The following is a 68,888-nucleotide window of genomic DNA, read 5'->3' as shown; positions in this document are numbered from 1 at the left end:
AGCTCATTTTTTGGTCTGTCGGGAGGGTATTCCAAAAGCACCTACTTCATAGGGTCACAGTGGGAACTAGCATGATGGAAAACATTTAGAAAAATGCCTGGAATGAACAGCCAATTGATGGATGTGAGCTCTGATGGTCGTTAGGTGTTAGCTTAGAGAAGTAGAACTTTCTGTGTAAGGGATGCTAAATGCAAGTGCCTGCCTGATATAGTGTTCATGCCAGTGTTGACATGGGCAGGGAGTGAGTAGAGGAGGGGCAGGCAAGTTCAGGGGCAGGCAGGGGGACTTTTGACACTGAGCCTTAGCAATATTTGCACCTGTTTTGAGAAGGAGAAACCTCTTTACCCTCAGGAGATAACCCGTGTCCTCTACACTTGGGGGGCAGCTAGAGGGGTAAACATGATGTAGGAGCTTCCAGAACCACCCAACAGGAATAGACCTCGAAGTCTTGGGACCCATCTAGTGCCCAGGAGAGATGAATGGAGATGACATGATTCCAGGATCTCCAGTGACTGATAAGAGAGCCATCATCTTGGCTATCATTTTATTATTTTTGTGCCTGGTGACAGCAGTGAGCAATGGCTTCATCACTGCAGCTCTGGACGAGGAGTGGTTGCTACAGAGAACACTGTTCCCTTGTGATAAATTATTAGTCAGCCTGGGGGCCTCTTGCCTCTGTCTGCAGTGGGTGTGATGAGGAAGACCATTTATATTTTCCTGTATCCAGAGATCTTCCCATCCAACCTTGTACTGTAGTTCCTAGCCTTCTGGTGGGACTGGCCATCTTATGGTTCTCCACCTACCTAGCTCAGTGTCTTCCATTGCATGAAAATTGCAACCTTCACCCTCCCCATCTTCCTCTGGCTAAAATAGAAGGTGTCTGGGTTGGTTTCATGGATGCTGTAGGGCTCTCCAACTTGAGCACCATCTTATTTTCATAGGCAACCAGAGCTTGTAACAGTACTTTGTAAGGAGAAGGTTGCAATCTGGGAATGCCATTGAGAATACCATAAGACCATATGAGAAATTCTTCCTCTGTTTAAAACTTGTTAGCTGGACAGTCGTTACCGTTGTCTTCCTTTTTGGCATGGTTTGGTCATGTCTCTGGAAAGACACACTAAGAAGGTCTGCCTGTCCATTGTGGCTTTTGTGAGCCCAGTGCCCAGGTGCACAACCAGGTTCTCCTGGCTCTCATGTCCTTATTCATCGTCTCCACCTCCTGTTTTCTGTCACCGGTGCTCAATGCTGCAGGTGTTTTTCCATTTTGGGACCCTAGCTACTGGGTGTGGCAGGCAGTGATTTATCTGTGCTTAGCAGTCCCCATCACTGCACTTGAGCAACCCCCAGCCGAGAGGTGTGGTGGAGAGGGGCTGCTGTGCAGGGTGCTGGGCATCGTGAGTTGCGATTGATGAAAAACCTCAGAGACACTAAGGCAGAGGGCATGGTGCAATGGGACATGGCTTCTTTAAATCCCTTTGCCACTTTTAATGTTCCTTTCCTCTCTGCTACATTTAACGAGGAGAATGACTTCTATGGAATAGGATTTCAAGGTGGGATCGAAGGTCCTGAGATAATGGGGTAGCGTCACTGATGTACGTCTGTGGCCAAGGCAGCTGTGTTCCCTGTGGGGCTTGATGTGGCTAGAGTCAGGAAACTTTTACTTTCCCTGTGATCGGTCTCTTGGAGGGTAAAATTGTCCTTCTGGAGACTGGATGCGAGGATCCTGACACATCATTCAATTTTTATCTGTTGAGTCAGACTGGAGAAGATATTTGGAACCTCAGTTTTCCTCTGGCTTCATGCTGTAAACCACCTTTTCTCTTCTCCTCCCCTCCCCTCCCCTCCCCTCCCCTCCCCTCCCCTCCTCTCCTCTTTCACCACTTGTTTTCCAGCCATCTACCGCAGTGAAGTCTTCCTCCTTCTGTGCAAGAGTTTCTCATGTCTGAACTCTCTTCACAGAGCGTGGGTCTGGTTGTGCCTGTGTTTGGCAGTATGTGTTATCTAGGATTTGTATGTTTGCAGATGACCTTTGGAGATCCCTGTGAAAGTTAGGGGGTCATGCTTTATATATTGCTTATGTTCTCCACAGTGGCCTATTCTGTTAGTCTGTTTCATAAATGTTAAGGTCCACGAACCCAGATGTGACTTTTGTTTATACTGATATTGGGACCTTCTGAAATTTTTGACTTGGGAAGGTTCATCTATAGCTGTATGACAAGATTTAAGAAGAAAAGACTTGGGTTTGCTTTGGTGAAGAATGCAGGCTGCTTTTCTGCCTTCCATAGATCTTTTTAAACCTTCCTTAAGCTCAGTTACCTCTTGAACCATTCAAAGTAAGGTCCCTAGCCTTCCCTCTATTGGCTTTATTTGATTTTTAAGGTTTCTTTATTTTGAGAGAGAGAGAGAGAGAGAGAGAGAATATGAATATGAATCCCAAACAGGTTCCAAGCTCAGCGTAGAGCCTGACACAGGTCTTGAACTCATGAACCATGAGATCATGACATGAGCTGAAATTGGACCCTTAACCACCTGATAGTACCATGAACATTTCAAACTTAGCAAGTCCACAGTGGATGTCCTTTCTCTCCTCTTCGTCTTCCTTCCCCCCCACCCCCACCAGCCCCCTCTACTGCTCAGCTGGATCTATTTTTTCTATTATTTATGTCCAGTACACCAGGCTTACCACCTCTGAGATAATTTTCACTCCCCATCTCTGCTGAGCCCTTGAGTCTAATCAGCAACTTATCTTCAGTTGCTACTTCTGCAAAGTCTCTATTATCTGTCCCTTCCTTCCCATTCCCATGGATTCTATTATTGATTAGACTGTCCTCTCTCACCTGCGCTGCTAAAATTTCCTCTTCACCTCTTGGTCCATTACACTCTCCCTTCCCCCCCATCCCAGTCAAAACTACCATTACCAGATTCATCTCTTGAAGGCATAATTAACCATTTCCACCCACACTCACCGCCTCTCAGTGCCTAGACATGAAGCAAGGGTCCCCAAACCTGGCATTCACAGACCTCCACAATACGGCAATAATTTTGTCTTCCTTTTTGTCGATTCTATGAGAATTCTGTTTTGTAGCAAAATCTCGATTTTCATTGTTTCCAACATACCTGGAGTTCCCTCGCTGATGTACTGAAAGGTGATCTCTTATGCCCACATCTACCTGCGAAAATCCTATTTAATTTTTTCCCCCTATTTAACCTTTAAAGGTTAAGTCCAATGATTTCTCTTCCAGGAAGCTTTTCTGGTTTACTACTTCCCAGGTTTTGATCTCTCTGACCTTTGAAGACATATTACTCAGTTGTGACATGAATTCTATTCTGTGGTGGTATGATCTGTATTCATATTTTATACTCCCTAGTATATTAAAAATTACTGTTTAATTTGTTTTGAGAGAGAAAGCGAGCGAGCTGGGGAGGGGCAGAGAGACAGAGGGAGACACAGAATCTGAAGTAGGCTTCAGGCTCTGAGCCCGACATAGGGCTCGAATTCATGAACCTTGAGATCATTACCTGAGCTGAAATCGGCCACTTAACTGACTGAGCCACCCGGGCGCCCCGTCTCCCCAGTATGTTTTAAAGTTTTTGAAACCATGGCTGCCTTACACTTTTCTATGTGTTCCTTGAAGCACTTATAAATACTTGATACACTGGACGGAATAATTCTCTTGCACCTGGACCCAGCCCTAAGCACATGGATTTTTGTCTGTACATTTATCTCTGGGCTACCTACTACATTTTAATACTGATGTTTGAGCTGTATTTCCTTCACTATCTGGCCATCTTATTTTTGGAGGTCAGCCTTATATTCTGTTTCTCTTTGACCAATGCACAGTGTAGAAATAATAAATGAGTAAGTGTGAGAGTAAGATATGCCTGATTTTGTGATGCCTTTACTTTGCTTCTTTCTTGTACATTTACATGTTGCTAAGCAACTGTGAATGACTAGCTTAGCGCCTTCCTATGGGAATCTCAGTGAAGTGCCACTTGTCTTTGTTACTGACCCAGTGTCTCTTTCCAGAACGCCTTGTATAAGCTAATCTTTGTTCCTTCCTCTTTTCACGTGTTAGCTAGGAGAACAGAACATCTACCAGAATCTGACTGATCTCCCCACGGGGAATAGTTCCCCTGGAGCTTGAACACACAGGGAAACGTTAAAAGAGTAGCAGTTTGCTGTATTTTTAAAATGCATAGTTATCTTATTATTATCATCAACTTTTGCCTATAGTCTAATTTCATCCTGCATTATGCTGATATTAATAGCAATCATTTATGAATGCCTATTTACTTTATTAATTAACTTATTTTTTGATTTACATCCAAGTTAGTTAGCATATAGTGCAACAATGATTTCAGGAGTAGATTCCTTACTGCCCATTACCCATTTAGCCCATCCCCCCTCCCACAACCCCTCCAGCAACCCTCTGTTTGTTCTCTATATTTAAGAGTCTCTTATGTTTTGTCTCCCTCCCTGTTTTTATGTTATTTTTGCTTCCCTTCCCTTATGTTCGTCTGTTCTATATCTTAAATTCCTCATATGAGTGAAGTCATATTATATTTTTCTTTCTCTGACTGATTTCGCTTAGCATAATACCCTCCAGTTCCATCCACATAGTTGCAAATGGCAAGATTTCATTCTGTTTGATTGCCAAGTAATACTCCATTGTATATATATACCACATCTTCTTTATCCATTCATCCGTCGAGGGACATTGGGGCTCTTTCCATACTTTGGCTATGGTCAATAGCACTGCTATAATCCTTGGAGTGCCTGTGCCCCTTTGAAACAGAACACCTGTATCCCTTGGATAAATATCTAATAGTGCAATTGCTGGGTTGTAGGGTAGTTCTATTTTTAATTTTCTGAGGAACCTCCATACTGTTTTCCAGAGTGGCTGCACCAGCTTGCATTCCCACCAACAATGCAAAAGAGATCCTCTTTCTTTGCATCCTCGCCAACATCTGTAGTTGCCTGAGTTGTTGATGTTAGCTATCCTGACAGGTGTGAGGTGGTATCTCATCGTGGTTTTGATTTGTATTTCCCTGATGATGAGTGATGTTGAGCATTTTTTCATGTGTCTGTTAGCCATCTGGATGTCTTCTTTGGAAAATGTTCATGTCTTTGGCCCATTTCTTATGGATTATTTGTTTTTTGGGTGTTGAGTTTGATAAGTTCTTTATAGATTTTGGATAGTAACCATTTATCTGATATGTCATTTGCAAATATAATCTCCCATTCCATCGGTTGCCTTTTAGTTTTGCTGGTTGTTTCCTTTGCTGTGCAGAAGCTTTTTATTTTGATGTGGTCCCAGTAGTTCATTTTTGCCTTTGTTTCCCTTGCCTCCAGAGACGTGTTGAGTAGGAAGTTGCTGTGGCCGAGGTCAAAGAGGTTTTTGTCTGCTTTCTCCTTCAGGATTTTGATGGCTTTAAGTCTTTGATCCATTTTGAGTTTTTTTTTTTTTTTTTTTTTTCTGTGTGTGTGTATGTGTGTGGTGTAAGAAAGTGGTCCAGGTTCATTCTTCTGCATGTCACTGTCCAGTTTTCCCAGCACCATTTGCTGAAGAGACTGTCCTTATTCCATTGGTTATTCTTTCCTGCTTTGTTAAAGATTAGTTGGCCATACGTTTGTGGGTCCATTTCTGGGTTCTCTATTCTGTTCCATTGATCTGAGTCTGTTTTAGTGGCAGTACCATACTGTCTTGATGATTATAGCTTTGTAATACATCTTGAAGTTCAGAATTGTGATGCCTCCAGCTTTGGTTTTCTTTTCAAGATTGCTTTGGCTATTTGGGGTCTTTTCTGGTTCCATACAAATTTTAGGATGATTTGTTCTAGCTCTGTGAAGAATGCTGGTGTTACTTTGATAGGCATCGTGCTGAATATGTAGATTGCTTTGGGTAGCATCAGCATTTTAACAATGCCTTACACTCTGTCTCTCTCTCTCAAAAATAAAAATAAACATTAAAAAAAAAGTTTTTTTTTTTTTTAAATAAACTCTTAAAAAAAAGTTTGTTCTTCCATTCCAGGAGCATGGAATATTTTTCCTTTTTTGTGTGTGTTTTCTTCAGTTTCTTTCATAAGCTTTCTATAGTTTTCAGTGTATAGAGTTTTCACTTCTTTGGTTAGGTTTTTTCCTAGGTATTTTATGGTTTTTTGTTATGAATGCCTATTTTTATGTGAGGCATGGGGCTAGAAGATTTATTTACTTCTGTCCTTTATATATTTAATTCTGAAAACAACACTGCAAAGTAGAAACTGAGGTTTAAAGAAGTTTACTGAGGTCTTGTGGCTAGTGAATGATGGAACCAGAATACCTCTGTGCTATAGCCTTTAAGATGGTGTGGTATTGATGTAGGGATAGATAAATGCATCAACACATAGTCCAGATAATAGTTACATGGAAAATTATATATGATAAGGTATCTTAAATTGATGAGGGAAAAAACGGTCATTTCATCATGTTGTAGTATATTGGTACTACAATTGGATAATTTTTTTGATAATTCAATTTTTCCTGTATTTTATTTCATGAAATACTGCCTTTAAAATCTGCAGACATGTTGACTGTTTTCTTCCCCACCTTTTTGGATGGGATTGTAGAATATGTACATTACCTTCAGCTTTCACAATCCAGAAAAGCTGTTTTCTTAGGCCTTCTTGTTAGTAACTCTTGAAATATCAAGTCGTAATGAAAGTCGTTGGTAAATTTGACTGCAGAACAATTTAAAATTTTTTATGAAAAGATTCTGTAAATGTAGGAATCACTGAAGTGCTTTCAGTTTTAAAGGACAAGTGACAGATCTCCAGAAAATGTTTACACACATTCTTAAAAGATAAAAGCCAGTATCTCTAATATACAAAAGAGCTTCTACAAATCAGTAAGAAAAATAAAAGCAAAGTGATAGAATTGTGGTTAAATGATTAGACATAGATCATACAGATTGTCACATATACACGTGAAAAGCAGCTTATCAGCACTTGCATCATGAAAATGCAAATTAAAACAACAAAAGCCACTAATATAAATACAGCTGCATAAATCAGTGGCTTTCCATTTCTTTCCCTGGAAACCACCTAGAAGAAACAAGACAATTGAAAGAAGACTCTGAAGACTCCCATTTTCAGTGAAGATGAAAGACAGATAATCCACAGATTTCAAATTGTGTGAAATCACTACCAGTCACAGGTGAGATCAGGTAGAGTCAAGAAAGAAAGTGAAAAGAAGAAGCATGAAGGAAAGTAAGAGGGCCCAGCAAGGGCAGAAATAATATTCCAGCAAAATACACTTTCTGAAGAAAAGACACACCTTGAAATGCAAAAGACCCTTAGTATGGATGTGTTAGTTATCTGTTCCTGCATAACAAATTATCCTGACACTTAATGGCTTAAAAAACCCTTTATTATAACCTCATAACTTTTGTGGACCAGGAAGCCAGGCATGTCTCAGCTGTCACAGGCTGTAGTCATCTTCAGGCTCATCTGGTTAGGAGCTACTTCCCAGCAAACCCCTGTGGTTGCTGCAGGATTCGGTTTCTCATGGGTTGTTGGACCAAAGCATCAGGTCCTTCCGAACTGTTGGCTGGAGGCCTTCACTTCCTTGCCACGTAACCCTCTCTGTAGAGCATCTGACTTCATCAGAGTGAACAGATGACGGTATACCAGAGCATCTGCAGAAGAGAGAGGGCCAGAAAGACAGAAGTCACAGACTTCTGTAACCTAGTTAATTATTCGTTTGTTATTACTCGTAAGTGGTAACCAATAGATGTGGTCAAAAGAAACAGAGGACTAAGAGAACTATATAAATTATAAAGGTAGGTACTGGAACAAAAAATATATATACTTTCCTTAGAATTAATAGAACCAGCAGGGGCACCAGGGCAGGTCAGTTGGTTAAGTGCCTGACTTTGGCTCAGGTCACGGTCTCACGAACCCCACATTGGGCTCTGAATGCTGACAGCGCAGAGCCTGCCTCGGGTCCTCCCTCTCTGCTCCTCCTCTGCTTGCGCTCTCCCTGTCTCAAAAATAAATAAAACATTGGAAAAAAAATAGAACCACAAACAAAAATGAGGAAACATACAACAAATGCAAATATAATAATCATCCCCTCCCTGTAAACTTTTATAAACAAAACACAGAACAATAAAATAATGTGCCAGAATTAAGATGAAACATGTTGGACATGCAATTAAATAGAAATGGGCTTTACACTTAGAATGGCCTTCAGATCAGCTCAAAAAGCAAAACACAACTTTGTATTTTTTTTTTTTAAGGCTTTGGTACTTTTTTTTTTTTTTAAGTTTTATCTTTTATTTTTAGAGGAGAGGGAGGGGCAAAGAGAAAGAGAGAATCCCAAGCAGGCTCTGTGCTGTCAGTGAAGAGCCCAACTCGGGGCCCAATTTCGCAAACTGGGAGATCGTGACTTGGTCTGAAATCAAGAGTTGCATGCTCAACTGTCTGAGCCACTTAGGCACCCTTATATTTCTAAGATCCATAAAAAAAGTGGAAGTTTGAAAATGAATGAAGAATAATATGTCAAGTAAATGCAAACAAAAGGAATTGATACCTAATATGATCAATTGGGATACCAGGATAAGTCTTTAATGTTAAGAGGTAAAATATAGGGGTGCCTGGGTGGCTCAGTCCGTTGAGTGTTCGACCCTTGATTTCAGCTCAGGTCATGATCCCAGGATCATAGGATCGAGCCCCAAGTCGGCCGCCCTGCGTTGAGTGTGGAGCCTGCTTGGGATTCATTCTCTCTCTCTCTCTCTCTCTCTCTCTCTCTCTCTCTCTCTCTCCCTGCCCCCCCTTCCTCCTCCCCCCATCCCCCCGTCCCTCACTTGTTTGTGCATGCTCTCTCTCTCTCCGTAAAAATGGAAAACAAAAACAAAACAAACAAAAAAGAGGTAAAATACAAATTAAGCTTCATCATATTTAATGAATGTAACATTTTTACAAAACTCAAGAACATTAAAAGAATGAATACTACCACCACCGTTTACATTTGAAGGGTGATAATCTATCAAGAGAAATACATTAGTTATAGACATTAGAAATGGGATGTAAAAATTTGTGTGTGTATAATTTAAAAATCCAAATAATGAATATAAAAACTATAGAACAATAAGAATTTGTAACGTAGATATTAATATTTTCTCATATACACAAATAGTCACCAATGAGGGGACAGAATGAAAGAAAAGATTCTATTTGCAATAATCACAGAGACAAAATGCCCAGAGATAAGTTAAAAAAATTTTTTTTTCATGTTTCTTTATTTTTGAGAGAGACAGAGACAGAATGCGAGTGGGTTAGGGGCAGAGAGAGGGAGACACAGAATCTGAAACAGGCTCCAGGCTCCAGGCTCTGAGCTGTCAGCACAGAGACTGATGTGGGGCTCGAAGCCACAAGCTGTGAGATCATGACCTGAGCCGAAGTCGATGCTCAACCGACTGAGCCACCCAGGCACCCCGAAATAAGGAAGCTTTAAAACACTCAGGAAACCATGGAAGCAGACATGAATCAAAGGAATATAATACCATATTCTTAAATAAGAAGACTCCACACCATAAAGATGTCAGTTACTCTTAAGTTAATTTCTTAATTTGATGTTAGACCTATAAAAATGCCAACTTACTGCCTCTTTTTAAACCTATAAAAATAAGATTAACATATTCAAAGGTTATTATAGAAGTTGGAAGAAGCCAAAAAAGAAAACAATGATGATAGACAACCTCTATCTATCATTCACTGAACTACAGCATGAACCTTGAAATGTAAGTGTTTGTGGCTGTATCCCAGTAGAATAAGTAGTCTAGAAAACAAATACATACAATATAGGAATTAGAGTACAAGTAAAAGTAATAGATCAGAAGAAAATGGATTACTCAGTAACTGATACTGAGATAACAGGCTAGCCATCTGAAAAAAATTAAGGTGTTGCCATACCTCAAGCCATATACCAGGATGAAGTCCAAATGGATCAAATGTTTTAATGTTAAAAATGAAACAATACAACTACTAGAAAAAAAAATGGGAAGATGAGGGCTTTTTTTTTTTAAACCTTGGGGTGGGTATGGAGTGCTCACTTCGGCAGCACATATACTAAAACCTTGGGGTGTGGAAAATATTTTAAACTGATTGATTAAAAATTTTTAAATTCTCCATGGTAAAAGTCTATAAGAAATTTACCAAAAATACAACAAGCTGGGAAAATATCTGCATTCATAATGGAAATTTAATCTCTAAAACACAAAGAGCTCTTAGAAATGATGGGGAAAAGATCAACAACCCCCCCCCCCAAAAAAAAAGAGAACAGGCAAATACTATGAATATGTAATTCACAGAAAAGGAGAAACACAGATGTTTCTTAAGCACAGGAAAGATAGTCTCATTCATAATAAGAAATACAGATCAAAACCAGCTGAGATAACCATTTTTTGGCTCTCTATTTGGGAAAACTCCTGAACATTGAAACCACTTTTTTTACCAGATTATTGGGGAAATATGTTCTCTCTACATTGTTGGTGGTAGTATAGATTAGTACAATTTCTATGGCAGGCAATTTGGCAATATCTGTCGGATTTACAAGTGCATGCACCCTTTGATCCAGCGATGCTCCCTAGGACTTTGGGGTGCATCATACCTTCTCACTGGTCACAATTTGTGTCTTACCCTGCTGGGCCTGCTGGGCCTTGAGTCTGGTTATAGGTCTGGAAGCAGTGAGGGGAGGTGGGGATCATTAGTAGGATCAGCATTGCCTTGCAAGGAAGCTACTAGAGGGGAGTCCATTGTGGCCTCTGCAAGAAAGGGGTGACTGACTTCCTCAGTTAAGGGAGGAAGAGTTGCCTCTATTGATAAAAAGGTTTGATGGAATTTAGGGATCTATATTTCTAGTAGTTTACACTTCAGATCTCCCCATAATATCAAACCAAGTCTAGATTAATCCCCAAATCACTTGGTATTTTTTGGTCTAGTTTTGTCTCCTGCCCTATCTTGTGTTTCTTAATTCCCTACAGGTTTCTCCGGAAAGCAGTCCTTGAAAAATCACTTGCATAAGAACCGCCTGCAGGCTCTGCTTCCAGAGAGCTTCGTCTAAGTGGTCTGCTCTTCAGACTGTATCTCTGATCCACATTATATATTCCTTCTTGAGACATCCACATGGATGTCTAATAGGCATTTCAAACTTACAGTATCCAAAGCTGAGCTCCTGATATTTTTCTACTTCAACATGCTGCTCTCACCACTTCCCCCCCCGCCCTGTTTCAGCGGATGGCAACTCCATTCTTCCAGTTGCTCTGGACAAAGCTTCTTACATTTCACGCACAATCACTCAGCAACCCTGATGTCACACTATTTGACCGGGTGCTCAATCGATGTTTAGATCAACTGCTTCTGGGTTGGGATTTCATAGGTAGCAAAGCAGCTCCTCCTGTACTACAATCTGTTGAAAGTTGGCCTCTGACACAAGGGTTTGAAAAAATCAGGGTTAGGCTTGTTGACAGCTTTCGAAATGAATCTGTGATTCCACCATTTATCGCCACCTCCACAGCCTCTGCTCTAGTGCAAGCCATGATCACGTCTTGCTTGGATTGCTGCCTCGGCCTCCTAACTGGTTTCACAACTTCTACTCTCAATTTGCCTTTCATCTGTATTCAGCATGGCAGCTAGCAGGATCCTTTAAAAATAGAAGTCACGTCACATCACGTTTCTTTCAAAATTCTCCATTTCCTTTTCAACCTCAAGAAAAAGCCTAAGTTTTCGTAATGATTTAGAATGCCCTTTATGAGTTTGTTTGGTATGATAGTCGCCTCTGCTATTCTGCCCCCCTCTCACACTGCTCTGGTCACTTTGGCGTCCCTGGTGTTCCTTAAATAAGCCCTGCATACGCCTTCCTCAGAGCCTGTGCATTTGTGACCTCTTTGCTTGGAATGTTCTACCCCAGATGTTGGCATGGCTCACTCCCTCACTGCTTCAGGCATCGTCATCTCCACTGTAAACTTCTGTCCTCCGTGCTACCATTCCCTGCCCTGCTTTGTCTCCTCAGCATTATCACTATTTTTCTTATATATATCATGTGTTTTCCATATAAACTCCACAAGGACAGGAATTTGTATCTGTTTTGTTCCCCCCTGGCAAGAGGTAGTCACTCAGTAAGTATTTGTTGAAGCCATGAAAGCATTATCTTATTATAATGAACTACATTAATGAATGCAAAGATTCATCACTTTTATGCCTGTAGAAATATCTATGGCTGTTAGAAACTGGATCAGCAATGAACATTTTCTTATCAATTCAGTCCACTTCGGTGATTTTTGCTGGCTCTCTAATACAACAGCTAGCCTTCACATTTTCTACAGTTGTTAGTAGAGAGAGTTGATTGCTGCCAGGATTCTTTGACATTTGAACAAGAACTTATTGAACATCTACATATGGAAATCTAAGTATTTATCTCCCAGCTAAGAGCAATGGGGGTATGGAAGTAGAATCTAAGCATTCAGGAAATCTACCTGGTAGTATACACACTCCATTTACGAGAATACGAAACACTTAAGAGCTAAAGTGACCAGTATCAAGTACTGCTAGTTCATATTTGACCTTGGTACTGAAGAATTCTAAGACGGAAATGAATCAGACACCGTTGTCCAGCATTATCTATGTATAATGTTTTGCCGCAAATTTTCTGTGTCTCAAATACATCAGATGTTGGGCAGTTTCCATCTATCTGTGATCACAGTGTTTGTTTTTGACATTTCTTAGTGTCATTGATGGTCTCCTATTCTGAATTCCTATGGATTTATGGCCTGTACTGATGATGGTTCACTCAGGTAAAGAGGAATAATCTCAAGATTTTAAGAAGTCACAAGAACGAGGGCTCTTGTGGGAGGAGAGCTGGGAGGGAACTGAACCTTTCAAATCAGGTCAGAATCACGGAGCAGGGAGTGAGCCAGGACGTGGCTGCTCACGCAGCTGGCCTCTGGCACAGGCTTGTAATGAATCTGAGTTCCAGTGGTTTGGATGGTCGGCCTTGGTAACAGATAAAAGCTTTGGAAACTGGGCTTTAGCAGTCAGCAGCTGAACGCATTTTGAATTTTAGTAAGCTGAGCTGACATGTCTTTTAACTATAAATAATACGAATTCTGAACTACAGTGATGGAAACCCAAGGTTTGGGTGGCCGAGACCTATGGGGGTGGCAGTGTTTTTTAAGGACTCTTATTTCTCTTCCAGTAAAAATAAAACATTTTTTAGAAGACGTTGAATAAACTGTTTAAGGTACAATATCCAGTATCCATTCTCTATATTGCTCAAGATGGTTTTTTTTTTTTTTTTAATGAGAAACCACTCCTTTGTCATTAGATGATTATATCACTTACACCAGATCTAAAGTACAGTGGGTTTTTTTTTAAAGTTTATTTAAGTAATCTCTTTTTAGTTTTTTTTTTAAGTTTATTTATTTTGGGGCATCTGGGTGGCTCAGTCGATTAAGTGTCCGACTTCAGCTCAGGTCATGATCTCACAGTTCGAGTTTGAGCCCCACATTAGACTCTGTGCTGACACCTCAGAGCCTGGATCCTGCTTCAGATTCTGTCTCCCTCTCTCTCTGCCTTTTCTCTGCTTGTGCTCTGTTTCTCTCTCTCTCTCTCTCTCTCTCTCTCTCTCTCTCTCTCTCTCAAAAATAGGACATTAAAAATTTTTTTTAAAAAGTTTGAGTTTATTTATTTTGGTTTTTTTTCCAACGCTTTTTTTTTTTTTTTTGGGGGGGGACAGAGAGAGAAAGAGCATGAACGGGGGAGGGGCAGAGAGAGAGGGAGACACAGAATCGGAAACAGGCTCCAGGCTCCGAGCCATCAGCCCAGAGCCTGACGCGGGGCTCGAACTCATGGACCGCGAGATCGTGACCTGGCTGAAGTCGGACGCTTAACCGACTGCACCACCCAGGCACCCCAAGTTTATTTATTTTGAAAGAAAGAGAGGGAGAGAGAGAATCCCAAACAGGCTCCACTCAGCTTGGAGCCCGACATGGGGCTCAATCTCATGACCATGAGATCACCATGTGAGCCAAAATCAAGAGTGGGACACTTACTGACTGAGCCACCCAGGTGCCCCTAAGTAATCTCTTTTTAAAGGTTATCGATTTAAGTAATCACTATACCAGCGGGGTTCTTGAACTCATGACCCTGTGATCAACAGCCACACCCTCGCTCTTCTGACTGAGCCAGCCAGGCGCCCCTAAAGTGCAGTAGTTTTGAGAGCAATATAGATTTCTGTCTCCAAGAGGGACTATAGTTTCCTGTATCCTACCAGATTAGGGCTGAAGTTGGTGGCTTCCTGTCCTACTGACAAACTCCTTGGATGTACTGCCCTGTGGGTCATCACCAGCAGTAGGATCCATTCAATCTTGTAGGGGTCAGATGTAAGGGGACTGCTGTCCTTATTGCTGAAAAGTTGCAAATGGAGAAGGAAAACAGCTGGTCCAAAGGCTTAGAATTGGAAAACATTTAGGTTCTATCTCCTTTGTCCTGCCGTAGAGAAATCCATAAGGAAGCTGGCGATAGCTGCACTTCTCAAATTAAAGCTAATGACTGTATTTATGTGAGTCAGTAACCTGAGTCATGTTACTTGTTTTTGAAATCTTTTGTTACGTGTGTTATTGCAGCTGAGTTGTTACTAATCTGTTATTTTTTGGGAAAATAATCGCCTACTCTTAGTAGTAAGACCAGACTTTCAGGGCTCCGGCGAATAAGACTGAGAACACCTTTGTATGTACAACATACATGTTTCTTCTCAGCATTTCCAAGGTAGACACAAGCATTATTGGTTCTGTTGTTATAGAATTTATATTGTCTTGCTAACTCAGTCTCCTGAAATAACCCAAAAGTTGAAAGTATCTGTAACAAAATATGTCAGTAATGTAATTTGTAGAAGGATGACACATGAAGATGACTTTAAAAAGGAAAACAACCAAGCTCATTCATTCAGCAAGTATTTCCTTAATGCCCACTATGTGGGAGATGTGGGGGCTGGAGAAGACACAGTCTTTGTTCTTTAAAAGAACAACGTACTTTTCTATTAGATCAAGAGCAATGTCTGAAATTGAAGCATGTATATAAAAGATGAGGCCCTTATACTGTGTCCAGAAAATATGCTTTGAGAAAATACTTTATTGTGGTGAAAATACACATAACAAAGTTTACCATTTCAGCCTTTGTAAAGTGTACATTTCTGTGGCATTAAGTACATTCACATTGTTATGCGGTCATCCCCACCATCTGTCAGCAGAACTCTTCATCCTCTCCAATTGAAACTCTATCCCTTACATGAAAATGTCCCATTCTCCACGCCTCCTCCCTCCCCGGCCCCTGGCAACCACTATTCTACTTTTCATCTTTATGAATTGGACTATTTGGGGTACCTCACTTAAGTGAAATCACACATTATTTGCCCTTTTGCATCTGACTTATTTCACTTACCATAATGTCTTCAAGATTCATCCACATTGTAGCAGATATCTTTGTGAAGGCAAAATAATATTTCATTGTCTGTCTATGCCACATTTTATTTATCTATTTCACTTATTTATTTGTTTGTTGACGGATACTTGGGTTGCTTCCACATTTTGGCTTTTGTGAATAATGCTGCAGTGAATGTAGATGTACAAATATCTGTTTCAGACCGAGCAGATGTGGTTTAGAATCTGAATGTGAGGAAGAGTCACTGAGGCACATCGAATTAAAGTATTTTTAGGTGTGGGGCACCTCGGTGGCTCAGTTGGTTAAGCGTCTGACTCTTGATTTTGGCACAAGTCACGATCTCAGGGTTCCTGAGAGAGCCCTGCGTTGGGCTCTTCTTGGGTTTCTCTCTCTCCCTGTCTCTGCCCCTACCCTGCTCTCTCCCTCCCTCAAAATAAATAAAACAAACAAACAAACAAAAAAAGTACAGGTACTGATGTGTAAAAGAATCAGAAACTTTGTAGCATATTATTTTTTTTAACTAGAGCCGTGAAAGACACACACATTGCAAAGTATCTTTGCCATGGAGAATGTGACATCCTTCTTCAGCTATGGATATTCAGATGTTGTGGAACCATAGCTTAGAACACGCTCCCCTCTGGAGTGCACATCAGAAGCTCTAATTCTCTCCCGTCAAGAATGGCTTTAAAAGCACAGAGCTCAAGGCAGTCTCTACCCTAAAATCAATAGCTTACTTCCTAGGGTAAAACTAAATTAAACCTTGATATGTTTTCCACTGCTTACCTGTGCTATCTATTCATGCTTCTTTGCTTCATTTAGACCTTGGACCTCAACTTCTGCATAGGTTCTGTCTTGTAGAGACATCTGGAAAGTGAATTGATTTTGTATGGAGGACTCTGCTGGCCTACTCTATCCAGTTTGGTCTAGCCCTGCGGTTGCTGTTTTTGACTTGCTCTTTGGCTCACAATACTGGTCTCTTTTAGCCTTGTGCTTGCTTTTGGCAGCATCATACTTTAGGGACCACTGTGGATTCCATCCGAGTCTTTCCTGGCCAACCTGGTGGTGCAGCCACCCTGAGAAGTGACCCAGCCCTGAGAAGTGAATTTGCCAAAGCCTCAAAGAAAGTTCTTTTCTCTTGCTCTGACTTGACATTTGTGAATGGTTGCCATGAATTTAGGGAATCTGGTGGAGTCAGAACCTGGGAATTTGGAATAGGCTTTCCAGGAGTCCTAATCACAGGGTGCTGTCCACCTAATCACTGATTCCCAAGGTACGAGTGAGGACCGAACACTAACACTGCGTTCATGCCCCACACCCTGTGTCCTACTACAGACTCTCTTCCTGATGGAGATTTGGGTAGTAGAAGGTATTAAGATTCCAATTTTGGTCTCTAGCATGGAAATTAAGAATCTTCCAAGGCATGAAACTTCTGATGGTGACAGTTAACTCAATGACATAAGGGCTCTGGGAGAACATGGTGCAGGGTCTTCGAGTGAAGATCTGAATTTAAGAATTCGTTCTTTTCTGCCTCTATCTGTGTTGTGGCCTTGGGAAAGTCAGTTACCTTCCCGGGGTCTCAGTTTCCTTATCTGTAGGAAAGAAGAGGGTGTGATCTTTGGCTTGTGATGGTGGCAGTTGGATGGTAGCACTGGTATTGATGGTGGTGGTACATGTTTGCAGGGGAGGGGCGGGACAGAGGTACTGAAAGCGTTAGTTGGACCGATTAACTAAATGCTTAACGTTTATACAGAAGATTTTCAGGAAAGCAGCAGGGAGAAGTCCTTGGAAGATCAGTATACAACTCTGTATAACAGTGGAACCTTGAACACCGTGACCAGTTCTGCCCTGCTGCTCTGCCCTACCTTCCCCTGCCCTATGCCAGGTCAATCAGTTCTTACTGGTCTCAAATCATAGGGTTTTACAGCTGAGCTTAATGTTGGAGATGAAGCAGAGTTATTTAGCCTTCCTTACTTTGATCACAAATGATTTATTAGTTTCAAACTTTAAATGTTCTTTTTTGATAATATCTGATTATTGCAGGGACTTGAAAGTTATAGAATATTATAAAGAAGTTGAATAATCACTCATACTTTCATTATCTGGAGAATAATTATCATTAACACTCATTATTCCTTCTAGATATTTTTCCTCACATAGAATTGTATTTATACAAATGTATATGTAAAAGTAAATAATGTCAATATTTCAGATATTTAAACAACTTTTTACAAAGTTAGGATAGGGGTGCCTGGGTGACTCAGTCAGTTAAGTGTCTGACTTCAGCTCAGGTCATGATCTCATGGTCCATGAGTTCAATTCCCACGTTGAGCTCTGTGCTGACAGCTCAGAGCCTGGAGCCTGCTTCCGATTCTGTGTCTCCTTCTCTCCCTGCCTGTCCCCCGCTCTCACTCTGTCTCTGTCTCTCTGTCTCTGTCTCTCTCTCAAAAATAAACACTACAAAAAAACCACAAAAAACAAAGTTAGGATAATAAATTTATATATACATATATATGTTTTAATTTATATATATTTTTATGTGTAATGATTATTTCATCTTTTTGCCATGGCAGACATAAGGAAGCCTTTTAGTAATTATTGTAAGAGACTGTGAAGTTTTTTTTTTTAATTTGTTTATTTTGAGAGAAGTGTGAGTATGAGTGGGGGAGGGGCAGAGAGGGAGAGAATCCCAAGCAGGTTCCCCGCTATCAGCACAGAGCCTGACGTGGGGCTTGATCCCATGACTGTTGAGATCATGACCTGAGCTGAAACTAGGAGTTGGTTGCTTAACTGACTGAGCTACCCAGGCACCCCAAGAGACTATGAAGTTTATGAACAGTAGTAGCTCAATAATGAAAAAATTATTGTTAATTTCTCAGGAAGAATCATCATTTGTTCTCACAGATGGCACTTTTCTAGGATACGCAAATATTTTGTGGAAAGCATGGCATAAAACATGAAAAAACATAAATCTTAGGAATAAAAATATTTGATTCATTAATTTTGCTGAATCAAGATTTTATATTCAATCTTAACTGTAATTTTAAATGGAACCATGACACAATCAGCTTGGTGATGTTCCATATTCCACCACAGTGGTGGTCTTCCCCCAGAACCTAGAAGGACAAGGCACAGATTCTGAAGGTTTTATTGCAGGCAGTGTTTTTATATCCTCGCTTGTTGTTTCACAGTCTATATTGTGATGACTGTCATTTTAGACATCCTGTTTCCTCTCTTCAAAGAGGGAATCATGGCTCATATCTACTCTGGATGCCCAGCCAGTGTTATTCTGCATAATATTATAATATTAATATTAATATATAATATATATAATTGTATTATAATATTCATGCTTTCATGAATGTTGACTTTACATTTACTATTTTTTTAAGATTTTATTTTTAAGTAACCTCTACACCCAACACGAGGCTCTAACTCACTACCCCAGGATCAAGTCATTTGCTCTTCTGACTAAGCCAGCCAGGCACCCCTACGTTTACTGTATATAACCACTGTAGACAATTATATTATCTAAGGGATAATATATTATCCAGGGATCATAATTGCTGATTCTCTAACATTTGCGGGATATTTATTATGACTCTTCTGTTTTGCATCAAAAATATTAGTGGTTCTCTCTCTTTTATAATAAAAAATCATGTTTGTTGTATCTCATGCACATACCTATTTGAGCACTAATATAATAGTTATCACACATCAAATTGTGTTCTATATTTCTCAGTTAACATTCATGGTTACTTTTCTATTGACTCCAGTCTTGTTTTCAGCTTTATTGAGGTATATAGCTGACAAACAATTGTAATATGTATAAAGTGTACAATGTGATGATTTGATTTGTATACACTTTGGAAGGGTTTCCCACCATCAAATTAATTAACACCTCACATAGTTACCTTTCTTTAGTGAGAACACTCGCATTCTATTCCCAGTCAGCCACGTGATCATGACGGTGAATACTGACAACCATTCTCTACCCACATAACCGCTCTGCTTTCCACTTTCAGTATCGTAGTCAGTAAATGACATGAGATATTCAACACTTTGTTATAAGCTAGGCTTTGTGTTAGATGATTTTGCCCAACTGTAGGCTAATGTAAGTGTTCTGAGCACATTAAGGTGGCTAGAGATTCTCTAATCAGCAATGGCTGATTTCCATTAAAATTTTTTTTAATGTTTATTTTTGAGAGAGAGCATGAGTGTGCGAGTGGGGGAGGGGCAGAGAGTGAGGGGGACAGAGGATCCTAAGTGGGCTCTGTGCTGACAGCTGCAAGTCTGATGTGGGGCTTGAATCCATGAACTATGAGATCATGACCTGAGCTGAAGTCAGATGCTCAACTGACTGAGCCACCCGGGTGCCTCCTAGTTTGAATTTTTATAGTAACTAATAATGTGGAACATCTTTTTGTGTGCTTGTTGGCCATTTGTCTGTCATCGTTGGAGAAATGTCTGTTCAAATCCTTTGCCCATTTTAAATTGGATTATGTCCTTTTATTGCTGAGTTATAAGTGTTCTTTATATATTCTGGGTGCAAGTTTCTCATCAGGTATATGATTTGGAGGTATTTTCGCCCATTCTGTAGTTGTTTTTTCACTTTGTTGATGGTATCCTTGGAAGCACAACAGTTTGTAATCTTTGATTTAATCCAGTATATCAATTGTTTCTTTAGTCACTTGTGCTTTTTTTTTTTGTTAAAAAAATTTTTTTTAATGTTTATTTTTGAGAGAGAGAGACAGAGCGTGGGGGGCGGGGGGAAGGGTAGGGAGAGGGAGACAGAGAATCCAAAGCAGGCTCCAGGCTCTGAGCTGTCAGCACAGAGCCTGATGTGGGGCTTGAACTCATGAACCTCAAGATCATGACCTGAGCTGAAGTCGATGCTTAACTGACCGAGCCACCCAGGAGCCCCTAGTCACTCATGCTTTTGTTGTCCTAAGAAGGCTTTGTCTAACCCAAGATCATGAAGATCTACTCCTGTGTTTTCCTCTAAGAGTTTTGTACTTTTAGCTCTTATGTTTGGTTCTGGGATCCACTTTGAGTTGATTTTTGTGGATGGTGTCCAGTATCAGTGTTTTGTATGTAGATATCTAGTGTTCCAGCGCCTTTTTTGATACTCATTGAGTTTTTATGAGTATCAAAAATTAACATTTGTAAAGCGCTTGGAAGTGCATGGGGATGTATAGCAGCACTGAGTAAATATTATTTTATCACTTACTATATGGAATTGTCATATGTCTACTTATCTTTTCTCCCTCAAAGACTATCTTTATCTTTGTGCCTACATGGCTGGCCTAGTGTCTGATGGACGGTACCTGCTGAATGGATGAATGATAAATAGAAGCGCTCTCCTGAGGCTGTCAGGTGGTAAAGCGCGGTTTCAACACTGCTGGGCTGGGCTTGGGTTCCGACCAGAGGGCCTGTCAGAATGAGAGCCGCTGACAGTATCTGCCTCAGGGCATCTCCCCAGAGCACGCGGCTTGTAGCCCCTGGGTCCAGATCCCCCTGCAGCGCTCGAGTCTCTTCAGAGTCTCTTCAGCACAGTTTTCATTTCTGTGTCGCCCTCCTCCCCGTTGTCTTCCTCCTCCTCCTGTACCTGAGCATGAGCTCAGAGAACGGAATCCCTCCTGGATATCAGTCTCAGCCAAGTCTCCTCAGCCGGATCCTTTGACTTCCAACCCCTCAAGGCTGAAGGTGCAGGGTTCGCCTCCAGCCCCTTACCAGTCTCCGTTCACACTCTTTTCCCACGTGATCTCATCTAATGTAATGGCTCTAAATACCGAGAGTTGATGGCTCCCAAACCTGTTACTCCAGCCATTCTGAGATCCAGACTTATATTTTAATTGTCCCCTTCATGTCTCATTTTAGAGATCTAACAGGTGTCTCAGACTTCACATGCCCAGAACAGACTTCCTCCCAGAAGCATATCCCTCTCAGTCTAACTCCTCTCTGTAGACAGCTCCGTAAATTCTCCAGTGACCGAAGTAAAAATTTGGGATCCATCCTTGATTCCTTTTTTTCTCTCACTCCCGCCATCAGGAAAATCCTACTGAATCTGCCTTCAAAAGATGCCAGCATCTCATCCCTGCTCACCACTTCCAGTGCTCCCAGCTGAGAGGAAGCTAGCGCCTGCTTGTGCGCGGTCTAATGCAGTAGCCTCTGACTGCTCTTCTCTACCCTTGCCCCTCCCCACTTCCATTCTCCAAGTCCTGATCCACAGGATCTGTTTAAAAACAGATTAGGTCATGCTACTCCCTTGTTTAAAACTCTCTAATGGCTTTCTGTTATGTGAGGATAACATCCCAAGTTCTTACCATGACCAACATGACTTTCTTGATCTTGCCTTTTAAACAGAGGTTGACATTTCTACCAAGTGCAAAGATTTAATGATAGGAGATTTCAAAGTGAGCTGCTAGTTCACACTATTCAGGTTTTCACAGGCACTGGGCATAAACCTGTCCTGTAACTCCTGAAACCCTTTGATAAAATGAAAAGGTTAGAGAGTAGAAGAGAGAGGATTTTGTGAGGAATGAATACTTGGAAAAGCTATGTGATGAAATGCACTCCATCCTTCACTGAGGAGGACTTAACCTCAAACCTGGTGGTGCTCCAGAGCTTCTGTGGGGCCGCTCTCAAATCTTGCCGTGTTACTGCTTCAGTCGGGAGGGATAGTGGGCTAAGTATGGTCTTATTCCTGCTGGGGGTAGTTAAGATAATGAGAGACAAACAGACTAGCTAACTTTTGGGGCAGAGTCAGGAGAATGTGGCCACATTTGGAGTGTGGGGGCAGGGCTAGGGTACCAGTTTTGGACCCCAAGGGAGAGAGCATATGTGTGCAGGTGTCTTGAGGTTTGACCGATAGGGCTGTCTAGCGGGGTGAGGAAATGGCAGCAGCAATAATTTTGGGGAAAATGTCTAGGAGCTGAGGAAGGAGTCCCAAGGGATCACCCAAAATAAAGATGCTTTCTCCCCATCAAAGGGAATTGTGGGAGAGAGCCCAGTGGGGAGCCTCCAGAGCTCTGAAGTTCCCCAGGAAGGAGCATCAGCATTTAACACGTGCCAGGCCCGGAAGGCACAAGGCTTTGGTTCTAGTCCAAGCAAGACCCTTCCCGCCCATTTTGCATTCTCCATCTGCATTAGCCAATGCCATCTTGTTATGTAGTTTTTATATATTGGACAGAAATGCCCCATTTCTGGTCTGAGTTGGTTTTGTGACTTGAAGTGATCTCGGGACAACTTAGTTGATGAGAGTGAATAGTCACGTGGCCTCCGGGAATTCTTTTTCTCTGGCAGGAGAAGGTTCTCTCACTGGGTAAAATTAGAAGAGATGGTGGGAGAGAATGAATAAAGTGTTGATTCGATAATATTATGAGTTCAGCCAGCTGCACGTGGCAAAGACTACTCGCTCGGGCCCCTCAGCCCACGTGTGCCCTGAGAATGCCTTCCCCATCCCGTGGGTGTGAAGGAGCAGCTTCTCCCTCTCCAGCAGTCTTCCTCTCCTGTTTTCTTCAGGGCACTGATTACAATGTGAAAGTGTCTTGTTCGTGCACGTGCTTATTGTCAGTTACCTTCCATCAGACTGTAAGTTCCACAGAAGCAGGAATCCCACCTCTTACGTTCGCTTCTCTATTCCCGGTGACAAGAATAGGAGCCCTGTGTGTGTAAGTGCTCAGTAAGTATTTGTTGAGTGAATGAGTCAAAACTGTATGAGTGACGTGGATCTGAGAATAGAAAAAATGCATGTTCACCTACCTTCAGTGAGATCTCTCTCTCTGTTGTGGATTATTCATTTTAGTATAATTATACATTTATGCTGTGGTAGTGACAACTTTCACATTATTTGTATGACTATTTTTCTTAGTTGATTCATACAAAGTCACAATCCAAAAGGACACACTTACATAAAAACATACTCTTGAGTTTTTCAAACAAATGTGGAGAAAGGACAGATTTGAACTACTGAATGGGAAACATTTGACTATGGACCAAGCTGAGACAGTGTGAGTGGAGGATGGGGCAGAGAGAGAGGGAGAGGGAGGATCCCAAGCAGGCTCCACACTGTCAGTGCAGAGCCCGATGCGGGGCTCAGTCTCACAAACCATGAGATCATGACCTGGGCTGAAGTCAAGGGTTGGATGCCTAACTGACTGAGCCACCCAGGAGCCCCCCAGAAAATACTTTTGCTTTTTAATGTGGTCTCATAGGGATCTCTTTTTAATGTTGGTGTTGGAAGACAGGACAGCACACATGCCTTGTAAGCTGTGGTGTCTCATTGTGGCAGATAGGCTCTAAGATGGTTCCCCAACTTTGGTATCTGTACCTTTTTGTAACCCACACCATTTGAGCGCCCCTGCAGACTGTGACTTGCTTCTAGGTGACAGAATATGGCAAAAGTGATAGGATGTCCTCCTGTGATTGTACTACACTGTTTAAGACTCCATCCTGCTAGCCAGCTCCCTCTAGAGACTCTCTTTGCTGGCTTGATGGAGTAAGGTGCCATGTTGAAACATCCCGCTTGGCAAAAACAGCCAGTGGCCACCAGGATCCGAGGGAGCCTTCAACTGAGACCCAGCAAGAGGCAGGTGCCCTTAGTTCCACAACCGCAAGGAAATGAATTCTCACTGGAACATAAAACTGGTTTAAACCGTTATCAGTCATTCATATCTCAGGGTCCATGAAGGATTTAAGAAGAGGTTTGGTAAAAAGGTGGACCAAAGATTCTGACCTTGAAGGGGATGACTGCTCATATTTGAGGGTGGATGTGTGACAGGGAAGCTTGGCTGGAGACAGACTTCTCTATCATCACTGTTTTGCCCAGGTCTTGGCCATATTAAATGTCTCCTGTACTTGTTGCCTGTACGCTTCATGTCTTAAGAATGATCTGATGGGGAGAGGTGTGTATATTCTCCTGAGGGAGAAATAAGAAGGATAGAACTCAGCTACAGAGACACTGAAAAACTCTCTACATTGATGCTAACGACGGTAGCATGCAGGCAAATCAGGGGCAGCGGGTAGGCCTCGTGGTAACTGAGCCCACGGGAAATTTGCATCCTCGCTGAGCTGAGCTCACCTTTCCCCTGCAGCCCCAGTATCCGCCTTGTGAGCGAACTCTGACTCAGATGCAGAGCCTGAGCACTCTTCTCACGTCCCCAGGAAAGGTCTAAAGAGGGACTGTGTGCGGGGCTAGGGAGGAGGCCAGGGACCAAGGCTCAAGGCACAGGGGTGGTGACCCGAGCGGCCGAAACGCGGCCAGGGCTCTCAGCCTTCTTCATGCTGCTCTTCATCCTGCCGTGCCTTCTGGGAATCCTGGCCAACGGCTCGTTGTGCTGGTGCTGGGCAGGGAAAGGCTGCAGCGGGGGAGGCTGCCTCCCTCTGGCATGATCCTCCTGAGCTTGGGCGCCTCCCGCTTCTGCCTGCAGTGGGTTGGAACGGTGAACAGCTTCTACTGGCCGAGTACAGCAGAGGTCCTGCACGGCAGTTCTTTGGTCTCCATTGGGACTTCCTGAACTCAGCCACCTTCTGGTTCAGCTCCTGGCACAGTGTCCTCTTCTGCATGAAGATCACTAACTTCACCCACCCCACCTTCCTCTGGCTCAAGTGGAGGTTCCCAGGGTCAGTGCCCTGGCTCCTCATGGCTCCTCTCCTGATCTCCTTCATCGTCACTCTGCTCTTCTTTTGGGGAAACCGTGCTGTGTGTGAAGGATTCTTAATTAGAAAGTTTCCTGGGAACATGACCTTCAGACAGTGGAGCAGGACACTGGAAGTTCACTACTTCTTGCCCCTGAAGCTGATCACCCGGTTAGTTCCGTGCTCTGTTTTTCTGGTCTCAGTTGCGCTGTTGATTAATTCTCTGAGGAGGCACACACCGGGAGGATGCGGCTCAGCGCCCACAGGCCACAGGACCCCAGTGCCCAGGCTCACACCAGAGCTCTGAAGTCGCTCGTCTCCTTCCTCATTCCTGATGCTCTGTCCCTCGCATCCCTGGTCATCGATGCTGCAGGTTTCTTCTCAGAGAGCGACTGGTACTGGCCGTGGCAGATTTTAATCTACCTGTGCATGTCTGTCCATCCGTTTTTCCTCATCTCCAGCAACCTCAGGCTTCGAGGGGTGTGCAGACAGCTACTGCTGCTGGCCAGGGGCTTCTGGGTGGCCTAGGTGGCACGGTCTCCTTACCGAGACCACCGGAAGAGACTCAGGGAGGGTGATGGAACCTGTGCCCAATAACACGGAGATAGCTTCCGAGGCAGGTACCTACTGGATTCTACTCTGAGCTTCCTCCTTTGGGAAGGAGAGGAGGGGAATCAACTCTGGGGATTCTCTGAGCGAGATTCCTTCCTTGGGACACTGTCAAATGGGGGCCCACAGGACCCAGAGAGCCAGTATTGTCCAGAAGTTCAGAATATAAAATTTTGTCTGTTCTCTATTTCGTGTCCCCTCTGTTCTGTGGCAGCTTCCAGTTAAAGAGTCCTGATTAACAGTACATGTGATCTCAACAGCCTCCCAGGGGATGAAGAGAAAATGTGTCTGTGGCTGAACTGGGATGTGGATGGGGAAGAAGCAGGTCTCTTGAGGATAATGTGTTGGTTACCATGGGAGCCCTGGAGGACAGTAGTTGGGGCCGACAGTGGTCTGGGCTGTGATGTCACATAGCCCTCCCTTCTGTGCGGATTCTTTTTCTTTCAGCACACTTGGATAATTTGGTTTTAATTTTATGAAGACTCCTGGAAAGTTTCTTTACACAAACCCATCTCTTTTCTTATTATTATTTCCACTGTTCTGCTTTCAGTTTCCCCCCCTCTAAAGTCTCAGTGGCAGCCAGACTTTTTCCATGTTTATTCTTCTTAAGAATCACACATTGTGATTTTCTCTGTCTTCAAGTTGTCTCTGGAACTTTTTTTTCTTCCTTAAGCAAAAGTCACAAAGTCACATGTAATTTGAATAAACATGTACTTGTAGTTCTGCAAAACAAAGACTCAAGAGTTTCACTTAGTTTGCATCCCAAAACCATTTAACCTCTTAATTTTTTTTTTTTTTAAGAGAGAGAGAGCATGTGTGCGCAAGCAGGGGATGGGCAGAGAGAGAGCACGAGAGAGAATCCCAATCTAATCTCCACTGATTTAAAATGCTACCTTTTATCGTGACTAAATTCCTATATATATTGGGGTACTTCCTTTCTGTTCCGTTTTGCTACTGTGCTACTTTGGTATAATCATGTGCCAGTACCACAGCATTTTGACTATTTTAGGTTTATGATATTTGAATGACTGGTGAACTAGTCTTTCTTCATTAATCTTTTCTAACTTTCTTGGCTATAGTAGTGTCTAGTCCCAAACAATTCCTTTTTAAGAAAATTATGTTGGATACTATTAACTGTATAATTCAACATGAGGAGAAATACATATCCATGATGTCGAGTCTTCTATTCAAGAATATGGTATGCTTTTCCATTTATTCAAGATTATTCAAGATTTATTCAGTCGGTTAAGTGTCTGACTCTTGATCCGACATCAGGTCATGATCTCACAATTGATTGTGAGATGGAGCCCCGTGTTGGGCCCCGAATTGGGCTCTGAGTTTGGTGTGGAGCCTACTTAAGATTCTCTCCCTCCCTCTCTCTGTGTCCCTCCCCACACGCTCTTCCCCCCACCCAAAACAGAACAAAATAAAAAACTATTCAAGATTTCTTTGATTACTTTCAGTAGTGTTTTAATTTTTTAAAATACAGGTCTTACACAACGTGATGTGAATTCTTTTAGGTGTAATTAACCCTTTATGCCTTAGTTTCCTGACATATTCACCGAGGTGATAGCAGCTGTCTCAGAGTAATTGCGAAGATTGATGTAGGCAGTATATGTGCATGACACATTAGTATTGATCGTAACTTGTTAAGAGTAACTCTAGTGTTGCATAGTTAATACTATTTAAAAAATTATACTCTGTATCTGCATCAGCACAAAAAGAGTAGAGAAACCTGAGTATGGCAAGGACGTTTCTAGCCACCAGGAAAGACCCGTGTTTCTGTTTCTTTCTTTGACTCCTCTTGTTTTGTTTTTTTTCTCATTCTTTAAATTTTTTTTAACTGCTAAATTAGGCCAACACGGTAAGTGTGAGTGAGCTAAAGAAAAACCGTCTGTGGTGGCTAAGAAATCACTGAGAAGGGCCTCTGATGCTGAAGGAGGCCACCAGAGGCTCACTAGGGGGTGTGACTCTGAGAATAGTTCAGTTAAGTAGCTTTTTTTGGTTAAGTTTTTATTTAAATTCCAGCTAGTTAACACACAGTGTAATATTAGCTTCAGGTGTACAATATAGCATTCTATCTTCCATACATCACCTGGTGATCATCGCAACAAGTGCCCTCCTTAGTCCCCATCACCCACTTCACCTCCCCTACCCCACACCTCCCCTCTGGTAACCATCAGTTTGTTTTCTGTAATTAAGAGTCTGTTTGTTGGTTTGTTTCTTTCTCTTTTTACTCCTTTGTTCATTTGTTGTTTCTTTTTTTTTAATTACAAAATTTTACTTTTTTTAGTTGTGCAAACAGGGTACATGTTTAAGAGGGCGGATGGAGGGCGCCTGGGTGGTTCAGGTCGTTAAGCATCCGACTCTTATTTTCAGCTTAGGTCATGGTCTCACAGTTTGTGAGTTCGAGCCCTGCCTCGGCTCTGCGTTGGCAGACAGTGTGGAGCCTGCTTGGGATTCCCTCCCTCTCTCCCTCTCCCTCTGTCTCTCCCTCTCCCTCTGTCTCTCCCTCTCCCTCTGTCTCTCTCTCTCTCTCTCCCTCTCCCTCTCTCTCTCTCTCTCTGTCTCCCCCCCTCCCTCCCTCCCCTTCTCATTATCCATCCCCTGCTCATGCATATATGTGCACTTTCTCTCTCTCAAAATAAATAAATAAACTTAAAAAAAAAAAGAGGGCTGATGGTGAGAGAGTGTCATCACCCCATACATTTAAAAGATAAATGAGCAGGACATTACAGACTGTACTTGGTTATGGGTACCCCCTCCCCGCCAAATCTCCCTGGATTGAAATGAACTCATCTGCTGATGGGCAGATGGGCTATATTTGCTGACATCCTGGGTTAGCTTTCTGCCACACTGACAGAGACTCTCAGGACACACAGTTCACGCTCCTGGCTGGGAATCCACCCTGAGGGAGAAGGTAAGCAGACACTGACACGGCTGGGCCAGCCTGGCCCTCGTTCCTCCGGCAGTGTCCACACCGAGCATCAGAGCATTTGTAGAAGGTGGTCACCAGCTCGTCTGCAGAGTGGGTCTGAAGCTGCACGAAATAGGCACACGGGTGTTCGCAGTTAGGATGTGACTCTGCAGGAGAGTCAACATTCTCCCAGACAGCTGCTCCACACGCCTATCCTCCACTGATTTCAGCTTTGGATTCCTCCGATTTTTTACCTTGCGGGTGATGTGCATGTAGGGGCAGGTGTCGCAGGCGAACTGGTAGCGGTGCTGTCCTCCTGCATGATGGGTCCATTGCCGCGGCTGGGGCAGAAGCAGCCTGGTGGCCGACTGCCGTGCAGGGCGTCTGCGGCCCGTGCGGCCTCTGGGTACTGACACTGAGCCCGTCTCAAGCCCACTGTTTTGTTTCTTAAATTCCCCATATGAGCGTATTCATGTTATTTGTCTCTCTCTGACTGACTTATTTCACTTAGTACTTAAGTAGCTTTTGACATCAGCTAAGGGAGGCAAAAAAAAAACACAAAAACTATTTTGTTTTTTCTTTGAAGACGTAAAGGGGAAAGAAGAAAACCATAAAGGGAATAGTAAGAGTTACTAAATATTAGCTGTTATCTTTAAACTTTATTCTATATTATGTGCTGTCATGTTGCTATATTGAGCTGTTCTATTGAGGAAAGAAACGAAAAGACTAAGAAAATGTACTGGAGACCAGATTGAATCAATGAGAAATCAGATTGATTGCCGGACCTTGGACCATGTGCTAGGCCTTCCACAGCCCTCTTCTGGTAGGTAGTGCTTCCTAAAGGACAATCCAGTTCTGTGGTATTAACAAAGCTTAGCTAAAACCCATCTTATCAACCAGTGGCAAACAAATATCACAGCTCACTACTAAAGATTTTATGAAAGAAATTTTGTAAAATTTAAAAACACAATGCCAAAAAACATATGTCAGGATGTGTTAACCTTTTGGGGGGCTGCAGACTGTTTGCAAATGTATTCGATTGGCAGATATTTTTGGAGTGCCTACCTGTAGGCAGCTCTCTGTGCTGAAGATAAAGTAGTGAGCCTTGTAGATGTCATTTCTGTCCCCATGGTGTTTACGATCTTGTGGGGAGTCAAGGGCCAGGTGTCTGTTCATATAAACGAGCACATCATTACAAATCCCTCAGGAGGTGATAACACTGTGGATGAGATGTCATTTGAACACACAGTTCCAGGTGCCTGTAGACCCGGAAACCTGTCTGTGAGTTCCAGGCTAAGGATTCTGCTCTCTTCTGGTATTCCTGGTCGTGTGATTGTGTGAAGCAAAGAGTGCTGTACTCTTTGTACAGGGAGGGTTTTTGTTTTGGATGGAAGAGATTAGTTTAGTGCTGTCCTGGCAAAGCAGGGAGGTCTTGCCATAGGGATCCTCTATCATGTAAATTCCCAGGTCTGCTCAGAATGGCCACAGAACAATGTTCCCTCATGTCCATTTACTCCCTCCTTTGACTCTGAGTGACTCTAGAAATACTCTACTAATAGGGTTACCACCTTGGAACTGGGTTTTGCTCTCTTAGACTTCATGCATTGATTTGTTTTCCATGAAAAAAGATAAAGTATCAAGGCTTTGCCAGGCTAGTGCCTTTGGTGAGGCTCATACCTGTTTTGTGAGTCAGTGTTAGAAAAGCAAACTCCAGATCCCTCCTTAACCAGGATGGGACCTGTCTAACCAGAGGGTTGCCTCTTGAGACATGGCCTGAAATCAGAAAAGCAGGGTTGTTATCAGAGGTGACGCTTACAGAAACACCAAGTAAGGTCTGTTTATTTTTGCTCAGTCTTCAGAGTGTTACTCAGATGGCATGGTTATCTTTTTATTAAAAAAAAATAAAAGGGGGTGCCTGGATGGCTCAGTCAGTTGAGCGGCCGACTTCGGCTCAGGTCGTGATCTTGCGGTTCTTGAGTTCGAGCCCCGCGTCGGGCTCTGTGCTGACAGCTTGGAGCCTGGAGCCTGCTTCAGATTCTGTGTCTCCCTCTCTCTCTGCCCCTCCCCCACTCATGCTCTGTCTCTCTCTCTGTCAAAAATAAATAAACATTTAAAAAAATTAAAAAAAAAAAAAGGAAAGCAGAAGGCACTTTACAGTTATAACCTTCGTTCAAGTCTCAACCTCAAGATGTATTCACTTTTAACATTCCCTTGTGCTTTAAAAAACTTCTGGTCTATATTCTTCCCAATTCTTTGGTCTTTGAAACCTGCCTTATCTACCTGGTCTGCGAAGTCTGCCCAAATGAGAGGAAGTTGAATTACAAAAAATTGTTTCACTTACTGCCTCTAGTTAAGCGCTAAATAGAGACTTTGTCAGACAAAAAGAAGACAAAGTTTGTGCTATTTGTTTTGTCTCAGGACTAACAGTCCTGTGCAGAGGAAGAGGACAGCTTCTGGAATACATATCACATGTGTCAATGCCCCATATTAGAAACTCTGCTATCTTTTCACAGCCTCTAAAGCACGTTCCTTGGCCTTGTTTTCTTGTTTTCAAAGCCCTACCAAACCCTCTTTCCAGCCTCACTTCCGCCTCATTACTCCTCAGAATGAAGTCTTTGCTCTAACCAAACTGGTTTGCTCACTCTTTCCCAGACAGACTTCAGTTTTTTCTACCTCTTCACTTGGTTTCTATGGTTCCTCCATTCACCAAAAATGAACCTATCTTTCGACTCCCTCAACTGTCCAAACTCAACCATTTCCTAAAGCCCCATTTAATTTTTTCTTCCACTTCAATCCCTTTGCAAACTACCCAGATTTTTTCCCCCTTCATGGGGTAATTTCATGAATTCCATGGGTTTTTTGAACCTGCATCTTGTATTTGGTAATTAAGCAAATATCTCCTTAGTTGTGTTTTTTGCATTGTTGGATTACGTTGTGATTTCTTTTTTTCTTTTTTGGCACGTATCTCTTACCTTTTCAAATAGTCTCCCGGTTGGGAGGAAGGCTCTCCTGTTGACTTCATGTGTCTCTTGCAGCACCTGGCACGGCGTATGGCACACAAATCTATTCGCCTATTGATATTTCTTTCTGAGACCTGCATCGTGTCCCAGGCCCATGATGCTCTCTGCTCTTGAGAGGAGGAGGTTGGGATGATAAGTGTTGTGAGGAAGGGCTTCAGGCTGGGCACGGAGGAGGTGTTCATTAAAAGTGGTGTTTGGTGGGTGCCTGGGTGGCTCAGTCAGTTGAGCGTACCACTTCCGCTCAGGTCATGATCTCACGGTTTGAGTTTGAGCCCCGTGTCGGGATCTGTGCTGACAGCTCAGAGCCTGGAGCCTGCTTCCGATTCTGTGTCTCCCTCTCTCTCTGCCTCTCCCCTGCTCATGCTCTTGTCTCTGTCTCAAAAATAAAGATAAACATTAAAAATAAATAAATAAATAAAAAATAAAAGTGGTGTTTGGTGATTGACTGCAGATGGCAAAGTTGACATTTAGGCCAGTGGTGAAAGTGGCCTTGGGCATTATATGCTCATGTTCACACAGTCAGTGGATGTGTAACATTTCTGATGGGTGTAAACTGCTTTTGAATCTTGTTGAGAACAGCCAGAGCTACAAAGATTTCAGAACTTAAGTCACTGCTTATATATACCTTCAAAAACAAAGAGTACATTTTACACACACACACACACACACACACACACGCACGCATGCACAGTTGCACAAATGCTTTATCCCTTAGTACAAGCTTTGCTGTCCTTAGAAGACAGCCTTCTCTTTCCACTTTTGAGTTCATCTGTATCTGTCTGTAACACAACCGAGTTCCTACCCAGCATTCATCTCTGGGCGTCAGCAGCACTACTGTGCTAAAGCCCACCCTTACAGCCTGCTATGTATGATGTCCACATGGGCCACGTGGTCAGCACATGTACCCACGGGTGGGCAGGTACATCATAACCACTGTCTCCACCACGGAACTCACTAGGCCTGTAAGCCAAGAGACCACTGCTACGGAGCACAGGGGGGCACAGACAGCCACGTAGTGGCCATAGGCCATAGCAGCCAGCAGCAGGAACTCGGTACCCCCCAGGGCCAGTGAGAAGAAGAGCTGAGTCCCACATCGGGTGAAGGAGATGGTCTTCTCCAGGAGGAAGTGCACCAGCATCTGGGGGACCCCACTAGAGGTGTAGCAGATGTCCACCACTGAGAGGTTGCAGAGGAAGAAGTACATGGGCAGGTGCAGCCGCGCATCCAGCCCGATCAGGAGGATGATGAGCCTGTTGCTCAGCAGGGTCAGCAGATAGGCGGCCGCAAACAGGACAAAGAGTCCAGCCTGGGTCTGCCTGTCGCTGGAGAGCCCCAGGAGGACAAACTCACTTTCCCAGGCCAGGTTGTCCCTCCTCATGGAGCAGGGGGGCCAGGCTGCTGGGAGAGGAGGTGGCTTAGAGAAGCCAGAATCAATGAGAATTTTCAACAAAGGGCTTTCTGTGGGACTGCAAGAACTTGTACATTTTCCCCATTAGACTCTGAACTTCTTCAAATCATGGATCTTTTATGATTTTTCTTTTCATGCAAAGATTCCTAAAAAATGTTTCACAGTATGAGTACACAAATAAGAAAAAGTTGAAAGTAGTGGCCTTGAGGATAATTCTCTGATCCTAAGATGTAGGACGTGTGCTCTGGACTTCCTCCTTGTCATTACTCCTCACGCTGGAGCTCGTGGTTCTTCCTGTTTCTCCCATAAGCCAGGCTGGGTCAGTGACAGAGAACATCACTCACTTGGTTCTCAGTGTACTGATTAATCAGGCTTATTCCTAGGTTGATAAGATCAGGACCTCATTGTACAACATTATGCTCAGTGTAATTATGTCCCAACTTCTTGAGATGATGCTATTTCCTTGGTGAAATGCTGGCATTTATTTGAATGTTAAAGTAAGTGGTTTATAAAAGATGAATGTATATATCACTCACTTGCAACCAGAGCGTTTGGAACCTGATGGTGCCCACAGATGAAGTCAGTAAGGGAGTGCCTCTGAAACCCTTTGAACTTTGTTATGTGTAAATCCTTCTGTGACAGCAGAGACAGGTGTGCCCTTGGAACACCTCCCTGTTTACTTTGCTGGTCTTTAGCTTCTATCAAAGGGTAAAGATGCTATTTTTTCCCTTAGTACAAATGAAATGTACTAAGCAATTTTATCGCCTTTATTTCTCTGTTTGTTAATAGCAAGTCCCTCTAGCTCCATTGTCATGTCTACATTACGTGTCTGTGCAACATGGTGGGAGGAGATAGTGCTATTAGGTAGTACAGGGGTGAGGAGAGACCACGGGGACATGGAGAAGAGTCCGCTGCTGGAAAAGCCCATTTGAGTGCCCACTGGGGAAGCTTGAGAAGGAAGGGAAACTCCAGGCTCTAGGGTTTGACTGTGAAAATCCCACAGGACTCACGGTGGCCACACATCGAGATCACCTGGCACACTCGGAAGACTCCAAAAGCCCATGCCGTACTCCAAAGCAATTAAGTCACAATCTCCAGATATTAGTATGTCCGTACCTTTTCACGTTTCTCAAACAAACAAAATGTGGAGCTAAATTTGAGAACCACTACTTTAGTTGGGACCTTTTAATCTTATTTTTGAAGACTCAATACATGTTCTTCTGGGGAGAGGAATATGTTTTGAGATAAACCTAGAAGGGTTTTTGAGGAGGAAGGAACTTTTGGGCTGAGCTTCTCATTCTTTGAAAAAGTTGAGGCCAAGAGAGTATAAATAATTTGCCTCAAATTCCACTGAATCAGTGAAAACGTGATCCTTGATAGCTTGCCTTTTTGTGTGTTGGGTCTTCCCTTAGTCTTACTTCCTTAGGTCTTGTCCCCAAACGATGTTTCAGAATATTTTAGACCCAGGGAAGTAGTAGTAAATACCCAATGAGATATTAGGTAGTACAATGAGATAATGTGTGGGAAAGCCCTCATAAATTTCAGAGCATTATTTAACTGAAAAGGATCTGTATCACAGATATGAAAGATGGGTCATAGAATGCAATGAAATGGAAATGAAAACAATTCAACCCAAGTTTTTCTAACAAGGCTTGAAGATAGAGCTCATGGGCGGATGGGGGTGAAAAGGGCAAAGCAGGTGGACACCACCCTCTGTCTCTCCTACCTGGTTGGAACCTACTCCTTTCGTTCTTTCAGTCCTTCTGTGACCAGAAGGTGTCACTGTGGAAAATGCTAAGAGACTGGCTTTGGCAGGGCACCCTGCTGGTTTTCTGAGCCCTGCACCTGGGATAGAGCCCCAGTTTTCCACAGAACCTATTTCCTTCGTCAGTGCAGTAAGCAGCCAAATGTTACTCACCCGACACGGCTCCTGAGTGCCCAGAACAGCAACTAAAACTCTCCCCATGGAAGGGAATAAAATGCAAAATGAGAGAGAACACAGAAATGACAGAAAAACTGGAAGGAACTTTCAGGATCATCATTTCAACCTTGTTGTTTTACAAATGAGGACACTGAGGCTCAGGAACAGAAGGGGTTTGTGTGAGCAAAGCCAGGAGCAGGGCTGGAACTGGGTGTGGAATCGGAGGACCATGTTCCCATGTTCTTCCCTCTACATCATATTGTGTTATCATGTGGAGCACACAGTGTTATCACAGCAGCTAGTGGGGAGCAGCATCACCGCAAAATGATGTGTGGGACAGGTGAGATTTATGGGGGAGGACAGTCAGGCAAGGTGTGATGTTTTAGGATGCGGCTCCCTGGGGACTTCAAGCTGCCACGACGTGATGTAACGTAGGGAAACTGGCTGAAGAGCAGTTTGGAGAGGCAGGCAGACTGGTGGCCCAGTTCGTTAGGCCAGCTGGCCTCCTTCCATTTCATCCAAGAGGAAAATATTCACCCCCTAGTTTAGTCAGAGTATGGAGCCCACACACCAGGACTCTCAACTTTCTCTGCAGCCAGGAGGTAGAATTGGAAGAGCACCTCCACTGTGCCTGAACTTCTTACTTTCCTTTTATGACTTCTAACAAACTAACTGCTTGAAGGGTAGACAGGGTGTTTTCTTGTCGTACCCCTTTCTCATTTCTTTTTTTTTTCAATTTTTTAAAAAAATTTGTTTTTGAAGGAGAGAGAGAAAGACAGAGCATGAGCGGGGGAGGAGCAGAGAGAGAGGGAGACACAGAATCCGAAGCAGGCTCCCGACGCGGGGCTTGAACTCACGAACTATGAGATCATGACCTGAGCCAAAGTCGGATGCCCAACCGACTGGGCCCCCCAGGCACCTCACCCCTTTCACATTTCTAATGGAGACTGGCATATAGAGTTGGTCGGCTGGCTGAATGAACATCATAGTGAAGAGTGGTTTTAAAATTCATTCTCTCATCCATGAGCTCAGTATAGAACTTTCCTATTGATGTTTTCAGAGAGTTCACTCTGTAATAGCATCTCAAGAATAGCTCCACTCAGAAGGGTCTCTTGTGGGACCAGTTTTTCCTCCTGATTAGTAAGTGCCCTTCAAATACACTGAGTCTCTCTTGGAAGAGACAAGGGCCAGGGGCACATGGGTGGCTCAGTCGGTTGAGCGTCTGACTTTGGCTCAGGTCATGATCTCTTGGTTTGTGAGTTTGAGCCCCCTGTAGGGCTCTCTGTTATCAGCGCAGAGATTTTCCTCCACTTCAGATCTTCTGTTCCCCACCTCTTCTCTGCACCTTGCCCACTCATGCTCTCTCAAAAATAAACATTAAAAAAATAAAAAATAATAAAGAGACAAGGGCCACATTTTTGTTTTTTAAATTCGAAAAGTCAAACAATAAGGTAAGTAGGAAAATATTTTGGACCTACTACCTTCTTTTTCTAACTTGTAATTTAGTGAATTGGTGTCTTCTTTGGATACACTAGATGTTTGCCCTCCTGCCACAAACAATACAAGTATTATTCTGTATACAGAAGGTATGTTTTCATTATTAGGATTAGAGGATGTCTTAATAGATTATTGTCCCTACTATATTGTACTTTAATAAAGGATTCTAGCTCAACCCGTAAAGAAGGGACATCATTGCTTTTGGTTGACCCCTTCCAAATTTTAACTGGTTTTATAAAAAAGAACCTCCATATACAAAGCTTGCTCATTCAGTGATCTTGGTGATCATTTTATAGCCTGGCTATGTTAGAAAGTGTGCTAGGATATCTTGCTGCTCAGTGGTAGATGTTCCGTAGATACATGATGAAGATAAAGGAAAATATATTAAATTACAAGTGCTTGTGATTTATTCTTTCTCACTTAAAAAAGAACTCCTGAGGTTTCTTTGCTGTGCAAAATGTAGGCACTGGCCAAAGGGCAGGCAAACACCTAACCATGGAGGCAGTGGAGAAAGGAAAAGATAATTTGTTTATTTGGGGAGAGAACTTAATAGTTACAGGAGGATCTAAAAGTGAGAGTTAAAACATTTTGACTGGAGATGGGGCTGAGTGCCTTATATCTCACATGGGCATGGGAGCAGGGAAGGAGGAAGGCTGATGAAGGCGGCTGGTCGTGGTAGGGGAGAAGGAGGTGGGCAGGGGCTGAGGGAGGGGATGGAAGCAGAGAGGGTCTTAAATAAAAAATAAAAAAAAAATTTTTGCTGGACATTTCTCCGAAGAAGATCTACATGTGGCCAACAGGCACATGGAAAGATGCTCAGCATCATTAGTCACCAGGGACATCCAAGTTAAAGCCAGAGTGGGGCATCATTTCCTACCCACTGGGACGACTGTAATCAAAGAAACAAAACTAAGTGTTGGGAGGATGTGGAGAAGTTGGAGCCCCCCTTCATTGTTGGTGGAAACATATGATGGATCAGCTGTGGTGGCCAACACTTCAGCAGTTCCTCAGAAACATTAATCATATGGGCGCCTGGGTGGCTCAGTCTGTTGCGCTTCCAACTCTTGATTTTGGCTCAGGTCGTGATCTCACGGCTTGTGAGTTCGAGCCCCACTTGGGGCTTGATGTTGACAGCCGGGAGCTACTTGCGATCCTCTCCCTCTGTCTCTACTTCATTCTCTCTCAAAAACAAACAAACAAACAAACAAACAAACAAACAAACTTAAAAAAAAAGTTAAACACAGAATTGCCATATGATCCAGCAGTTCCATTCCAAGGTATATGCTCCAAAGAATCAAAAGCAAAATTCAAACAAAAACGCGCACGTGGACATATAGCAGCACTATTTTAACTATTAGTTAGAAATAACCCAAACACCCACTACCTGATGAATGGGGAGGCATGGCGGGGGGGGGGGGGGGGGAAGAAAATGTGTTTGTTTCCATACGGTGGAATATTATCCAGCCATAAAAAGAAACGAAGCACTGTGTTCTGTGCTACAAAACCATTATGCTACGTGAAAGAAGGCAGGCACAAAAGGTCACGTATTGTTATGATTCCATTTCTGTTAAGTGTCTAGAGTGGGCAAATCCATAAAGACAGAAAGCAGATCGGGGGTTCCCAGGGCCTGGGTGGAGGGAGGAATGGAGAGGGACTTGTTAAAGGGTCTGAGGTGCCCTTTTGGGGTGATGAAAATGTTTCGGAACTGGATAGACATAAGGTTGAACAACGTGGTGAATGTACTAAATGCCACTGAATTGTATACTTTAAAATGGTACAAATCATGAATCCTGTGTTATGTGAATTTTATCTCAATTAAAAAAAAGTTGTACTAAGAATTTAAAAAGGTACTCCATTCTCCTCCTCTGCAGCTTTTTGGCATTTTCTCAGCAGGTTGATTAGAAGTTTGCATTGTTCTCAGTTTATGGGTTTTTGTTGTTGTTTGTGGGTAAGACCAACCAGATACCTGTAATATTTAGGTAAGAGATGCTTTATTTTAATTTTTAAGTGTTGTTTTAAATACTTTCCTGGACAAACCTAGCACTGTTTCACTTTCTGGGTTAGGATATTGAGAGCCCAGTCACTGATTGTGTATCACCAGAGTGGGGCAAAACTAGAAACAGATTCTTTCCTTGCTGAGTGGCTCGCTCAACTCCCCTCTGATGGGGTGTGGCATGATAGTCCAGTGTGAATTCTGAATACAGCTCTGTTTTGGGAAGAGTATATCCTTAGACCTGAGTGTGTAGAAAATACATGTTTGAGGTCCCGAATGCTTGACTTGCGGGCCAGCCATTTGCCACCACTGCAAGGCCAAGGGCGTGGAGGCATGCCGAGGGGTGTTCATGTGCCGCACGCACCATCTAGTCCTGCTTTTCAGGGTTTGTGGGGAGAGTTTCTATGACTTTGGCCCCAAGTCCCTTGTGAATTCCCCACCCTACTGAGCTGGGTTGGGCCCAGGCATGTGTGAGTCACAGGGGTGACCTTTGCACCTCTGGCCTAAAGCCCGTTTGATCCTTTGGGCACAGTGAATTTTGTGGATTACAGCTCCCTCCTCCCATCCCGTTTGCAGAAAAGCTTAGACATGTAGTTGTAGATTTAGGAAGGAAATACACTTTCTTGGCCTAAGTTTTGTGCACTGCTGTGACTTCTGATTTCATCTTCCTTTCTAATTCATATATGCTGGTATATCTTTTTAATTTATTTTTTCCATTTAGTTTTCCAGTGGGTGTATTTGTAAATTGTAATTCAGATTTTTAGAAGAAGTCAGGGACCAAAAATAGAGTCCAGGGATACAGTCCATTTCCCAGTTCCTCAAAAGATAGTGGTGCAGATCGGGGTCTCCCTATCTGCTCTCTTATAAACACGCATATGCTATGCCAGAGTGCCCACTCCAAGGTCCACGGGCTTCCGAGTGAGGCCTCTTATGACAAAGCTGCGTGCTAAAGTTTTGATTCAGAACTCCTCATCAGAACTCGACTCAGAGCAGCTTTCATCTCGTTGTTCCGTAGACTGTAGATGAGCGGATTCAACATGGGGGTCATCACAGCATAAAAGAGCGTCACCACCTTGTCCTGCTCGGCTGAGGCTGTGGAGTGGGGCTGCATGTAGGTGACCAGGGCCATCCCGTAAGACATGGAGACCACGGTGAGGTGGGAGGCACAGGTCCCGAAGGCCTTGCGGCGTCCCCCAGTGGAGCGGATCCGCAGGATGGCTGCCACGATGTAGGTATAGGACAGTGAGATGAGGCAGCATGGCACCAGCAGCACCACCACGCTGGAGGCCAGTATGACCACCTGGTTGAGGGTGATGTCCACGCAGGCCAGGCGGACGAGTGCCAGCGTCTCACAGGCCACATGGTTCAGCACGTGGTGCCCACAGGTAGGCAGACGCATGGTGACCACCGTCTCCACTGTAGAATTCACCAGGCCTACAAGCCAAGAGACAGCTGCCAGGCCTGTGCAGCACCTCGGGCTCATCACTGCCATGTAGCGCAGGGGGTCACAGACAGCCACGTAGCGGTCATAGGCCATAGCGGCCAGCAGCAGGAACTCGGTACCCCCCAGGGCCAGTGAGAAGAAGAGCTGAGTCCCACATCGGGTGAAGGAGATGGTCTTCTTCTCCAGGAGGAAGTGCACCAGCATCTGGGGGACCCCACTAGAGGTGTAGCAGATGTCCACCACTGAGAGGTTGCAGAGGAAGAAGTACATGGGCAGGTGCAGCCGCACGTCCTGTCCGATCAGGAGGATGATGAGCCCGTTGCCCAGCAGGGTCAGCAGATAGGCGGCCGCAAACAGGACAAAGAGTCCAGCCTGGGTCTGCCTGTCGCTGGAGAGCCCCAGGAGGACAAACTCACTTTCCCAGGTCAGGTTGTCCCTCCTCATGGAGCAGGGGGGCCAGGCTGCTGGGAGAGGAGCAGAGTCAGAGAGGGCAAGTAAAGGTCAGACTTTAGGAGTCAGGGATTAAGCCATGAGCCAGGACTTGAGCCGCAGTAGGGACACCTACCCTCCTGTTCCCTTAACCTAGGTGCTTAGGGAGAATGCCGTGAAAGAGCCGGAGGAAGGGGCACCTGGGTTCTCAACTAGACTGTGAGGTTCTCAGGGTTAAAGTCCCTATTCTGATCATCCTTTTGTGGCTAGAATCCAGCACAGTTACAGTTACATAGGAAATCAGTCACTGTAGAAGGAAAGATAGAGGAAAAAAAGTGGTGGAGAAAGGGTAGAAGGAAAGACAAAAAAGAATGTAAAAGAAAAAGAAAAACCAAGGAAGAAAAGTTTGGAAATCGGAAAAGGAGGAAAGAAAGTGGAAGATACGGAGGAGAGCAGGATGTGGTTTTAAGCCACAGCCTCTGTGTGTGCCAAGGACCTGTGCTGGACACCAGACACCTGTCTGTGAGCAAGATTGAAGCAGGAATCCTGCTTTCTTGGTTCTTATAACTTAATCAGGGACACCAAGATTAAATTAATAATTATAAAAATTAATTATAATTGTGCTAAGTGCTTTGAAGAAGAACAAGGTTACTAGTTGGTAAATTAAATTTGTGGCTGTAATTAAATTACCACTGATTATGTCTTCTCAATAATGTGCAATTTACATAGTAAGTTGCAGACATTTATTTAGATGTTCAAGTAAATGATTAACAAAATAATGTAATGAAGGCCTTTGGAAACCAATGATACATATTACTGCTGATACAGACTGACTGAAATCCACTGAATCTTTTGGGAGGAATGAATTCTCCTTTCTCAGCTAAGATTGTGGTGGATTTTCTCCCTTCCAACGTGCTGACTGGCCCAGTGTAAAAACAGATTTAAATGTAATCTGAAGGTGTATTTCCTGTTCTTAAAATAGTTAAGAAATCAATTAACTCAGTTATTAAAAATACTTATTGAGTATATGGGGTACTATGTTTTCAACCACCTTCCGGATATAATGCCTTTCAACGTTAGGAATTTATGTTTAGAAAATCAGCAGTACAACAGAATCAAATAAGAAACTTTGAAATTGGATCTTGGTAAAATCCGTGACAATCAAACAAGACAACTAAACAGAGGACAAAAGGAATACATCAGTGTTAAGAAAACCAGCTTGGAGCCACAGAATCAAATATAATAGAGCTGAAAGTCATAATCCAATTGAGATGTCCTCTGGCTGGAGACCGTGGCCCACGAGAGAGCAGGGAACCAGGGTGGAGCAGGCCTCCCTCGCCTTCCCTTCAGCTCTGGTACCAGAGTGGCTGGAAGGCATCACTGTTGAAACTAAAAATAGAAACTGACTTTAGATTCTCAGGGTTGGTGACCTGGTTGTAGAGCCAGAGGATGGTGGCTGGGTTCTGAGCACCACCCCAGGGAGCCTGTGGCTGCCCAGCAAGCTGGGTCCTTGTATCAGCAGAGGAGGTAACTCTGCTCTGATATGTGATCTGTAGGCTGCCAGGCATCCAGAATTCTCCCCTTCAGAGTCACTGTCATGGATCCAGATTCCCTTCGGAAGAACCCTGTTACTATATAAGAAAATGAAGCATGTAAGAAGTGAAGGAACCATAGAGATCATGGATTCCATCCATTTCATTTTATGGACAAGGAAGCCAAGGAACAGGAGTAAGGTGGTCGGTCCAGGTATCAGATTTCCCTGGGAACCACGCTGGAACCAGATTTAAGTCTACACTGCACATTCTCAACTCTCCCTGACACCAGGGAGTGAGGGGTCGGAAGGAAGTTGTGGAAGGCAATGGACTAGGAAGGGAGGCACCTGAGGAATCTTAGATGGGAGGCCCAGGACAGCTCTCTTGCCATGTAGAGAAATACTGTGTAGTGGGTGTGAAAAGCTTTGAATGAGAAATCAAGGGATCCAAGTTCTAGTTTGCCTCTTCCATTAGCTTGCTGTGTGCCCTGGGCAAGTTACTTGACCTCCCTGAGCCTCAGTTTCTTCATTTGAAATGTGGGACAAATAATAATGCCTATTTCACAATATCTTGAGTAAGATCAAATGAAGAAATTAACGTGAATGCGCTTTGTAAAGGACTAAATAAACATAACTGGCTGTTGTTATTACACTCAGCAAGTCCGTTTCACCAAAGTAAATTCTGCCCAAGTGATACGAGGACAAAAAACAATATGAATATGTGCTATAGAGGCCAGAAAGTTAACAAAATATAAATAAACATAAATCCCCATTGTAATAAATCCTATTGCCTAAATATTACTTAACTTACTGAAGACCCTGCTTCAGTAAGTGAAAAATTAAGGTCAAGGGTTTGTCTATACCTAGTGGGTAGTACTATGCTCTATGTGCCGGATGAGCTCAATACCTTTTTTTCTTCCAATAAAATATTGATGCTGCTTTTATTTGTTTATTTATTTAAATTAAAAATTTATTTATTTTTGAGAGAGAGAGAGAGAGAGAGGCAGAGATGGAGTGCAAGCGGGGGAGTGGCAGAGAGAGAGGGAGAGACAGAATCCAAATCAGGCTCCGGCTCTGAGCCATCAGCACAGAGCCTTGACGTGGGGGTCAAACCCATGAGCTGTGAAATCATGACCTGAGCTGAAGTCAGATGCTTAACTGACTGAGCCACCCAGGTGCCCCTTTGATTCTATTTTTACATGGTGATAAACTTTTTTTTTATTAATAGATGGTCTTGTTCTCAGCTTTTTGGGATTAGAGAATTTCATTCCACTTTGCTTGACTTAGTGAACATTTACTGAGCACTGAGTAGTGCCTGTTCCGGTGACAGGTGCTGGGGTAACAGGATATATAATACAGCCCTGTCCCCCTCTCTAAGAACTCAGCCTGGCAGAAGGATAGAGAGGGTGAATTATCATGACTTTTACTAGAGTTTTCAAAGGAAGCTACCAAGTCAGGTAAGTGGAGACAGAGTCAGACTAAGTAACCAGGCAGATATGTAGAAATAATAAAGTAGAAGCGAAGAAACAACCAGTGCATTTGCTTCTTGAAAAAGTAGATGCAGTTTAAGGTGCACATAGTAAGGAGACTTCTTGGGTGTCAACCTGTATCAATAAACCATCTAAATAACCTTATAAACCACTACCTTTAGAAAAAAAAATTTGTTTTAATGCTTATTCATTATGGAGAGACAGAGAAAGACAGAGCTCGAGCATGGGAGGGGCAGAGAGAGGGGGAGACAAAGAATCCAAAGCAGGCTCCAGGCTCTGAGCTGTCACAGAGCCTGACGCAGGCCTCGAACTCACAAACTGCAAGATCATGACCTGAGCTGAAGTTGGACGCTTAACCAACTGAGCCACCCAGGTACCCTGTAAGCCACTACCTTTTTGAGCCATAGTTTCTTCATCCGCAGAATGAGCAAATTAGGTAGACACCAAGATTTCTCCAGCTCTAAAGATCTGCAATAAGTGAATAAATATAAGCTATAGTTTGAAGCAATATAAGAGGGAAAAAGAAATTCTTCAGTCTTGAAGAAGAAATGCATAGTAGCTTGTGAGACTATGGACACTAAGATATGATCAGTTACTGGGTTTGGGGATCAAAGCATTCGTATTGCACGTAACTATTTGGGGAGGTGCCACTAAATGAGATCAGCTTGACTTAAAAACCAGAAATTAAGGAAATCGTGAAGGAGCCACACAGAAATGGGAGAACCACTTGGGTTGTCAGGGCTTCTTTCCACAGTCGGGCCCAGGTAATTCCTAGAGTGGGATGACCCTTAACAAGCCTACCTTAGTTCCCCTAAGGATTATGCTTCTTAATGCTTGAGAATATTCACCTTCTTCTTAAAAAAAGAAAAGATAAGCTTATGTGTATGTTTGGTTCTTATAGTAATTGAGCTCTGCCCTTCTGCATTCCTTCGTATGTCCAATATAATGCAAACGTCTTGAGGCCAAGAAAAGAGATTGATCCCTTTTGACCTCTACTCTTCAGTGTTTTCAGTGTATGTCTATCTACTGAGCACTTCAGTTTATACTGTTGCTTAGGTGACTGACCAAGACTGAGGACTCTATTGAGGGGCTTGAAAGCAATGGTTGCATTATCTAGGTCATGGAAAGAATCCTCCATTGGCTCAATCCTCCATGGAAAGAGCCTCCAACTATAATAGTGAGAAAAACACAGGGGAGGATGCCAGGGCTATCCCGGCTGCTCCCAGGAATTTGGGCTCTGTTCTCTCCTTCTCTTACCCTTCCCTGTGGGGGACTCACCGAGGCTGCTGTGTGCTCATCTCCTGCATGGAATTCCTTTTGGGTGACGAAGTGACACGTTTCTCAGGAAGTCCTTGAAGCAGTTGTCCGTCCTGTTCTGGGGGGTGGAGGTTTTACTCTGTCAGCCTCAGCTACTAACTTTTCAGAACCTAAGAATCCCCAGAGGGCAATTACTTGCTTTTGGTGTGTTCCTTTATTCATCTCCGTCCCCAGCTACTTCCCTGCAACCACAGCTCCCCACTCTTCCCAGTTCCCAATGGGATAAGCAATCTGAAAACATTTTATCTCCACTTTTAATTGTCCTTGTAGTTCCCACACTGATGAGCCCTTCTCGGATTTTCGGGTCTTTCACTGCCCTTCAAGTATATGGCATTGTTGGGGACTTTTGGCTGGAGTCAAGAGATAGGAATATTCACTTTGAGTTGTTGGAAAGGGATTGCGACTAATTGGGAAAGAGAAGAGGAACTGTAGTTTCAGAGTCTGAGCTCCTTTCTAAGTGAAGCAGACAGGTGCATCTTCTCTCCTCTTCCCACACAGCTGGTTTTAGTGACCAGGGAGTGGTAAGATACAGAGTAAAGCCATCCTGTCTGTGGCCTGGAAGCAACTGAGAAATCTCAAGTTCACAGTCATGAAAATATTTCTGTAGACTCCTTAGTGATCTCCAGTATCACATTTCTGTTGAGTTGGGTTTCCTTTGCATATTCTCATACCAGAAGTTTTTCTGGCTTTCACTAAGCTTGATCTCCTGGTTCTGGATAGTCTTCCACAAAGTTTTAATCTCCCTACTGGACTTCCTTAGAAGGAGCAGAGAAAATAATGGGTCAGGATGGGGTTTTATTCCCAGTACATAACTGTTTCTGCAGTAATAGAACATAGGTCTTTGGTAAGATGGGAAGAAAAAACAGAGATGTTATTAGCAAGTAAGTCATTAGAATTTGTCTATAATAGTTGATAATATCAACAAGAAAAAGGTTTAAGTAGCTTGAAGAGTTTGTCACTCTAATGACAATGGGCCAATGGGGGACAGTAGTTTTACTTCGTGTTCTTCCCTTAGTTCATCCCTGCTCCTTCCATGGCACAGCACAGCTCAAGACACAGAGGACCTGTGGCTGTCCTAACCTCAAGGTCCATTGAAAGCAAAACCTGATCCGACCCTCTGGGTGAGAGTTGTGGCCTCAAGTTGAGGAGGATGGCGGGGGTAGAAAGATGTCCGAAGGCACCCTGATGGAGAAGAGAAAGAGTGACACCTGACTGGTAGGCTTTGGGATGCATATCAAAGGTAGACTTAGTGCGGTCTGATGTAGGTGACCCAACTATAAAGGAAAAGAACTTAGGGGTACCACCTTCGAGACAACATAGTATGTGATCATCTAATGAAAATATCTGTTTTCTGGTGAAAAAGAAATGCATCTTTCCTGTTTTTCTGAACCCAGATGATATGTAACTGGATGAAAAAATTAGATTGGAAAATTGTAGGTTTGGTATGATTCTACATTGCATAAAATAACATGCATACAGTTGGATGTATATAAATATAGAAACATAGAAAACTGGATGGGGGGTGCCTGGGTGGCTCAGTTGATTGAGCGTCCGACTCTTGATTTTGGCTCAGGTCATGATCTCATGATTTGTGAGACTGAGCCCTGTGTCAGGCTCCGTGCTGAGTATGAAGCCTGCTTGGAATTCTCTCTCTCCCTCTCTGTCTCCCTCCCCTACTTGTTCTCCCTCTCTTTCTCCTCCCCCCCCCTTTTTCAAAATAAATAAACATTAAAAAAAGAACTGGAAGGATGTTAAAAAATATCAATAGGTTTTTCTGGTAATAGATTTATACGTATTTTTATTTTTGTTCATCTATATTTTGAAAAATGTCTAAAATAAACATTTTTCTAATAAGAATCTCAGTGACATTTGGAAATTATTATTAGACGTAGCCTATTGAGATAGGAATGCTGGGAAATCAACTCACTGGCTCAGGTCTAGCACTACTAAATGGCCTTTGAGTAACATGGGTAGGCGTTAGGGTAGAAGGAAGATATTACTGTAATTCTGTGTCAGGAAAGTAGATATAATGACAGGTTTTATGTCATTGAGACCATGAAGGGTTGATCTGTAAATATCCTATGGTGGTAGACGCTCTGGACTAGGGACAGGACAGTTGTTTTTTTGCTTTAGCTTTAGTATAAATGGCTCTGTGACTTTGGACATGTCATTTGTTTTTTATTTTTTTATGTTTATTTTATTTAAAAAAATTTTTTTAATATTTACTTTTGAGAGACAGAGTATGAGCAGGGGAGGGGCAGAGAGAGAGGAAACACAGAATCTGAAGCAGGCTCCAGGCTCTGAGTTGTTAGCACGGAGCCCGACGCGGGACTCGAGCTCACAAACCCTGAGATCATGACCTGAGCCGAAGTCAGATGCTTAACCCACTGAGCCACCCAGGTGCTCTTATTTATTTTTTATTTTTATTTTTAGTAGGCTTCGTACCCAGTGTGGAGCCCGATGCAGGACTTGAACTCATGACCCTGAGTTCAAGACCTGAACTGAAATCAAGAGTCAGACGAGACGCTCAACTGACCCAGGCACCTCTGGACATGTCATTTAAATTCCCTGGATTTCAGTTTTGTTATTTGTGAAAAGAGATTGGGTTACACCTCCAAGGATCCTGCAGTTCTGGAAGTCTCTTTACTAGTGTGGACATTACAGTATTCTGCTTGCATCCTAGATACGGAGGTCTGAGACTGGAGTCAGAGGATTATGGGTTCCAAACCGTGGTCTTGAGGAGCTAGGAGTAGTTCTCTCCTTTGAGCCTGATCCACACCAGGAATTTCATTGACCAAATGAATATTTTATGCACTGTTTAGATCCCTGGCCCTTGGAGATGATTCACTTCCTGCATTGTCTGTCCAGCCCCAGACCTGCTACTTGTCAGATCTTTCTCTTCACTCTTTTGGAATCGTACCACCCCCACCCGCCCCCCTACCCTCTGCTTCTCTACCTTCATATCTCCTTGCCATAAGACTTTCCTGTTGCTATGAATAATTTATTCACCTCTGAACTACTATATCTGGTTCTCAGTTATACACATTTCCCATTCAATTCTTTCCACTCAGAGGGGTTTGTTTTGTTTTATTTTGTTTTGTGTCTTTGTTTTTACCAGAATTAGCTTTTCCCCACCTTTCCCCAGTGAAATGTCAAGAGGCACTTTGACAGGAAGCCGGTTACCCAGGCTGATGACTACTATACTTGACCACAGGTTCAGTAGCCTTGGACACAGCTTATCACTAATTAGTTCTGCCATGACAGGGTCTGAATACTGCTCTGCTTCCTACCTCTACACACTAGGAAACATTTTTAAGTGGTATTTCAGTGCTTTGGTCTTCTTCCTGTGCCTAATCAAGTATGTGACTCGGGGGGAAACCAATTAGGTGGCAGTAGTGAGGATGAGAAAGAAAGGTTTGGCAACTAATATTTAATGAGTACTAAACACTTTATAAGAAGCTACCTCCTTGAAAATTTGTGTAATTTCCTTATTATGTGTTGATATTGGACAGGTACAGTACAGCCTTTTTTTATTTTTATTTTTATTTTTTACTTTTTATTTTTTTTAATTTTTTTTAACGTTTATTTATTTTTGAGGCAGAGAGAGACAGAGCATGAACGGGGGAGGAGCAGAGAGAGAGGGAGACACAGAATCGGAAGCAGGCTCCAGGCTTCGGGCCATCAGCCCAGAGCCCGACACGGGGCTCGAACTCACGGACCGTGAGATCGTGACCTGATCCGAAGTCGGACACTCAACCGACTGAGCCACCCAGGCGCCCCTACAGCCTTTTTTTAGAAAAGAAGTCTTTTCCTAATAGATTGCTGGCACACACATGGAGTCCAGAACAATCTTTACTTCAAGATCAACTTGCCTGTCTGATGGAGTAACAGATTTAAGCACATTGTTCATGGGTGTTCGTTCAGTGAGAATGTAGCTTCCTTGTTTTCAGTAATGATCTTCCTAAGTCTGCATCCTGGTGGGTAGTATGGAAGGTGGGGGGAAAGCAAACAATATAACATGCCAATTAAAAATATCTTACTTTCCGGGGCATCTGGGTGGCTCAGGTGGTTGAGCATCTGACTTTGGCTCAGGTCATGATCTCGTGGTTCATGAGTTTGAGCTCCACGTTGGGCTCTGTGCTGACAGCTCGAAGCCTGGAGCCTGCTTCAGATTCTGTGTCTCCCTTTGTCTCAAAAATACGTAAACATTAAAGTAAACTTTAAAAAAAAATCTTAGTTTCCTACAGAGTAAACAGTCTCTTTTGACTTAAAATAATCTTTCCGAGTAAATATTTAATTAGTTCAAAATTCTCCCTTTGATCAGAATGGTTTCTTTCTTTCTCTCCTTTTCTGGAGGTGACCTCTGTGTATAAGAGGAAACCTGGTACTAGGGGAGACGGCGGGGCTTGGGGTGGAGGCTATAGACTCACTCCTGTCTCATGCTGGTTCTGGTGCTGGTCTCTGCGGTCGGGTAGCTACTCTCATCTGCGCATATGTACGTGGCCTTTCTTTGAGAGTCTAGACCTTGCCCGCGGCATCCGCTGTTGAAGTCTGTGGCTGAGGGACTCATGGACTGCTTGTTGCCTTGGCATTGTCAGGGCTCAGTGGCAGTCCTTTTGTTGAAATGCTCCTGCTTCAGGGTTTTCTGATGTGATCACCCCAAACACACACATACACACACGCACACACACACCCCATCTCCAAGAACTGACTGGTTCCTTTTGGGGTCCTGACTTAGGAAGTTTACTTTGTGGTCCCTTTTCTCCAAAAAGCTGATCCTCCCTTGGCAGGTAGTCTGGTTCTGCACCAGGCACGCAGAAAGGTAGGGCGTATGTGCTGCATCGTAGGGGCTCTTCCACTGCTGCTCTGCGGTCCCTTGACCTTCTTGGAGTTTCTGGGCCACCTTGAGCAATCTGTCATTTGGAATTAATAAAGATAACACTATATTAGTCTAATACTCCCGAAGTATTCTCTTATGCTATTTTTCACATAGTGCCCATCTTTCATAGGGAGTCAGGTATCTCTTCCTTTCTCTGTTCAGCTGATCACACCTGCCCCCAGTGGACCGGTTAGACCTTTATTTTCAACTCCATGAGTTTCCATTGAGGAAATTCTCCCAGCCTCTCTCACCGTGGGCTCTTTTAGTCTCTGTGCTCCATATACATCCCAGCCCTAATCTAGCATTCAGTTTCTTCTTCTTGGCCTTTGGCCTCGGTTGTCAGTCAGTCTGTTGCATTCTGCTCCTCCATGGATACAACTGAGTAGGGCTGTGGACCATATGGGTCCTGGGGGTGGAGGAATTAGCCACGACAGGTCTGACTGCAGGACTAAGCAGCAGTGTGACAATCAGATTGTGGGCACTAAACCTAAGGTATGTGAAATACTTTGCTAAAGGAGCCTGTTTGATTTTTCTGGAGCGGTCCTTCTCAGTTCCCCTAGCCTGGTGTGCGGTTGGCCCTAAGTGGGCCTGGGTATTGCCATGTCCTAGGGAATGAGGGAGGGAAACATTAATATGTCACATTCAGGTAGGCACAGATTTGGCCAGAGCTGGACAATTGGTAAAAAATCAGTGGAGATGAAAATCAATATGTGTCTGATGTCAAATCTTAGGCTCTTTTCACTAGACCATGCTTCCCTCCACCATTCCTCCCTTTCTGAAATGACGTGGTTGCAGATGAAAGAATGTGGAGGTTTCCTGATGCTCTGACATTCTGAAATTCTCTACAGAGAGATTAGCAGAAGGGGAAGCAGTATCTTTCTGCTTCAGGGTCTTTCCCATTTCCCAATTAAGCAGAAACAATGTCTCTTAATATCAAAAAGAACAGAGAAAAGGTTCTGACTGCGTGTTTCCTGCTACTCTTAGATATAGTTGCTTCCTGGCCTTTGTACAAGGAAGCTGACTTGCTATTTGTTTCCCTCTGGAGTCTTCTGGCTCACTTCCATGCCTAAACATTTGCCTCAGTTTTGCCCTAACATTTTGGATTCTGTGGCAAGCTAAATAATGGCTCCCACTTATATCCACATCCTAATCCCTGGAGAATATGAATTTTACCTTCTACGGTAGAAGGGACTTTGTGGATATGATTAAGTTAAGAATTGGGAGATGGAGAGATTATCTTGGATGCTCCCAGGTGTGCCCAACGTTGACACTAGCATGGGGAGAGGCAGGAAGATCTTTCTGAAGCAGAAAAGGATGTGTTGATAGAAGCAAGAATTTGCGGTGATGTGAGGAAAGTCACGAGTCAAGGAATGCAGGTAGCCACTAAAAGCTAAAAAAGGCAAGAAGAAGGGTTCCCTTCTGAAGCCTCTAGAAGGAACAAGCCCTCCCAACACCTCGATCTGAGCCCAGTAAAATTGATTTTGGACTTCCGACATCCAGAATTGTGAGAATCAATTTGCGTTGCTGTAAACCAGCAAATTTGTGGTAATTTATTATAGCAGCAGTGGGAAACTTAGGCAGATTCTAATCTCTTCCCTCCCTCTCCATCCCCAGATTCCCCTGGCATTAATTCACAATTAATAATGTTTGTGCCTTGTTCTCCATACCTTGCCTTGCCTTCTTGCCTCTAAACTTCTTCCTCTCCATTCCTATCTCTCAGACTGTGGACTCTTGTTTTTAGAATTTTCTGATCATCCACTCTCCCAACAGATAGTACAAATGAGAAACTCAGCTTTCCTCAGAATAGGTGATTCTGATGGCAGCTTTGAGTTCCATGACGAGGGATGCCTCTCGCCTGCTCGGTTTAGAGGGGCCTCCCATGTGGTGAGTGTGGAGTGTGGCCCTGTCTGTGCTGAGCTTCTTGCCTCCCTTGGCCTTGAGCTGGGTTGGTTCTGGACACAAGACACAACACCCAAGGACTTACTGATGGTCCAGGTCCCGGGGCCATTTTACACCATGATAGCTACTTTTGAAGACCAGGGGATCTTCATCCCTAATCACCCCCGCCTGTTTCTCCAAAGGCTCTGCAGCTTGGATAAAACGCCAGTGAAATGGACTCCATCTCAGTTTTGTCTTTGTGTGAACAATCAGATCAGTGCTTTACGTCCATATCTTCCAAGGTGAAGGGCTTGCTTACTTTGCAGAGTTTTCAAAGAGAGTTTCTAAAATCAATTGGTGGCTCTTGTCCCACCCCCCAGCCCAGTATGAAGGGGTTGAAATTGAAGACGAGGGAGAAGAGATCGGAGAAAAGAATTTTTTTGGAGAGAGCTGGTAATGAGTGTTTGTCGTCCCTCACCTCCATGTGTAAGGGATGGGGGGGGGGGGTTTCCCTCCACCTGAAGCCATTCATTGTCTTTGACCAGTCAGTTTGTACCCTTTGAGTTTGGGAAGCCACAGACTGGCAAGAGGAAAGGCTGCCAGAGAAGCTGGAGAAGGCAGAGGAGAGAGGGAAGAGGGCTACAGGGCAGTAAGTGGAATTTCTTCTGAAGGTACAGCAGAGACTCTCAAGTGTTTCTTGTTGACCAGACGTGAGCTCCATGGAAGTGAGCTGGCCAGTGTCAGTTTGACTCTTTCCCAAGAGAGTACTTGGAGGGGAAATGTTACCCTAACAGAGGGGTAGACCCTCAGATACCCAGAGGTTTAGAGACCTCAGCGGCAGATACCCAGAGGTTGAGGAAACTGTATGCAGTTGGTCGGTGGAGGGGTGGGGGAAGGGGAGGGGGTTGGTTGCTGGGAGGAGCAGAAGCTTTGTCTACATCAAGGGAGCTGCAGTGAGCCCGGCTGGAGAATCTCCAAGGAAACTGTGAAGTGCTTCTCAGTTGCAGCCAGCTTTGGGAATCTGCTCTCAAACGGCACCATTGCTGGTCCGCGAAGACATTTCTGCCCCCTACCTGTGTCATCCCCTGCTCCCACCCAAGAAAAGTCAGGAGTGGTCTAGTGGAGGCCAGGCCGGGGACAGAGGTGAGGAAGAAGGCCAGAGAAGAGTGAAGAAGCCCACCTTCCTAACGTAGACTTCTGGGTTAAGGGGAGAAGTGTTGACTTGGAATGAGGTTCACAGTTTTATTTTACATTGGACTGGCTACTTAAAAAAAATACTTTTATTTTTATTAAAATTTTTTTTAATGTTTATTTTTATCTTTGAGAGAGAGAGACAGAGCGTGAGCAGGGGAGGGGCAGAGAGAGAGGGAGGCACAGAATCAAAGAAGGTTCAGGCTCTGAGCTGTCAGCACAGAGCCCGACACGGGGCTGGAACTCACGAACCATGAGACCATGACCTGAGCCGAAGTCAGACGCTCAACCGACTGAGCCATCCAGGCGCCCCTATTTTTATTTTTTAGAGAGAGCACACTCAAGCACAGGGGAGGGGTAGAAGGAGAGGGAAAGAGAGAGGGGGGAGGGGAGAGAATGTGCTGTGAGCACAGAGCCTGACATAGAGCTCGATCCCAAACCCCAAGATCATGACCTGAGCTGACATCGAGAGTCGGACTCTCAACCAACTGAGCCACCCAGGAGCCCCTGGACTGGTTACTTTTAATACTGAAATGATAATGTTTTGGGGACTGGAAGTGACTGGAAACCTTTGTATTTTCCAGGAGGAACCAGGGCATTTATGCTCCATGTTAAAGATTTAGTCCAGGGGTGGGGGAATCTCCACAGTGCAGGTTTGAGAGTATGGGGGTCAGAAGGAATAAAGTTTGTTTCAGCTAATATCCTGAGAATTCAGGATGTTCAATGAGCCAGTTCTTCTTAATTTCCAGAACATGATAGACTTGAGATCTGGTGATCTGAAGCCTGGAATCTCGTCTTGGCCATGACCTTTTCCCAAGGTTTTCAAACCTGTTTCAGTCCAGATGGACTCTGTGTAGCCAGAGGTGTTTTATCTACTTAGCAGACCATGGCCCAGCTGAGGCGCCAGCGCCTGGTGGCTAAGAGTGCAGGTTCAGAACTCCGAATGCCTGCATCTGAATCTTGGCTCCCCTCCTGTGCATTTATGACATTGGGCAAGTTAAAGTCTGTTGCCTCAGTTTCTTCATATGTCAAATGGGGAGAATGATAAAATGAAAGCCTATGTTCTTTCCACTCCAGCAGGTGATTAAACATGATTTGAGTTGGTTCTCACATTTTTCAGTGTTGGCTGGGGCCTGGCAGACATCACATGATTGTTAGGCTCTCAGGATTAAATGAGATGGTCCATGTACAGCACTGAGCACAGCGCCTAGTCTATGGTGAACCCACAGACAAAAACAAACAAACAAACAAACAAAAAACCAAAGGTTTTTTTGTGTTTGAATACTGCCAACACCTTTAGAAGAAAGGTGCTAGTCAAACCAGTGCTACAAATAGCAACTAAATTTTTCCCCTCACACATTGACTTTCATCCTGTTGAGCCTTGTAAACTCAATTTTTTCTCATTTTCCCTTTTGCAAAATACAAGCTGTTCCAACAGTTCTGCATCACAACCAAAGTGTTTTATGCCGCCCTTGGGATTTTGTGAGAGATGTTTCGAAAGTACCTTTTTAGAAGCTTCCGTGGTTGGAGTTGCTCCCCCAGCTCTGCGTTAAGTGCAGAAAGCTTCAGAGCTCCTGGCCCATGGAGCTGTGGACGGCAGCTGGGGCTGACCCAGAGGCTAGATGCCAGCTCGAGAAGGCTTCTTCCAGCCGGTGAGGTGGGCATGGGGACGCTGAGGCCAGCAGGGAGGTCAGGAAGGACAGTGAGTATAGGGGCTGGGAATGAGCAAATACAGGTCCAGAAGCTGTCCACAGAGACAACAAGAACCCCTTGTCATCTTGCCTCTGCTCCTATGAACAGTGAACCTACTGCCGGTGTCCTAAAGAAGAGGTGCAGCTGGAAGGGTGCTTTCCTGGAAGCTGCCTTGGGGACTTCTTCCCTCTCTCCATCTGTCTCCAAGTCCAGTGGGGGAAAAAAATCCAAAGAAATCACTCAGCTGCTGTAAGAAAGTCCTGTGACTTTCCTGCTCTGATCTTGCCAGATGGGGCTTCTATGCTAAAAAAGGAAAAACCTTACATTTGTGTTTTTAATTACTTTCCAGGAATTTCACGAGCACTATCTCATTTGAGGAAGGAGAAAGCTGAAGCTGAGTTGGGCTAGATAAGTTTTGCTAATGTCAAATATTTCTTGGTCTGACTCCAAGGGGTCTGACTCCAGTTTATATTAGATTGGCTCTTTGTTTGTTTGCTTCAAAACATTTATTAGTGGCTAAATCCAACCACCTAGGCAAAGTCAATTTTTTTCTTTTTATTTAGCTATTTATATATTTTTAAAGTTTATTTGTTTATTTTGAGAGCGAGGGGCAGAGAGAATCCCAAGCAGTCTCTGCACCACCAGCGCAGAGCCCAACTTGGGGCTCGCACCCATGAATCACAAGATCTTGACCCGAGCCAAACCAAGAGTTGGGCGCTTAACCAACTGAGCCACCCAGACACCCCTATTCTTTTGTGTTTAAACTGAAGTTTGGTTGACACAGAGTGTTACATAGTTTCAGGTAGACAATGTGTGATTCCACAACTCTGTATATTATGTTGTGCTCGTGACAAGTGTAGCCACCATCGGTCACCATACAGTGCCACTGACTACATTCCCCATGTTGTACTTTTCAGCCCCATGACTTCCTCATTCCATAACTGGAAGGCTGTCTCTCCCACTCCCCTTCACCCATTTTTGCCCACTCACCCACCTCTGCCCCTCTGGCAATCATCAGTTTATTCTCTATATTTATGGGTCTGTTTCTGCTTTTGTGTTTGTTCTTTTTGTTGTTGTTGTTAGATTCCACGTATAAGTGGAATCACATGGCATTTGTCTTTCTCTGACTTATTTCACTTAGCATAATAATTCTAGGTTCACCCATGTTGTCTCAAATGGCAAGATCGCCTTTTTTTTTCCCATTCTTTTTTTATGGTTGAGTAACGTTCCATTAAATCTATATATCTATGTCTAGCCCATCTTTTTTACCCATCCATCTATTGATGGATATAGGTTGGCTCTTTTAACAATCTAGTAGGAGCAGTGCTATAATCATTATTTACACCACCACCATGAAACACATTTAAAATCCTACACTACCAATTTGAGGTAGCAGTAGGATCAGTGGAATGATTTTGAAGGCTTCTGCTTATGAAAGAGATACTCATTTAGAGAAAAGATATCTATTTGAAGCACCCTTGAAAAGCAATTTTAAGATAACTAGATTGTCTAAGTATTGACTCTAAAGTTCTATGAAAAAATAACAAAATGCTTATTAAAGCTATCATACTATTTTTAAAAATCAAGGATATCATATAAGGTTATGCTCTTGTCTTTTTTTTTTTTTTTTTTATTTCTATATGTACCTTTTATGGTTGCGAGCCTTGCATTCAGAATAGGGACTGTTTGGGATGCCTGAGTGGCTCAGTCAGTTGAGTGTCCTACTCCTGATTTCAACTCCGGTTATGATCCATCCCAGGAGCCTGCATCAGGCTTCAGGTTCTGAGCTGAGCGTGGATCCTGCTTGAGATTTTCTCTCTCTTTCCCTCTGCCTCTTTGCCCCGTTCATGCATATTCTCTCTCTCTCTCTCTCTCTCTCAAAATTAAAAAATAAGGGGCAGCTGGGTGGCTCAGTCAATTGAGCATCTGACTTCAGCTCAGGTCATGACCTCACACTTCGTGAGCTTGAGCCCGGCGTCAGGCTCTGTACCGACAGCTTGGAGCCTGGAACCTGCTTCGGATTCTGTGTCTCCCTCTCTCTCTGCCCCTCCCCCAATCATGCTCTGTTTCTGTCTCTCTCTCTCAAAACTAAATAAACATTAAAAAAAATTTCAAAAACCCAAAAAACTTTAAAAAATAAAAATTAAAAATAAAAAAATGGGGACTGCTTATCCCCATTTTATAAGACCTTAAAGTATTTATTTCAGCACTTTATTTAAAAAGTTTATAGTACTTGTAATTTATGGTTCATTTCTGGCCATGTAGAGGGTTGATATAGTGACAGTTTTTGGTTAAAGTGTCTGCTTGTAATGCTCATAATGTTCTTTTAGGAAAATACAAGTTCCAGCATATACCTCCTGAAAATATAAATTTCCAGGAATATTATAATAAAATAGTTTTTTAAAAACTTAAGAGTAAATTTCTTCTGCTGAAGCTTTTATCATGTAGGAAAACATTTTATCAAGGATGAATGATTTTCAGGTTGAGTAGTGACATCAGACAAAGCTGAAATAAGCCCATATTTTGCAAACATAACCACATTGTAGTTGAACCTCCTTAGACTTCCTTCTGTAAGGATTGCATCCTCCACATGAACCATAAATCCCGGTGCACTGACCGGTGATTGATTTCACTGTGGAGTGTAATAGATTGAGGGAGGGAGGGCTACCTCACATGTCAGAGAGCAAACCTTCCTAAAAATCACACTAAATGCCTTAATTTTCCCTTGAAATCCTTAACGATGCTTTAATGCCAGACAGTGTTCTAGCACATTTACTCTATTAGCTTTAATTATTACATCAGATAATGTGAGGCAGGTACTAATATCTACTCCAGATTATCCAGTGAAGACTCACAGGTCCAGGTCTGGAGAGTAACTTTTCCAAGGTCACAGTTAGGAATTCAAGGGGCCAGGATTCAGACCTAGGTAGCCTGGCTCAATACCCCAGTAATGATCACAGCATTGCCACTTTTCTCCCAGAAGGCCCTCTTTGCCTCTATAGCTGCCATGCTCCAGGAACATTCAGTTGAAGGACTTTACTTCTCTCTTTGTGGATGTGTGTTTTAATTATAATGGCAGAATGGATTAAATTCACTCTGTTGTTTCCCACAAGGGCAGTGACTCCTTTAGGGAACAACTGAAGTTTGGAGACAACGTGGACCTTTGTGGTACGGCCTTAAGACCAACACAGCAGGCGCAGCCAGAGGAGGAAGCAGACCCTGCGGGGGATGTGGACAGCAGATGGATTAAGGAAGATTATATGGTCGGGAGTCCTTCTCCTCTCGTTACAATGTGGAGAAGGTACATTTGCCCATTGTCAGGAGGATCATAGACATCTTAGCTCTCTAGCATGTGGGACTGGAACGTCAGAAGCTCTAGGTAAAGATTTAAGTCATTAATAGGAAGGCTGAACTGTTACCTACATCTCAAATTTCTTGAAGACTTGTACTCCCCAAAGAGCTACACAAATATTACTTCTGTAAGTGGGACTTAGATCGATTGGGTGTGGGAACTGGTCTCCTGGACAGAGGAATTTCATCAAAGATAAATAGGCATCTTCCATGTTTAGTTGACCTTTATCCGGCCTTGATGACCATGTTCTGGTTCCCTCCCCTCTGCCCTTGTAACCTGCTTGTCCCATATCTACCTAGCTTGGGGAATTATCACTGACTGGGAACTGTGATCCTCAGTAACCTAGCCACCTCCTCCCCACTTGAAACTTGCCTCTTCAAGGAAAAGACCATGTGCTATCAGAGAAATGGGAACTTGCCTATCTTAAAGATGTTTGTATGCTCGAGTTCAAGCCATGGCAGAGAGTAGCAGGAAGAAACGTATGAGCTATCTGAGGAGTGGGTGAAATGGACCTGGAACTCAATCAGGATTACATTTAAGTGGGACGAGGGCAACATCTGATGCTGAGGGCGGAGGTTCTCAACCTTTGTTGCACCTCAGAATTACCTAAGGGATGGCTTTTAAAAATTCCAGTGCTCCACCTTCACCAAGACCAGTTCAGTCAGAATCTCTAGAATTTTGGTCCAGACATCGGTATTTTTAAAGGTCTTCAAGCGATTCCATTTTGCAGCCGAGTGAGGGACCCACTGAAATGGAGGTATTGTGGACAGAGGATAATTTCTGGCCGAGTCTGGCTCTGATGACGAAGTCGCAGTGGCCCGAATGTGAAGAGCTGTGGGGTCGCCTTCAGCACTTGCCAGTGCTCACAGGTCTATATTTGAGAAGTGACACACGCTGTTCTGGGAATCATCTTTAGAGCCCGTGTTTGTATCTAGCTCTTTAAGGTGTAAGGTTAGGTTGTGTGTCTGAGACCGTTCCTCCTCCTTTAGGAAGGGCTGGATTGTTGCTTCCCTCTTATGACCGCCTTTGCTGCATCCCAGAGGTTTTGGACTGTCGTGTTATCATTTTCATTGTCTTCGTGGACTTTTTAATTTCCCCTTTAATTTCTTGGTTAACCCATTCACTCTTTAGTAGGATGTTCTTTAGTCTCCAAGTACTTGTTGTCTTTCCAAATTTTTTCTTGTGGTTGATTTGGAGTTTCATAGCGTTGTGGTCGGAAAATATGCACGTTATGGTCTCAATCTTTTTGTATTTGTTGAGGGTAGAGTCCGTGCTTGTATCAGTCATGTTTATTATTTTCTGTACTTTATGATGTTTTGATGTCTTGGGGCCTTGCTGGCTGAGGATAGGCTGCTCTTCCCAGAGATAGCTAATTCCTAGAGATAGCAAACCGGCTTCCTTGTGAGTGTGCCTTTCCTGTGCAAATCGACCAGCCCAAAGCCCATATCCCCAACCACCTCCTTCATCTAACTCTTCATGTGTCAAACCACCAGGCTATCCACCCTGTCACCCCAGGGCCAAGTCAGCTAACTCAGACAGCTAGAGACCACTGTGATAGTCCAGAACCCCCTAAAATCAGTCAAACGATCCAATCCTAAACGAACTCAAGCTTTCCTACTTTGCCTCGCCCATTCCTTCCCACAGAAATCACAATAAAGGCTCAGGGCCAGGCTTTCTCCTCTCTCTTTCTGTCTCCCAACTGCCCCAGTGCTTCCCCATGTGGCCTTTCACGGTGTGGTAACTAAGAAGCTCTTTTGTTAAGGGCAGTTGTCTCTGTGTCTGTTACCTTACCATATGCAATTAAAACAAATCCAGGGTACAGATCTTGAAAGTGTTAAGGATTTCAGCATTTACAGTGAAATCCAGGGGCACCTGGGTGGCTCAGTTGGTTAAATGTCTGACTTTAGCTCAGGTCATGATCTCATGGTTGGTGAGTTCAAGCCTTGCATTGGGGTTCTGGGCTGACAGCACAAAGCCTGGAGGCTGCTTTGGATTATGTGCCTCTCTCTCTCTCTGCCTCTCCGCTGCTTGTGCTCTGTCTCTCTCATTCTTTCAGAAAATAAATAAATTATTTAATTAATTTATTTATAATAAATTTAATTATCATTAATAAGTATTAATAAATTAAATTTAATTATTACTAAATATTTTTATTTAAAAATAAAAAATAAAATAAAATGAAATCCAGGGGCATCTGGGTGGCTCAGTTGGTTAAGCGTCTGACTTCAGCTCAGGTCATGATCTCGCCGTTTGTGAATTTGAGCCCCGCAGCAGGCTCTGGGCTGACAGAGTCTGGAGCCTGCTTTGGATTCTCTGTCTCTCTGTCTGCCCCTCCCCCACTTATTCCCTCCCTCTCCCTCTCTCTCTGTCTCTCTCTCTCTCAAAAATACATAAACATTAAAAAAATTTTAAAAAAAGAATATGAAATCCAAGGTTACTTCCTGCTCTAGCAAGTGATTGCACATGATTTGAGTTGGTTCTCTATAGTTTTTCAGTGTTGGCTGGGGCCTGGCAGCCATTGCATGATCTCTGGGCACATGGCATTTGTAGCTGTGGGCTTTGCTGTTTGTCTGCCGGGACTTTGCACATGCTGAGGCTTTTGCTGAGGTTTGTACAGGTGAATTTGGTGCTCTTTGGGCTGGATTAGACATCCCTAAAATTATCTCTGGCTCCAATGCCATGTTATTTCTAGAAACAGTAGTATCACCTGGCACTGCTAACTACTCCATCCTTGAAATTCTCTTTCCTTGGCTTCCATGGCGCCCTGCTATATTGGATTTTCTTCTACTTTTCTGATTGCTCTCTTTAAAAAAAATTCTCTGTGCATTCCTCCTCCGATGCCTAGCCTTTATTTTTAGTTTGAAAGCATTTACTGAATAAGTAACACATGTATGTATGCAAGGAGGGTATTCAGTGAAAAGTAAAGATCTGTCCCACCCTGTGCTCCAGTTCCTCAGACTTTTAATTTGGTTACAGATGTGTGTTGGGGTGTGTGTGTGTGTGTGTGTGTGTGTGTGTGTATGTAAAATATATAGGACATATACAGGCACATGATACATACATACACACATTCCATGTGTTTTAATATATAAATGCTGTCAGACCATAATATTGACTTATTCACTCCTCCATTTAGCAATTTACTGAGCACCTACTCATGCCACACACTGTTTAGGAACAGGGTAAACACTGTGGTGAGCAGATAATTTTCATAGAGTTTATATTCTATTCGGAGGGGCAGGTAAATAAAACATTAAAAAAGATAATTTCAAATAATAAGAGATGATTAGAAACTAAAGCGTGATCATGTGATGGCAGGCAGCATGGCAGTATTACACAGGGTGGTCAGTGAAGGCCTCTGCAAGCAGTGAATGTATGAGTCCAGACAGCATCTGAGTGATGAGGAGCCAGCCTGTGAGGATTCGTGGGGAGAGCACGGGAGTGGAAACCACAAGTGAAAAGGCCAGAGTCACGGATGGCTGTACTGTCTGCTGTCCTGCACCTTGCTGTTTTACTCACCAACATGTATGAGATGGTTCCATATGTGTCAGATAAGACTGCTGCTTCTTTCTTTCTTTTTTTATTTATTTTGAAAGGGAGAGAGAGCGCACATGGCAGGGGCAGAGAGAGAGAAGGAGGGGGGAGGAGAGAGAGAGTGCGCACACACTTACTAGCAGAAGCAGAGAGAGGGAGAAAGAGAATCCCAAGCAAGCTCTGTACCGTCAACACGGAGTCCGACACGGGCCTTGATCTTGTGAACTGTGAGATCGTGATCTGAGCCGAAATCATTATGTATTAATGAGATGGGCCCCTTCCATACGTTAGATGTGGAAGTTTGTCTTTTTTCACTTTGCTTAAGCTAGTGTCCACGAGTAAAGACGGTTTACATCTGATTAACAAATTGTGTGCTTTACGTCATGCTTAGACAGTCCATCCTTCAGTGTTGGTGTTCCTCATGATCTTGTTTTGGAGCTGCTCTGTTCCTCCTCTGTCTCTTACTCTGAGCTTCGCAGCCATGTCAGTTGCCACTGATGAACTGGTGATGTCTAAACGTGTTTCTTGAGCCCAGATTCTCCTGACTTATACCCAACTGCCCACTATACAGATCCATACCTCATATCAACTTCCTCCGTACTGAACTCACCACCTCCACCTTGTCCTGCGCTCAGACTGGTTACTCTTCCTGTGCACTCCATCTCAGGGAGCCCGGACCGTCATCTTTTCTAGATAGCCCATGTCTATCTGATGACTCTTTCTCTTTTATCCCTGTTCAGTCTGCACTAAGTTCTATTATCTCTGCCTTCTAAATAGTTCTCCAGCCTGTCCACTTCTCTCCATTTCCATTACCACTTGCCTAAATGGGCCAGCATTATCTCCAGCCTATATTTCTACATGAGCTTCCTTGTAAAAGTCCTTTTTGTCATGTCCTTCTCTACTTCCTTCTTCACGTCATAGTCCGTGTTTATATTGGATCCTGTCACTCCTCTGCCTGAACATCTTCAATGACTTTTCCTTCTTTTCCTTCTCCTTGTCCCCACCCTTCTTTTGTCTCCTCTTTCTTCTTTAGGGTCAAGTCCAAACTCTTTGATGTTGTTTGTACCACTTGTGTGCTCTGGTCCCTATTTGTTTGTACCTGTAGCATAATCTCTTAATACTGGAAGTATGCACCCCTCAGCCACACCAATTAGATCTAGTCCCATCAACAAGTTCCTGGAGTGTTCTTTGGACTTGGGATGTTTGCACATGCTGTTCCCTCTGCCTGGATGCTCCTTTCCCAGCTGTCTTTATCTGGCTCTGCTATTCCTGCTTGCACTGAGGTCCTACACATCACTTCTTCATAAGCTTTTACTAATGCTCCTACCATCCCAAGTCTAGGCTAATCGCTTAGCACAGTGTCCTGTATTTTCCCCATCATAGCACCTGTCACATGATAATGCAATGCCTATTTATTTTCCCGAGTGCCCTGGTAGATTTCAAATTACACATGGGCTTCGTCTTCATTCATTCCTTCAATAATTTGGATTGAGGTGCTAGAAATACTGTGCCATTTTGATTACAGTTGAATCCTGTCTAGCTGTGGGCATGGAACCATCACTCAATAAACAGCTGTTTATTGCACATACAGATGAACGAATAACTTCTGGGATTTTCTTAGTGTAGCCTGGCATCTGTACTTAAGGTTTTGTGCCAGTTTGTCCCTTTAACACACCAGGATATACTAATGTAACATTGTTGAGAATGTCACATCCAGGGATTTTATGTTCTCTGTCAGTTTTACATGACATTGTGGATTAGTAATTCTTCCTTTCAATGTCTCCTTGCTGTGTCTTTGACAGCAATATTTCCTCCAAGTTTCTGGTGGACTAAAGTTCCTTGGTGCATTCCTCCCCTCGTACCACACAGGTATATGCTGGATCGGCCCCCACAGAGCTCACTCTAGTTCCTCTTCATTCCTGGGCTGTTGGTGAGGAGACAGTGTTGAGGCAAGTGGGCTCAGGCTTTCATCTCAGGGATGGGGGGTAACAAGTCTTTATGATTCACTGAGCAGGCCCCCAAAGTGTTTGTTCTTAAGTAATGCTTGTTTCTGTATAAAAGTAACATCCATTGAGAATGATTAGGAGAAATTTGGAAGGTACACCATCAGGAAATAAAAATCACCCTTAATCTCATCACATGGGGAGCAATTGTTAGCTTTTTGTTAATGAGGGGTAGCCCCCACCCCATGGTCTCGGTGGCCATCTATAAATCCAGAGCTCCCCTCCTCTTGGCCCTGCACTCTGCACAACCATATTTGCCTCAGTCAGCATCTGCACTGGTTGGTCCGGGGCGGCATTTCAGCTACACAGATTCAGCACCAGCACAGATTCAACACCCATCACCACCCTCCCAGCTTACTCCTGTTTTCTCGTTTCCAGCAAATGGAACCACCGTCCACCCAGTGACCCAGATTAGAGATGCTCCTTAACTCCCCTTTTTCTCATGCCTCCATATCCAGTCAAGCTTCTATAGTTTCCACCTCCTGCCTGTCTCTTGACTCCATGCCCCTAATACCCTGTGTCAGTCCTCTGGTCCAGACCCCTTCACCTTTCTCCTGGAATAGGGCAGCAGCTCCCCAGACAGACCTCCATGTCCCTAGATCCTTCTCTACACTATGGCCACAGTGACCACACAGGAACAGTAGGTCATCATGTCACCCCATGAGTTCAAATCCTTCCGCTCTTTACAAGGTCCTTCCGCAAATACCCAGCCCCTGTTGAATCATTGCTGCTGGACCTTCTTCACCCTCCTCTTCTCCTGATTGACCTCTAGTCAACCTATAGTTCTCCATTTAGCCATCTTTGTCTTCCAGGAAGTTTCCCCTGACTCTCCTCTCCTCTCAAAAAGTCTAGCACAGAAACTCCTTCTCAGGAGCCACTCCATCCATCGCCCCTTCACCGCTCACATTTTCCTCCCACTCCATCTGTGAGCCCCTGCGGCCATGAGTTGTGCCGCCTTCATCATGTGAGCCCATCACCTTGCACAGGCCCCAGTGCATGGGGGAAACTAGCAAAGACTGATGGGGCCACTATCTGCAGGCCTGGGGATCTCTACCATGCTGTCTTTGGCCACTGCTCAAAGGAGGGGTGGAGAATGGGGCACCTGCCCCACAAGGAGATTCTTCTTGTGTGGACGCTTTTCCAGGTTCCCTTTCCTGAATCCAGTCCTCGAGGCCCCCCTCGTGGTGTTGCTGACACAGACACCTCCTGACAGAGTTAGCTTTAGGGAGCGGAGCTGCCCTCTCTGGCCTGGTCCCTGCCTGCTTTCAGGGCTCACACAGACCTTGTCCCTGCCGCCCCTGCCCCAGCACCCGGCGGATGGCGGTGGTGATCTCGCGGTTGCGCAGGCTGTAGATGAGCGGGTACAGCAGCGGCGTGATGTTGGTGTAGATGAGTGCCAGCGTGCGGTCCCGCCGTGGGGAGTAGCTGGCCTTGGGCCGCACATACATGAAGGTGGCACAGCCATAGTGCAGGAAAGTGACGGCCAGGTGCGAGGCGCAGGTGGAGGCAGCCTTGTACCGGCCCCTGGGGGAGTGCAGGCGACGCAGGGTGGCGGCGATGGCTCCGTAGGAGGACAGGATGAGCAGTGAGGGCAGCAGCAGCAGCACGAGGCAGGTGCCCAGCAGGGGAAGCTCGTCGGCGTAGCTCCGTGTGCAAGCCAGGTCCAGCAGCGCCGTGATGTCGCAGAAGAAATGCACCAGTAGGCGGGAGCCACAGAAAGGCAGGTGAAAGATGGCCACTGTGAGCCCCACGGACACTGCCAGTCCCCCGAGACAGCAGGCCAGGGCCAGCCTTGCGCACAGCCCTGGGGTCACCACTGCGGTGTAGCGCAGCGGGTGGCAGATGGCCACGTAACGGTCATAGGCCATGGTGGCCAGCAGGAAGCACTCGGCCCCACCCAGCGCCACGAACATCTGCATCTGAACTGCGCAGCCCAGGAAGGAGATGGGGCTGCCCCCGCCAAGGCCTGGCGTGGCCAGGTCAGCCAGGGAGCGGGGCACCACCACCAGAGTGTAACAGAGCTCGATGGCTGACAGCTGGCACAGGAAGAGCAGCATGGGTGGTGGGCTGGGCACTGAGGCCACGGCCACCAGGATGAGCAGGTTCCCGCCCAGGGTGGCCAGGTGCACGGCTAGCAGCAACAAGAAGAGCACCGGCCTTAGGTGCGGGAACTCAGAGAAGCCCTGAAGGAGAAAGCCACAGGGCATGGTGGCATTGCTGGGGCTGTCCATGCACTGGCCTGCCCAGAGGCACCTGTAGGAAAGAAACGGGGAAAGGGGGAGCTTGCGAGTATAGTCCCTCCACCCTGCTGCTTGAGGAAGGGCTGGATGGAATTTAGAGGTGGGAGGGAGTAGGGGCTGCAGAGAGGGGGTAGAGTGTCTAGATGCATTTCCAGCCCCACCTCCCCGTGATGGACGTTTTATTAACTTGTGTAGTTTTGTCTCCTGGACTAGAATTCCCAAGGCTGCTTTCTCAACATGCTTTTTCCAAAGAAGCCTTAATTTTAGGCCCTTTGCTTGCAACCTATCACCCCTGACCTCCACCTACAAATGATTCCCTGCCTTCAGACCCTAGGTATTGTTTGGTGGGTCCTGTCTGTAGGCAGGAGCGTTATGCTGTCCTCTGCCTTAGCTCCTCAAGGCAAGAATTGTGTCTTTATGCCCTGCTTCCGTTTCCTCCTCCCTGCCCTGCACTATCACTTTAAATTGCTTTCTGTGATGTGTCACAGAATCACAAAAACAAAATGCAGATGAAGACCTTAGTGATCATCTCCTACAACCTCATAATTTTAAAAAGGAAAATAAAGCTGGCGGGGTGTGTGTGTGTGGGAGGCTTAACTACTCACAGAAAGCTAGGAAGAGAATCTGCATTCCTGAGGCTGAATCCAGAACTTCCAATGACCCCATACGGGTCACTGGGATCAGTTGGCCAGTTCATATTGATTTAGCCTTCAACAGAGACCCAGGTCTGTGCCAGGTGCTGAGGCAGATGTTTAGGCAGCAGGGGTGTTTGGTTGGAAGGCCTCTCTGGGTGCATCAGGAACAAAACGTCCCTAACATTTTTATTAATACTCTGTCAACATGAGAAAAAGTGATGTGTATCTGTTCTAACTCGCCTTTCAGAGTTAGCAGTACATTCCAAATTTGCCGACTGAACACAATTTCTTTCCCAGAGTCACCCATGACTCATTTGCAGGCAACATTTGGAAAACATTGATAGCCTGTAGGTTGGCTGCAATTGCTGCAAACCTCTGCAGTGGGGAACATAAGGTGATAGGGACTTGGAGGCAAACTGGAGGAGGGTGTTTGATTTTCCAGTAGTTATTAATGACATCTCTTTTTATTTCCTTATCTCTTTTTTATTAACTCTAATTGTAAGCTCAACTATTATTTCCACTTAGTGCCTCTGAGTCACCGTTAATAACCAATGTTGGAAGTGGAATTTGTGCTGTTATACCATAGAATGCAATAGCAATAAAGCCTGGTCAAGGGCAGGAGGTAAATCATCGGAAGAGCTGGAAGGAGTGGGAAGAGCTTGATTTCTGCTACCTAACGCTCTTTTTAGAAAGAAGAATTCTGAGGGTTTATATTTATCACTCTGTGCTATTTCCTGTCATCTGAGTGGAGCACCTTCAAACCGCAATTGGGGTCTTACAGAGGAGGATCCTGTGGGGTGGGGGTGGGGGGTTGGAGAGAGGGGGAGTCACTTCCCATCTCTTTTAGAGCCCTCACATTTGTTGTTTGTGTGTGTTTGTTTGTTTGTTTGTTTGTTTGTTTGTTTGTTTGTTTGTTTTGGCCAGTATTCATTCTGTTGAGCCAGTTTAACAAACCTGTGAGGAGTGCCTCTCCCTTGCCCCGTGTTGGAGCCGTAAGTGGGCACGGGAGGGAGGAGCTTGGCTGTCCTGGAGGCTCAGGCAGCGTGAAACTGCGGAAATACCCACGACGGCCGTCTTCACTCTGCCTCGGCTTGCCCTTTCTCTACTTCTGTCTTTTCATCTTCTTAGAGAAGCACGGGGTGGGGGGCAGAGAGACAGCAACAATCCGGTGCTCTTTCCTTCATGTCCACACTGCACAGAAATGACAAGATAGTTGGTCGGGGGGCACCAGTAACCACAAGCTCAAGGTACATTATGTTTTACACACAAGGCTGTGGAAAGCAAGCCAGGTAGGTCGATTCAATCAAAGTAGACTGAGGAATATTCTAGTTTGCTTAGCGTATTCAGGACGATTTGTCATAAACTCTAGGAATGTGTATTCGAAATGTCTTCTGTCTGGGAGGGGGAGGGGAGGACACACTTTCAAAACTTCAGCGGTTTGATTCAAAATCCAGCAGCACCCTCGTTGGCAAGGCCTGCCTGAGCCACCTTTCTCCCCGGGGGGCAGAAGGGCGGATAGTCTCCCTTCCAGGTGGTTCATAACATCAACAAGAATGAATGCAGTTAAGGGACTGGTAGGCCAGTGCTCAGAAGGACTTGACACATTTAACTCACTTAATCCTAGTGACTCTTAGTATACCCGTAACGAGGTAGGTGGACTCTTAGTGTACCCGTCTAACAAATGAGGAAACTGAGAGATACCTAAAGGAACTAAATGTCACGTAGCTGGTTAGAGCTTAAAGGCAGGTGTTAGACTGAGGCAGCCTGACCTCTGGTAGTTCATGGTCTTATCCAGTACACGCTCTTCCTTATTGATACGTCTCCTAGAAAATCCTCTCATAAGACACACCCTACCCCTTTCCCCACATTTCCCACCTTGCCCTTGCTCAGAAATTACCTACACTCTCCTAGGCAATGTCTCCTGACGTTTCTCTTGAGGACATGTGGATGTGAGCAGGAATGCAGATAACCTAAGATCGCAAATCTAAACATCATTTCTCCTTAGCTTTGACATTCATCGCTGCCATTGTTATTCTTCTGGCAGATCTGCTTTCCTAATTGTGTGAGGCTCCATGGAGCACCCACAGAGTAATGGCTGGCCGGTGGCCCAGGACATCTGGATGTGGCTGGAAGCCTCTCTGGGCTGGGGCTGCAGATCTCAGATTTGATATTTGCTCTGCAGGACAGTTAAAATTATCTGTAATAATGATGTTTTTAAAAGCCATTTTAGGAGTGCCTGGGTGGCTCAGGCAGTTGGGCGTCCCACTCTTGATTTTGGCTCAAGTCATGATCTCACGGTTTGTGGGTCGGAGCCCCACGTTGGGCTCTGTGCTGGCAGTGTGGAGTCTGCTTGGGATTCTCTCTCTCTCTCTCTCCTCTCTTTTTCTGCCCCTTTCCAACTTGCACTCTCTCTCTCAAAATAAATAAACTTACCAAAAAAAGGTCATGTTAGTAGGCAGTTAAAGCACTTTTTAAAAAAGTCTATTTATTTTAAGAGAGAGTGTACAAGTGGGGTGGGGACAGAGAGAGAGAGAGAGAGAGAGAGAGAGAGAGAGAATCCCAAGCAGGCTCCACACTATCACTGCAGAGCCTGATGAAGGGCTCAAACTCATGAACCCTGAGATCATGACCTGTGCCGAAGTCAGGCACTTAACTGGCTGAGCCACCCAGGCGCCCCCAGTTAAAGCACTTTTAAAGAGAGGCTGTACAGTGAGAGATTTGAGAGGCAGACCAGTCAGGCCCCTCGGGGTTGTGAGGATTCCATAGCATCTTGAACTGGAATGGAGCTCAGGGGTCAA

General features: G+C 44.1%; 4 protein-coding genes and 1 pseudogene across 4 annotated transcripts; 1 reads left to right on the top strand and 4 right to left on the bottom strand.

Annotated features, from left to right (window-relative positions):
* Window positions 1-24,157: 24,157 nt before the first annotated feature.
* Window positions 24,158-26,611, top strand: LOC106980742 (taste receptor type 2 member 41). The gene is given in 5 exon segments (XM_053217784.1): window positions 24,158-24,176; window positions 24,617-24,799; window positions 24,802-24,930; window positions 24,933-25,342; window positions 25,345-26,611. Coding segments are annotated over 5 exon segments (1,035 nt in total). The 3' UTR covers window positions 25,639-26,611.
* A 1,977-nt stretch (window positions 26,612-28,588) lies between these two features.
* LOC113604219 (DNA-directed RNA polymerase III subunit RPC10-like) lies at window positions 28,589-29,096 on the bottom strand (annotated as a pseudogene).
* A 3,452-nt stretch (window positions 29,097-32,548) lies between these two features.
* LOC106980741 (olfactory receptor 2F1-like) lies at window positions 32,549-33,034 on the bottom strand. Its single transcript, XM_027075667.2, has one exon. The coding sequence runs from the start codon at window positions 33,032-33,034 to the stop codon at window positions 32,549-32,551; it is 486 nt and encodes a 161-aa protein (XP_026931468.1).
* A 6,387-nt stretch (window positions 33,035-39,421) lies between these two features.
* Window positions 39,422-40,363, bottom strand: LOC106980760 (olfactory receptor 2F1-like). Its single transcript, XM_015078830.3, has one exon. The coding sequence runs from the start codon at window positions 40,361-40,363 to the stop codon at window positions 39,422-39,424; it is 942 nt and encodes a 313-aa protein (XP_014934316.1).
* Window positions 40,364-62,852: 22,489 nt separating this feature from the next.
* On the bottom strand, window positions 62,853-65,446 carry LOC106980740 (olfactory receptor 10AC1). The gene has a single exon (XM_027075771.2). It carries the CDS (start codon window positions 65,444-65,446, stop codon window positions 64,481-64,483), a length of 966 nt encoding a protein of 321 aa, XP_026931572.1. The 3' UTR covers window positions 62,853-64,480.
* Window positions 65,447-68,888: the final 3,442 nt, after the last annotated feature.

Source organism: Acinonyx jubatus, chromosome A2 (genome assembly GCF_027475565.1).
Source record: "Acinonyx jubatus isolate Ajub_Pintada_27869175 chromosome A2, VMU_Ajub_asm_v1.0, whole genome shotgun sequence".
NCBI lineage: Eukaryota > Metazoa > Chordata > Mammalia > Carnivora > Felidae > Acinonyx > Acinonyx jubatus.
This window is presented reverse-complemented; position numbering and strand designations above follow the sequence as displayed.

Excerpts from the sequence above, each read along its gene's own strand:
- LOC106980760 (XM_015078830.3), bottom strand. The coding sequence starts at position 40,363 with ATGAGGAGGGACAACCTGACCTGGGAAAGTGAGTTTGTCCTCCTGGGG.
- LOC106980741 (XM_027075667.2), bottom strand. The coding sequence starts at position 33,034 with ATGAGGAGGGACAACCTGGCCTGGGAAAGTGAGTTTGTCCTCCTGGGG.
- LOC106980740 (XM_027075771.2), bottom strand. The coding sequence starts at position 65,446 with ATGGACAGCCCCAGCAATGCCACCATGCCCTGTGGCTTTCTCCTTCAG.